The sequence below is a fragment of the Mytilus galloprovincialis genome, chromosome 11, assembly GCF_965363235.1.
Source record: "Mytilus galloprovincialis chromosome 11, xbMytGall1.hap1.1, whole genome shotgun sequence".
In the NCBI taxonomy this organism is placed as follows: Eukaryota; Metazoa; Mollusca; class Bivalvia; order Mytilida; family Mytilidae; genus Mytilus; species Mytilus galloprovincialis.
The window spans coordinates 62,964,451-63,036,539 of record NC_134848.1 but is presented as its reverse complement, the minus strand read 5'-3'; the positions used below and the strand labels follow the sequence as shown (position 1 = coordinate 63,036,539).

At 31.7% G+C, this 72,089-nt stretch overlaps 1 protein-coding gene and 1 long non-coding RNA gene across 3 annotated transcripts; one reads left to right on the top strand and one right to left on the bottom strand.

Annotated features, from left to right (window-relative positions):
• Positions 1-14,692: 14,692 nt before the first annotated feature.
• On the top strand, positions 14,693-30,603 carry LOC143052587 (uncharacterized). The gene is made up of 3 exons (XR_012971159.1): positions 14,693-14,831; positions 15,388-15,484; positions 30,476-30,603. It is a non-coding gene; the product is annotated as an uncharacterized LOC143052587 (long non-coding RNA).
• A 1,947-nt stretch (positions 30,604-32,550) lies between these two features.
• On the bottom strand, positions 32,551-51,026 carry LOC143051300 (C-type lectin domain family 1 member B-like). Of its 2 annotated transcripts, none has more exons than XM_076224248.1 (10): positions 50,978-51,026; positions 47,119-49,417; positions 44,207-44,252; positions 40,559-41,306; positions 40,116-40,160; positions 38,657-38,821; positions 37,414-37,514; positions 36,749-36,842; positions 34,126-34,354; positions 32,551-32,654 (listed from the first exon to the last, which is right to left on the bottom strand). In XM_076224248.1, exons 4-10 carry the CDS (start codon positions 40,620-40,622, stop codon positions 32,645-32,647), a joined length of 708 nt encoding a protein of 235 aa, XP_076080363.1. In that variant the 5' UTR covers positions 40,623-41,306; positions 44,207-44,252; positions 47,119-49,417; positions 50,978-51,026; the 3' UTR covers positions 32,551-32,644. The 2 variants fall into 2 exon arrangements, with proteins under 2 accessions (XP_076080363.1, XP_076080365.1); XM_076224250.1 differs by having other exon boundaries at positions 38,684-38,821.
• Between the last annotated feature and the right edge of the window lie 21,063 nt (positions 51,027-72,089).

The window sequence follows — 72,089 nt, the reverse complement described above, 5'->3', positions numbered from 1 at the left end:
ATATATTATATATAATTTATATCAAAAAGGGATAAAATTAAATAAATAAATAAAATTGTTTTTCTGAGTAGTGTTGAAATATAGAGTATAACCTCTGCTTGGGGCAAACTCATAAATAAGATCACATCTGGTCAGAGTTATTAAATTCTAAATAACATTTATTCAAAATTGCAACATCCTGTTTAACTTAAAAAAACAAGGCCTTTCGAATATACAAGATAAGTAATACGTGAATTTAAGAAAAAAAGGCTTTCTTTTTACCTACAGGTGAAACACACATGTACTGAGGCAATTAGACCATATTAAATTGCTTAATGGATGCCATGTCTTTAATTTGACAAAAAATACTTAAATCAATTGAAATAAATTTTTACTGTTACTTTGGAACACATTTCCTTTTTAAAAAGGTTACCAAGGATTGATATGGAAATTCTATTATCATGATTATATTAAATTCTTGTTTTAATAAAACAAAACAATTGAGGTCTCATTTTTTTTTTTTCATTTTTTTAGTTGTTTTATATACTATTTTATATAAATATTAATAAAAAAAAAAAACATTCACTGCATTATTAACTAAAGTCAACTGACAACATAAATCTATACTAGGCTTAAGTTAATGGTGAAAATAGTCCAGTTAGCATACAATACTTCAGAATTATTCATAAAATGTTGAATAATATTGAAAATATTAATCACAATTCTTTGTTTAGATTATTTGATCAGCTTGTCTTATTTGTATTTTAAGGTTGATATATATTATTATGTAAATAAAGGCAACAGTAGTATACCGCTGTTCAAACTCATAAATCCATGGACAAAAAACAAAATCGGGGAAACAGACTAAAACCGAGGGAAACGAATAAATATAAGAGGAGAACAACGACACAACACTACAATGTAACACACACAGAAACGTACCAAGCATTAGAAAAAATCCCACGAGAATAACAAATATAACATCAAAACCAAATACATGAATTTGGGATAGACAAGTTCCGTGACACGTCTTATCGCAATGTCAATTTACACTCAAAAATAAGAGAAAACAAACGACGCAACGTTAAATTGTAACACACACAGAAACGAACTATAATATATAGCAATGGCCATATTCCTGACTTGGTACAGGACATTTTTAAAGGAAAAAATGGTGGGTTGAACCTGGTTTTGTGGCATGCCAAACCTCGCACTTTAATGGCAATGTTAAATATAACATTGAAATAACAACATAATATTACAGGACTACAATACAAATAAATAGGAGAACGTATTAGACAAAGAAACACATGATTAATGAATACCAAAAAGCATCAGGTTAAAAATTCAATACGCCAAAAACGTGCCTCGTCCACACAAGACTAACCAGTGACGCCCAGATATAAAAGATCGAAAGCGAAAAAAAGTACAAAGTTGTACAGCACTGAAGATCAAAAGTTGAAAAAGGCTATGTCAAATACGGCTTTGTTTTTATGCTTGGGATAAGAACATCCTTATTATTTAGAACAATTAATGCTTTTGCAAACAGTAAATTTTATCAAATGAATATAACAGATATACATAATGAAACTGAAGTATTAACTCATTACATAAAACAAACACGAATACATAATGCAAAGACCAACACAGAATAGACACACCCGACTCAGTCCAGGCCTCAACGCAGTAAATTATGAAAATGACGTCACATACGATGGTGAAAAGGCATTAAAAATTACGTCACATTTGAATATATAAAATTTCTGAAACAGCAGAAAAATGACGTCACATTTGAAAAACTATATCTCAAAAGTAAGATAGAATTAGGATTGATTAAAGCTTATAATAGAACTTAATACTGATATTGCATTTAAACACAATGCATATTGCAATACTTATTAATAGCAATTACCTATAATATAAATATGTCCAGTTTGTTATGAATCCAACTTCAAACGTAAATTATCGTACAGATTACGTTGACCAAAATTAAATCTAATAAATGACGGCGGTGATTAATATTGTGTTGAAGTTATGTTATGATTGGTTATTGTGAAATTTTAATTTCAATACTATATTGAATACATTTTTAATATCAAGTTGTTGTTCAAATTTCATTTTTATTAAAAATATTTCCTAAGTTGATAAAATTCAGTTGATAGATACAAAGAATAGGTCTAGGTTGGTTAAGACTTGGTCGAGTATGGTTCAGCTTAGGTCGAGTATGGTTCAGCTTAGGTCGAGTACGGTTCAGACTAGGTAGAGTATGGTTCAGACTAGGTCGAGAATGGTTCAGACTCGTATAAAATGGTTAAGAACTGGTCAAGTACAAATTCAGACTGTTAAGTATGATTCAGACTACAGTCGAGTATTATCAAGTAAATTTCAGACCAATTCAGACTGGTCGAGTAAAAATCAGTACAGTCTAGTACAGATATAGGCCATTGCAGACTTTTACTGGTTTGTGGTGTATCATGACCATAGACTTGCTCAACTATTTTTTTTTTTTATTTTTTTTTCAAATTGTGTGATGAACTTCAACTCTTAGAGAACTTTAAATTTTAAAGTACATGTATATATAAAAGAAGAAACAATTTGTTTTTATTATAGATAAATATATAGGATATGAGGGTCTGGATGGTGGGTGTCATTTTAATTTTGTTAATACTTTTTGCCCAGTACATTGTATTTTCTATTCTTTATATTTTGGTCCTTTTATTTTCTTTTTGCTCATTTTTCTCTATTCTGTAAACCCCAATCCACACCATTGGATATGGGGTATTTTTGTGCCATTATTTACTAAAAAAAAAATTTATTCTCATGATAGAGTAAAATAATTTTTTCCTTGTGATTGTTTCATGGAAGCTTACACAACATCCACTTTGAGTTTGACTTTTCAGTAAAAGGTCATTTCTAGTAATCAAAGAATTGCTTAATTTGTTTACTTCATTAATTTTGTATGTACAGGTTGTTGGTTCATGTCTGCCATTTTTTTGTAAATTGTTTTGATTTTAATTAGTCCTTTACTTTTCTCAATTGAACTGTTTCATAGTGGACTATACAGTATTTTTTTTATCATTGTTGAAGGTCATATATGTGCCTATAATTGCTTACATCCACTTTATTTATACTTAGATGGAAAATTGGTCTCATTGATAATCATAGCACATCTCTTTATTTTTATTTATATTTTTATATAGTACAACGAGCATTGTGTCAAAATTCAAATAATTTTCACTGAAATATTTTATCATTTTATTTAGTTCAGCAGAGCCCTTTTTCTTCCTCCATTGGATTTGTCATTTTGTTGGTCTTGTTGTGTTAAGTCTATATCATTTTTAGAAACTAGTGGTTTCGGACATGTAATGTTCTTAAATAAATCTGAGTAGCAGTGCTGTCTTATCTGCTCATATAGATACCACTGCCTGGCAGGTTCAAGTCCTTTGATGTTAGATGGTCGAGGAAGCTCACCTGCTGGTGGAGTTTTAGTTTTGCATTTCAGTAAATTGAATGTATATGATCATGAAGATGCATTTTCTCTGCACGTCACTACTCCTGGATGTTGTGAATCCATGTAAAAATGATGATAATCAGTTATATGTTTCAAAGTTTTAAAGAACTGTTGCAAATAAGGCTTCCATTCATAAAACATTACAGGATCCTGTATATTTCCTACAACTTGTGGTATATTGTGTCCATTTCTGCTAGACCTTGTCACAGTTTCAGCTACCTGTAATAACAAAAAGAACAATACATCAACTGGAAAACTTTTCATAAATGATTTGAGTGTACTAACAGATACATACGGATTAAAAAAAAAAGGAAATCTCAAAAGGTGATTTTACAGTAAGTTCACCCAGACATCAAAAGCAGATGACAATAAGGCAGAAAAATCTATAACTTTAGCAACTCAAAAGCAGATGACAATTAGGCAGATAAATCTATAACTTTGGAAACTAACTCAGGTAAAACTGGATATATTATCTATGCTTGAATCAATTATGAGTACATTTTATAATGTGTGTACAAAATAAAACATCTTAAGAAACTAATGTTATATCATTAATCCAAAGACTAATCCAGGTTTTATATGTGTAAAAGTTATTGCCCTTTGATCATATTGAAATAGTGAAATATTGACTATTTCAAATGACTCTAGAAAAAAAACCATTGATAGTTCTATCTTAAATCAAGTAATAATGTGTGATACATGTACTAGTATATTAAATTGTAGTTTTAATCATTATATAAACAACCATTATCTACCTCTGATAATGTTTCTGTTGCTGAATTTCTCCAGTGTAACTTCCAAACACCAAAATACAAATCAGGCTCAAACTTGTTATGTCCTGCAATCATCATGGAGTAGTCAATGCTTTTGTGTAATCCTGGAAAAACAAAAATAAAAATACTATTACAAAAAATAATTATTTTAAAAAACCAAACACCAAAATGAGAAATTTAACAAGATACCAGTAACTATAATTGTTATACTAGAAACAAATTTTGTATGCAAAACATATACATCACTTTTAAAATTAAATAAGTTTTTTGAACATCAGCAACAGTGAATTCTACTATCAGAATCATATGTCCGACTAACCAGAAAATTACCCTGAGTGTAGAGACATCCAGTCACATCCTTATCACAATCAACGGAGTAGAAAAAAACCAATTGAGAAACCTTAATCCACACAAAGCCACTAGATCGGATAACATTACCGACCAATGATACTCAAAGAACTTGCCAGCGTAATAGCTCCCAAAGATAGGAATGAACATATAGAAAAGAAGTTGCGACATAATAATGTGAACGGTTTGTTATTTATTTGTTTAAAAGTTAAATATAGATCAAATCTACTTAAAGATATCACTGTTATTTAAACATATTTCTAGTTTCACTTAATCTGTTAACTGTTATCTGAACATATTTCTAGTTTCAATTAATCTGTTATCATTATTTATGATTTCCGGTACAATGGTGTCTTTCCGGTATACTAGTGGATTGGTATGCTGATGCCTGTACGCTGACTGACGCCTCTCCACTCATCGGCTTCAAAAATGGACGATAATAAAGGTATGTCGTTCGGTTATAACAACAATAACAATATACTTTATTTGGAAACACTCAGACATATATTCACATGTGCAACAAGAGGCAAAATACATAGTCATCGTTATATTCACTACAAAACAATATTAACATATGATCATATAAGTTACAATATTTTAACTAATATAAATATTTTTTTTACTTTGAATGACAACATAGTAATGACTTTTTTTGTGTTTTAATGTTCCCCATGCAAACAAATTGAGATAAAATGATTTCACTCAGATGTTTAATTTTCACAATTAACCAGTTTTACCTCTAACATATCTAATAACACCATAGCTGGCCCTCGCCTTGTGTCGATTGTGACCATTGATATGGTCATATTTATATATTAACTGTTTACAAAACTTTGATTTTTTTTGAAATACTAAGGCTTTTCTACCTCAGGAAAAAATTACCGTAGCTGTACTTAGCAAACCTTTTAGGAATTTTGGTCCTCATTGCTCTATAACTTCGTACTTTATTTGGCAATTTTATTATTTTTTTAATTCAAGCGTCACTAACTAGTCTTTTGTAGACGAAACGCGCGTCTAGCGTTAATACACAATTTAATCCAGTTATCTATGATGAGTTTATTGTGTACTTGGAATGAGTAATTGTATATAAAACAAATAGATATGATTCATATCACATAGGTGAATTTTGTGAGACTATTTTTTTTATTATTCAAGAGACAGGCGACTGGGTAAATAAAGGCAACAGTAGTATACCGCTGTTCGAAACTCATAAATCGATAGAAAAAAACAAATCTGGGTTACAAACTGAAAATGAGGGAAACGCAATAGATATAAGGGGAGAACAACAACGCAACAGAAACACAACAGTAAAGTGTAACACACACAGAAACGAACTAAGCATTAGACAAAATGCGATGAAAATGACAAATATAACATCAAAACTAAATACATGAATTTGCGATAGAAAAGTACCGTGACACGTTTTATAAATATCTTTTTTTTTCTTATTATAAATCGATATAAAAAATTCTGTGTTGATTTTGCATTTTTTTTTTGCAGGAATTTAATAATATAAAAATTATGAGATGTGGTACGTTTGCCAATAAGACAACTATCCACCTAAGTTCAAATGAAGTGAATGCAAGTTCTCATGCTATTTGCCGTCAGTGTTGCCTTGAACAGTATCCACAGGAAATTTGAAATTATAGTCAGTTTAATTGAAGATACTTACATATACACTTTTATTCAGTACGAAGATGAGTAAATACAGTTATTATCTCAATACAAATAAAACCTGCCAAGACTTGTTTCCATTTTGAACCTCTGTAAAGTATCGTTTAACATGTACAAGTGAACAACACTTCCCCAGAAGTTAAAATAGATAAATACAATGACTTCTTATATTTTACTGTGTTCAGTCAAATCATGTAATCAATGTTAATGCCTCTTGGTTGACCGTAAGTCATTAACTCATTAACTACTAGTATACTATATGAGAAAACGATAACCGTTTTTAGGGACAAAAGATGGACACAAATGTCATCATGGTGGAGTAAATTGTTTCCCTCCAAATAATAAAAATCAAATGTTGTTTTTATGGCAAAACATGAGAAGTTGCACTTTGTAAATACAGCTGTTTCTGAAACCACACCTTTTTTGGAGAGATATATAATATTCATACTTAATTTGGTTTATTGAAATACTGGTTCCCAGACATGATCTCTATGTTTTGTCTCATAGAGACATACATTATAATTGTTACCAGTTTAAGAACATACTATTGCAGTGAAAAGTGAATTTTGGAGTAGGCAAAACGCAAAAGTATGGGTAGTACACAATTTTAGCATAAGTTTAAACACTAACAAGTTCAGGGCATATACATGTTGAAAATATGCCACACAGCCCTATTTTGTGACCTTTGAATGCAATAGTAGTGCATAACAACTTTCTATTCTAGTATATAATTTACCACGAAACTTCATAGTAAAAGTGTCACAGTTTAGCTTCAAAGAGAGTTCCTACGGGAAATTGCATTGTCTATATTCATAGAAATTCAACCTATAGGAAGTTCACGCCTCTGTTTTAAAATTAACAAGCATTTTAAAAGAATGTAAAACATTGATAGTATATATCAATATAAATAACTGGACTAAAAGAGCAGTAACAAGTTATAGGTCCATGTCATTATTTTTGAGATAATTAATTGAAAAATTGGCGGTAAATGATTCTCCTTAGAGTTTTCGTGCATTTCACAATTAAGTGAGAGAGTAAAACACGTAGGGAATTGATATTTTATTCCTATATATTTGTCAGCACGGAATGCGTTTGGTCAAATAGAACCAGAAACTAAGAGAATAATATCCAGTTTTGCAAAACAAGACACAACGCTGATAGTTGATGGTGAAAAGTTGTTTATCAATAAAGCTGAATTGATACAGAAATATCCAGTTTTTGAAAAGTTGTTTACGGCAGACTTCAAAGAGAAAAATGCACATGAAATAGAATTACCAGGGAAGAATCTACAACACTTTCTGAAGTTTTTACGATGTACACTAGATGGATATCAGGATGATATTACAGGTAAATTTCAAAACATTAGTTAATTAGTTATCAAAAGTACCAGGATTATAATTTAGTACGCCAGACGCACGTTTCGTCTACCCGAGACTCATCAGTGACCCTCAAATCAGGTTCATCATGACAGATGGACAGACATAGCCATATTTTCACCTCAAAAACTACTCTGTGTACAGACTTACCTGTACAGTTTGGAAAGTTGTAAGGCCTGGCATCCACTACATAAATAAAAGTTAAATTTATTTTACATTCCAGTTATGCTCTCTGTATTACATCGCACAGAGACATAACTTGGGAATGTTACCAGTAAATAAACATGTGCATATTGTTTACATTAAAATCTGTGGTAACCTTTCATTCGAGGTAGGGGTAGTTAAGAAAATTAGTGTTAGTTTAAACTATGAGAAGGTCAGGTCATATAAACGTTGAAAATATGCCGCACAGTCCTATATTTTGACCTTCGAAAAAAATTTTGGTGCATATGCACTTTCCATTCTAGGATAAGATTATGTTCAAAACTTCATAGTAAAAGTGGTACAGTTTTAGCCGTAAAAGGAGTTCCTTTTGGAAATTGCATTGTCAATATTTACAGAATTGCAACCTTAACAGACTAATTCAGAAACAGCCAGTAAGTAACACTATATTAATAAATGGTTCTATATATAAGGTAAAACTTTAAAAGTTATATGCCTTATTTGCAGACGAAAATGTCCATATAATAATTCCATTAGCACATGAATACCAAGTAGAGACCATGCTAAATAAAGCAGACACTTTTTTGGCAGACAAATATAAAAGAAAAACATATGGAGAATGTCAGAGTGAATATGTTATTAAAGGTATTATTGAAGCTGATAAATACGGATTATCAGAATCGCTCGAATTGTTAAAGGACTTTGCTTCCCGGAAAATGTATAAGTATTTTTTTATCTGCAAAAGGATATGATCAATTATCGGACGCTTTATTATATGGAATAGCAATGAAAAGATGGCAGAACAATATAAGTCCTCACGATGGCAAAAGCAATGCTTATGGTTCCTGTCCTAAGGACGTATTGTGAATTTTGTAATGATAATTATATTCTTTAAATGTCTTTATGTGATCAAACAAACAAAAAAGAAAGTTATAGAAGTTATAGATATAATTATGATACGATTTAAATATTACACTCCCAGGAACTTCTACAACTTTTCATTTTCTCCTATACCACAAACGTGACGTATAACATGTAAGCAATAAATGGAGCGTGAACAATGAATTATAAAAAATAAAATCATCTTAGTTTTTTTGTTTCTATATGTATATTTATCTTTATTCTCATAGCCATTGCAGATACAGAGAGAGTGCACACTATGTACATGAATATGCATCTATATAAAAATATATTATACAATACAGTGGTTTCAAAATAATATACATTTAGCCAGTAGGACCTACATGTTTATTTATACACTTTATAAACTTACTTCTCTTTTGAACTCTGCCTTTCTGTTTGATTTGCCTATCAATTTTCTAAACTCTAGTGTATTAACACGAGTTGAAAAATATATATCAAGGTATATTTTACTACTGTCGTTAAAAATGGACAGTCTAGCAGAATATGACATTCGTCTCCGATACTACCAAAAAGAAAATCACAATAAAACTGAACTTCGTGGAAAATTCAAAACGGAAAGTCCATAATCCAATGATAAAACACATCAAGCGAATGGACAATTGTCATATTCCTGACTTGGTACAGGCTTTTTCAAATGTAGAAAATGGTGGATTGGACCTGGTTTTATGGTGCTAAACATCTCAATTGTGTGACAGTTGTATTAAATTCCATTATTTTTACAACGATGCGTTAATAAAACAGACATACAAGGTAACATTGACAGAATATGGGTACATCTGTCATAACTATGTCACAATCTCAAATTAAACAAATGTATAACAAAGAAGCAACAAAAGCATTTATAAAATTTAACAACCACATCCATTGCTTACTTGTATATGTTTTTTAAATCAACCCATACAGGATAGAAATATTTGAAGTCTTATGACTTCATTCACATCAACTCTAATTAGTGTAGAGTCGCGTGTTTGACGCCATACAATGTAAACATCACACAGGAGGATTCATGAAATAATTCTGTCGTTCAAAGTATTTTCAAAATAATAATTTAACAAGGGAAATGGTGGTATACAGGGTTGAAAAATAAAAGGTGTTTTTAGAACTAATTTTAGAAAAAGACCTAGATTTAAAATTATCCAGAAGTTCTTAAGAATTTTTAAGAATCAGCATGTGGTTAATACCCTTATTACAAAGTTGACATTTTCTATCATTTCTATTAACATTATTCAACCTCCTTCCTGTCTCTATTGGGAGTCTGTGGTTTGTGGTTCTATACCTACATAAAATAATGCTTTCGTGCATATCCTAGATTTTTTTCAAAATTTAAAATCTAATTCAAAATTCTATAATTTAATGCATTTGTAGACTCTTGTTTTTGTGTATTCTACAAATGTTTGTATTGAACTTGTAACCACAACTTTAGTGCATTTTTAACCATATATCATTAACAAAACATCGAGAGATCCAAATATTGGAAAATTGTTATATATCAAATTTACACCTGAAAACTGACCAATCAACAAGGTCCGGGACTACTCGACCAACTATGCTACTAACGGATATCTTTTGTTTGTCCAGTAATGACTTTCATTGTCGCCTTTTTTAATGGTTATAACACAGTACAGTTAAATGGTGAACCTTGCAGATCACCTATCTTTTGTCTGTCATATTGGATGACAATGTAACCAACAATGCCGTCACATCATAAGGTGATGTTATTCTTTACCTTTAAACATGTGACAACTTAACGACATACGTTTTCCATCAGACAATCTTTGGTTATACAGGACTAACAATAGCATTTATATATATTATGCCTCAAATTTGGCCTAACAATGGTATATCTGCAAATATGCATGAACAAATTTGGTCTCCCATTAGGGGGTTTCAAACCCCTGCTCTATGACATTGAGGCAACACCGCCTGTACTGTGTCACGTACATTAGGCTAAGCGACAAACAAGTCAACTAAAATATAGCTTTCGTCAGTTTAGTACGGCCTTTCCTCGTCTACTCAATTCAGTGTTGAAATACAATACATGCTGTAAAGTGGAAAGAAGATGTTGAGCCTTGCAAATCAACTCTGCTTTGTTTGTCGTAAAGGATTATCATGTAACTAATCATGCTGTAACATCACATTTTAATATTTTTTGTTTATGTGGCATGCAATGGACGTGCACATATAAATAGTCTAGATAATCGACATTCACAATGTTAGAGTAGATCTAATATGTGACTTCCTCTGCCCGCGGGGATTGAACCTGTACTTTTACTTCTCATTTCTACGGCAACATTACCTAGCAATACTCTGACGCCTTACTACAGACTAATCCGCCAACAAGTTATTTGTGGGAATCAGTTGATAAAATATCAGAAAAAAATATTAAGGTATAGATATTCCAATTGGCTTTTACAAATGGAAAAGACTACAAAATTTTGAGAACATAGAAAATAAAGCTCAAAATATACTAAAATGTTTTCATAATTATTTAAAAGAAAATAAATAAATAATATTCAAATCGAAACTCGAGTACGGAAGCGTATTAGCGCCACACAACCTTTTTTTAACATAATATTTTTCCTATGTTTGCGCTATTTCGCAAAGGTTTGTGGTATAACGCAAACGTTTGCGATATATCGCAAAGGATTACGTTATATCGCAAAGGTTTGCGTTATATCGTAAAGGTGAGGGTTATTACGCAAAAGGTTTGCGTTATTACGCTAATACGCTTCCGTACTCTTACACTTTATTCTTCCAAACAAAGTTTTATTTAAACAACGGAAAATATGCCCGACTATAATCACTGTAAGATTTTGAACACTTTTTTATTACATGCCACTTTCTTGATAAATTTTGGAAACAAATATTAAATTTGTTAGAAAAAGTTGAACTTGGAAAACACATTTTTACACTTATTTTTTTTTATTTGGAGTTACAAAATAAGTGATATAAAATACTATGGTATCAATTGTTTCTTTCAGTGATTATGTTTTCAATTCTCAATACACTATCTGTCAGGGTTTAGAACAAAGAATATTAATGTATTTTCAGTTTTTAAAGCTGAGCTTAGAAATAGGCTTATTCTACAAATCAATTATTTTAACCATGACAGAAAAGTTATATTAGATTTTTTTTACATGTAGGTGTATTTGAACTGTATAAACTGGTAACATGGTTAGTAATGTTATCTTTGTGTATTGATTAAATTGTTGTCTAATTTTGTATTTCTTCATGATGCATGATGGACATTGCGATATTTACATAATCTTGTACAATGTACATACATTACCATGATTACAAAAACACAACACAACTGTTTTTCGATTACCGTATGACTATGAATCTTTCAAATTATAACTTTCTTACCTGAATAATGATGTAGAAAAAAGCTAACTACATGTTATGCAAGCAACAACTAGTTAATCTATTATTTTGTGTTTTTCGATGATTTTATCTTTCACAATATTTTACCGTAATGTGACAATAAAAATAACATTTCACATGAGACTATACAGTTTTTTATACTTACAATCAATAATTTTTATTCAAATGAACACAGAATATAAATTCAATGATTTTTTTATAAATAAGCATTTCATAATATATACAAAAATTACACAAAACAAGACACACAATTAGACATAAACAGATCGTCTGCATTTCTTTTGACACACAGTCATATTATCTTAAAATTAGTTAGCATTCATTAAATCACTGACAAATCTTAGTTTAGATCAAACTTATAATAATGTTACAATTGTGTTAATACAGAAAGGCCGCTCAGTTAGACTTTCTAGAAAGTGTTTCAAAATCGACTTTATCAATAATTTCTGATTTGTCCTTGAAAATGTTCAAACGTCTTCTTTGAAATTGATAACTCCATATACATTATAACACTTTCCCACTCTCTATACACATATCAGAGTCTTAAAACATAGACACATTGAATGGCTTTGGTCTATTTACCAAGCATGCCAAATATATTATGAAAAAAATTACAAACCTCGAGGGTGTTGATTTTGTCTTATAACCACTAAATAGTAGTTGTAATCAAAAGCTATCAAATAAAACATTTGAACAATTTTACTTGTAACTATAATGTTTTAAAGGCTTTTATAGCCGACAACAGTATCTGGATTTTTCTCATGTTCGAGGCCTTACGGTTTCCTATGAATATCTATATTTACTGCATTTGTACTTAAAAGTGATGGTTGTTTTATTTGTAATCATATCACACATATTTTGTATATAGAAACATTTAAAAAGTTCGACTAATTGAAACCAAAAATTTCTGTCCCGCTAAGGGCTTAGTCATTGCTTTGCTTTTTTTCGATAAATACCATAAAAGCAGATGAACGACTCGAAACGAAAGAAAACCAAGAAAGGAAATAAAAAGTGGGTGATAAGTTTTTCTGCTCCCCTATCGTAAACAACTTGTAGAACATTATTGTCATAAGATGTTGCTTCAAATATACTGTCACCAACCCAAAAACAAAAATTAAGTGTAGCTATCACTAGAAATATACTGTGTGTCATCATTTCAAATTTGTTTCCTCTATCGCTTCCAAGTTTTTCATAATTATCAAATTGTAGGATGCATATAACCTGTAAATACAGTTGATAAATTTTTATACCCCATTTTATTATTAAGACGTATGCATCTTTACTTACCGTATTATTTCCTTTTTTGTCAAATACTTCGAGTAACATAACACAGGACAAGAGTTCAAATGACACATAAGCAATAGAACCTAAGAAACTGACGATGAGTATATTTTGGTGTAAGTGAAATACTTCAACGGAACGAGCTGCTCTGAAATGAGAACATTGCGATAAAGCATGAAAGCAGACAGTTAGAAGAAGAATCAAAATTACGCTTATTACTATATCGTAGTAGAAACTTAACATTTCCGGCAAGGACGATTTTGAGTAAAAAGGAATATCCGAATAACTATTATTCTTAATGGATTTGCTTTCGGGTTTTGACAGAAATCCAAATACAAATTTTGGGGCAAAGATAAGAATGCCAAGCACCACATATATAGCTGAGTAAGAGAAACACGAATTTAAAGTATTTCCAGGCATTAGTTGTTCGATGTCGTTCGAATGTTCTCCATTGTTTATTGATTGTGTTGGAGCCTGACTTGTGTCATCTTCAGCCGAAATGGACCATGATCCAATGGACCGACTCTCTTGTATAGTTATAAGTTCCCTATTTGAATTTTGGTTTTGTTGAGGTGCTGGCCATAATTCTGCTAAAAAGATCATACATAGTAGAGAATATTCTAGTTCTATAGGATGACAATATGGCCTTACACTTCAAACACGGTTGCTGCATAGCACTTATCGATACTGGTTTTATTGTCTGCAAAACACGGTGTTGCGGACCCGTCCTCCGTTACGTAAACATCAACAAAAAATTGGGTCCACTGCGAAATGTTTGCCAGGAATATTAACAAAAGACTGTAATAAATTTTCCATGAAACACATAAATTATGATTTACAAATTTATGAAGAAATACCGACTGTACTATGCAAAATAAAATTTGTACAATTTTGTTCATAACGATAACACTGTCATAGTCTGGCGACAATAATGTAAAGTTTCTGCATCCGATTTCATGTGAAGTGGTATTATTTGGATTACAAGTTATTGTCTTTATCATCTTGACTGCTGAATAGAAAACAGTAATGCCAGTAAAAATCCACAAAAACGATAATTTAATCCGAAGAAAAAATCGATCTTGTGTATAAGTATTTGCTATGCTAATCCCAAGGCGATGCACAATCAGGGAAACGATACAAGTTGCGGTTGCTACGAGAAAACAAATGCTCAAATAAACCTGCTTTGAACCAACTGAAGACCCGGTGAACGTATTATCAGTAGGATGTTCAAATGATGCGATTCCAAAAAGACTAACAAATGTTACAACTAGAATACTAGTAAGAATGATGATACCGCTTATACTTCCATCGTGAACTTTCTTGATCTGTTCTGATTGTCGGTTTTCTGATTCTGAATTGGACGGTCGTCCGGCTGTAAAGGGAATGATAAATACAGCATCAACTACTGATTTGCAACATGTGAGTCCCATTTCCTCAATAAATATAGCGCAAAACTGTACAATTACTTCTTTACTACCCTTTATGCACAAACACAGAATTTCACAGAAATTCTCCTGCTTTTTCTTCTCTAAATTGAATAGTTTTAGGAATGGTATTTGCTACTTGAAGATTCAAACTGAATTAATATGTTCAAATACGATTTTACTGGGCCGTGGCACCTGAAAAAATAAAAGATCTGGATTATGTCATCAAGTAATTTTACGAATCGAATGCAATTTATGCTAAGAATTAAATTCTAAGCGTTTTGAAAAGTTCAACATTTCATCAACGGAAAACTTACAAAAATTGAAAATATCTCTAAATTAGTGCTGGATACTTAGTAGTGATACTTTCAGAGTCGAAACATTCAACGCTAGCATTTGCATCGAGCCAGTGGTTAAACTAATCAACAAATATGTTAAACTTACTTAGTGCTCCAGATGATATGGTAATTTATTAAATTACGTAGCAGAAAAGTATCTTAATTGGTTTAATGTACCTATATCGTTATACATGTAGTATATCTGTGTTACAGATGACCATGGCTAAAACAAAGGACCACTGTTCACTAGGGTAAAGCTGATGACCGTACTGCATTCACGGTCATCCCAAGATGTCGAATTAAAAAATGGGTCAGTATCTGTATTGTCTGTTACAGTGTTTTTATATCAGTTTCTTTACAAAGAAGACATTGATACAATGTAAATTTATACAAGATTCACACGCAAATCAAAAATTACTTCCAAGAAATGTGCATGAAACAGTATAATACCTCAGCGTGACCTTTCTCTTAAAAATCGAGTGATCGCAATACGCGATTATTACTGAAATATCCGTGCTTATTTGTTGATTGTTTACAAACGGAAGACGATCATTTTTTTTTTTTTATCTAACAACAGCTAACAAAATCAATGAATTATTTAACCTTATTTAAGAAATAGATCTATTACTGCAATTTAGGATATATTTTTTATATCATTATATATAAATTAATTTATCAAAAAGGGATAAAATTAAGGAAATTAATAAAATTATTTTTCTGATTAGTGGTGAAGTATAAATTATAACCTCTGATTTGGGTAAACTCATTTATAAGATCACACCTTGTCAGAGGTCATAAATTTCAAATAACATTTATTTAAAATTGCAACATCCTGTTTAACTTAAATAACAAGGCCTTTCAAATATATTAGATAAGTAATACAAGAGTTTATGAAAAAATAGGACTTTCTTTTTACCTGTAAAACACACATGTATTGAGGTAAGTAAGCTTTTGTAAACCATGTCTTTAAATTTTTAATAGGCCATTTCAGACTTTTAATGGTTTGTTGTGTAGTTTTTACTCAGAGTTTTTAGCTAACAGATAAAACTTGCATTTCAGCCTTATGTTCTATTATTAGCAATGCTAGTCACGTTGATTGGGCGGGGGTGTGTCATTTAACATATTTAACTAGATATATATCCAAATGATGTTTGTGACTAAGTATTAATAAGTTTTGCCATGTAGTTTCGGAGGAGTGTTTTGTAAAAAGTTAACGAAAGACGGACACAATAGGATGATAAAAGCTCACATAGCCTTGTGAGCTAAACACATTATTCTATATGATCGCCAATAAGACATTTTTTCTCCAGAGATCCAATTATATAGTAAGTATGACTGACAACCTGGATAGATCAGTTTCGGTAGTTATAATCCTGATCCCCCTTTACTCAGTGTGACATCATCAAATGCGACAAACACATGAATGAGTGCTTGCCTTGATCATCAAGACATGTCAATGGATCTCTAAGTGCCTCGGTAGAATCACTAGATTGTCAAGATTAGGATAATGAGTCCGAACTCAGTACGTGGCAGGTCAGTTCCTCGAGGTCAGTTCGACTCCGATCATAATTGAATAAAATTTCAAGTTTTCCTTTTCAAGGTTGATTGTTCTCCTAGGGCTTTTCATTTATTTCCACCAATCTAGAGTGCTAAAAGTGGCTTTCAACATTACTTATCAATATGCCAATCAACAAATGTATTATCTCTTCGTCCTTGCTAGTAGTAGTATACACATCCAAAAGGGCAAATATGAATTTCTCGCTACATTGAAGACCTGTTGGTGACCTTCTGCTGTTGTTTTTTCTATGGTCGGGTTGTTGTCTCTTTGGCACATTCCCCATTTCCATTCTCAATTTTAAATAACAGTCAAAACTCTATATAAGATGTCAGGATATATAACCTTTGTGTGGAAGCTTCATATTTTCGATTGATTGTAATTGATTAATTATTCCATACTGAATTTGTATGTAAATTTTCATTTGAACAGTTTGATTTAAACCAGCCCACTCTAGCCTGTGGATGAGGTTCAGCGTATAGTGCGGGCTGGTTTTAATCAGACTGTAAAACATCTACAATACTAAGCCTAGTAATCAGAATGAAAGTGATAGATGCCACACTTTAAATATTCAACTCTCTTTCTTAATTGCAAACATGTCGTTAACACATGCGAATAATTAAAGCAAAGAGATAACCAAAATTAATATTAACGTTGCCTTCAAAAACTTAACTGTTTTATGCAAAAATTAGATGATTTCGATAAGTGATTAATGTGAATCACCCGTTTCAATATTATATTTAATTTGTATTGACTTAACGACTTACCACATTGTTCGAAAATAATATCACAGATATTGTTACTAGAGACTAGTGAAGATGTCAACGGCTGACTATGACGACTCTACGTTCAATTTTATACAGGATGTGTCTTCAGGTAAAAAAATCAAATAAATAAAAATGTAACCAATTTAAATAACTGAAATGTCACATGCTTCGTCAATAAAAATTTAAATGTTAAACCCTTTTGATGTTGTATATTTTGAGCTGCATTCACGGATAATTAAATTGAAAAGACGGTTAATGAAAATATCAGGAAGTGTGGTATAGAAAGGGGTATCAGTTGTTAGATTTATGTTCAACAATTCGGCTTAAATTCTCATATTTTATTTATAACGTATTACTAAAATGTATTCCAAAATTCCAAAATGTCTATTATAAACGATCAACAATGCATGAACTCGATAATACAAATCACAGTTCAGAGTATATTTTTGTCTTGAAGTCAACCTATAAACCATCACGATGTGCAACTTTTTTTTTTAGGTCGGTTTGATTTCATATTGGTGGTTTGTTAATTATGTTGTTCACGTTCAGTGATGACATCGTTTTCCTTTGTAATAGCTGGATACATGCGTAACCCATGCCCAGTTAAAGGGTCAAAATGCAGGTCACATGAATACTGATTCAAAAACGTTCAATTTTTACTTACACTTTACTTTATAGTCGGTTTTAAGAGGTCCCTGAAATGAACAAATGAAAAACAATTGAATCAAAAAATTAATAAGCATGACGGAAGTTGATAAAAAAATAAAAAAATTCTTACAACCTTCTGACTTGGGTAAACGTCCAATATGGTGTTTTTACCGGCTGTCCTGAAAATATTTTTTGTGTTTTCATATCACAAATCGCAAACGATGTGTTTATGTTCAAGATTTCGATAATGTGCACGATGAAAAGGACAATTAATACTTTTGTGATATACCTTATCTTAACTACAACGTACGAATATTAGAAGGACAAAGCAGTATAAAAAAAGTGCTAGCAAACATATAGTTACGTTTTCTACAAATGAAAGCTGATATTCACTTGAATATATTTATTATTGCAGTAATCAAGCAATTTTTCTTATACGTACGGTATTTAAATGACTTGATATATTTATAAATCTGTGCAATATATTTTTGCCGTTGACCTCTGTAATGTTAGAAATAGTGAAACGTAACTTACGGTTTGTTTCGGCACTCAATCACTCAGTTATAAATATTTACACACAAAGTACTAAATTCTTATATAACGTAGTTATACTTTGTTTTGTGATGTTATAAAAAGGTTTATATGTACAATCATAATTGAATTATAGATAACTAATCGAACAATTCAAATAGAGTAAAATATTCAACGAGTAAACGAACAACATCTTAATTCACGAATGCGCGTAGCTCTATTATTTTTATAAAATTAAGAAAGAAAATGTAAGGAACTATATCTTTTCGTTCGCATTCACAAATTATTTAGATGCGACGTCGACGACAACATCTTAGCAATACATATTGTTGTATGATGTCAGAGGAGCGAAATAATAGTCAGGAAAATTGCAGTTGTTATCTTGTAGTTCATTTCTATGTTTGTTGCATTGTCGTTTGATTTTTTGTTGCACTTCAGTGTCTCTGTTGTTTCGTTGTTTTTCTTTTATTTTTTATGTGTTTCCTTAAGTTTTAGTTTGTAACCCGGATTTGTTTTTCTCTTAATTGATTTATAACTTTCGAGCAGCTGTTTATCACTACTGCCTTTATTTATTCCACATGTTATATTATCGGTTTTCATTTCACTGCGAAACCAATGAAATTCATGATAACCAATGTTACAGTAAGAACTCTATTCATCATCATTATATTACTATTACTGCTTCCTCTTCCTCTTCTTTTCATAAACAGCATTTTTTACCTATTAAATTACAACAAACAAAATTATTTATGCAAATATAAGAAAAAAATTGTATTCATCATGTGATCAGACTTTGTGTCACATTCATTGTCAAAAGAAGATAAAATTTCATACACTATTAATTTTGTATATTTAAATCTTACGGATGAATTAATCACAAAGGTGGCTAGATCTTTTTTATTAAAGGGGTAGATCTGCAGTGAATGAGTAAAGTCAATATTTCGATTTTGACAGTTTGTTATTTATACAAGAAATAAGCTCTCTGACACGAACGTGAAATAGAATTAGACTTATCACCGGATTGGTAATAACATGAATCACACGATGGGTGTCACATATGGAGCAGGATATGTTTACCCTTCTGGACCCCTTGTGTTCATCCCCAGTTTTTGGGATGTTTGTGTTGCTCAGTATTTAGTGTTATATATTGCGTTGCGTAAACTGTTTGTGTTTTGGTTGTTTTTTCGTTTTTTTTTACCGGCTTTGTCAGTTTGATTTAAACTTTCGTTTAATGTCTTTAAAAGTTTGAATGTCACTTTAATAATTAATAAAAGGTTAAAAAAATTGTGCTTGAATGTGGCATGATAAAAATTGTGCTTGAATGTGGCATGATAACGAATTGGTCATATGTCCCCGTGAGCAAATTAACTTGTTTTCGCGAACCCTTGTCTTATTGAATATAGTCCTCTTTTCTTTCTTGAGAGGCTATTTTTTGGCGATTGTTATTTCTGCAACTGAGAAACTTCAAAGTAAAATGATACCAAGGGGACAACCTCAACCCATGAATAAATAAACTAAGATAAATTGAAAGCCCAACAGACAAACAACAGTCCGAAAAACACAATATCGAAATATAAAAACGAACTCTACTTTAAACCGCTTATGATCTTATGAGGTCATGCAGGATATTCAACTTTTCTATTATTTACATTCATTATTACCTGCATTACGTTCAAAATTTTATGGTGAATAGTTATCAAAGGTACTAGGATTATAATTTAGTACGCCAGACGCGTGTTTCGTCTACATAAGACTCATCACTGACGCTCATATCAAAATATTTATAAAGCCAAACAAGTACAAAGTTGAAGAGCATTGAGGATCCAAAATTCCAAAAAGTTGTGCCTAATACGGCTAAGGTAATCTATGCCTGGGATAAGAAAATAATACTAAAAACAGCTTTCGTTTGAAAAAGTAACTTCTTAACACAGTTCAGAAAGAAAATGGGGAATCGAATGTATCAATGAGATAACACCTCGACCAAAGTGCAGAAAACTGCCAAAGGCCACCATTGGGTCTTTAAAACATCGAGAAAATTCCGTGTCAAAATAAAATATGTTTAACAATAGATTTTTTAAATGAGAGATATGAGACAGCAATCCAATAACAACAATTAACTTAATGTTCGGCTCTCCCTTGACACCATTAGCGAGTATGGTCTTGATAAACGATGATTGTCTGTTGGAAGGGAACAACACATGGGAGAGCCATATATTTTGCACATAAAAGACACACTTGTAAATTTTCGAAAAAGAACAGGCTATTGCCACAACAAGGCAACACCCGCAAGGTGGAAAGGAATTAACATAAGTTGCAATAAATGTTTTTTCAATCCAATATAGATACATATGTTTAAACTAACAATAAACAAAAGACGTAAGGGGCATCTCTTTTTAATTCAATCGTCGAAACGCATGCATCAATTGAACTCGAAATATGTATTTGTTTGATTGCTTTTATTGTGTTCAAATGATGTTTTCAAACATTTTTGCAGAAAAGGTAGCAATAGCCCAATTTATGATTTTGAACAAATCTGTATCATTATATGAAGCACTATTTGTGAGAAAACAGTAACGCCAGAATCGATATAGTTTCCCAATTTCTTTATTTGAATTTTAAACCATTGAATTAAATTATTAAATTATTTTTTTTACGGAAGGAAAGAAATGAAGAAAACAATGTGTATCATTGTCGTTAGTCTCGAACAATTCACATTAACACCAATAATTCATAGATCCATTACTTTCTATGCTTAATTTGGCAATATTAACATAGAAGCAAGTCATACTCTCAAATAAAGTAATAATCATTTCATGTCAAAACCATGTCGGTAACATTAAATTGCTGTCTAGTCTTTAAACCCTCAGTACACGTCAAGAACATGTACCAACACTCTCTAAAAGGGACAATGTATTATCTATACTCATAAAAATTTCTGTTCATATTCAACATTTTTCCCTCTTCCAGTTGCAGTTTATATTCCGTCCTTCATGATATCGGTCCACCTCGATGAACCTGTCTGAATTCTAAATTAGAATCCAGTAGATTCACTAACAATTGTAGTTTACCAATTAACGTATATTTTTTGGGTAAAGGTAAAACAATAATTTAAAGGTTCCATGAAATACAACTTTTATTAGGCTGACTTTGACAATTCCCCGATATTAGTTTTAAAAAATCTCAATTTTCTATCTTCTTCTTACGTTTTGTTCTAATGCAGATAATGGTCACCTATAATGATTTTGCTTATAATAATTCATTATATGTTAGTCTGACTATTGACTTTAGATGAATTTGGCTATTGATTTTAGGCATTTTTGACATATTGCTCTTCAACGGTTTCGGTACTTATACATCTTCGGATTTCAAATGTTGGCTTTGAGCGTTCCAGATGAAGGAAAATCCAGAAAAGCGCTACGGACGCAAGTAATTATTAAACGTGTTGTTTTCAATTTATTAACCATAACAGAATAAAACATACTTTTTCAAATGAATATATCATATATATGAGCAAATAAAAAATAACAATAAGAATAACCATTTAACACAAACGAACTACAAATGTTAGTTTGTTATAAAATTCTTTAATTGTATTAAATCAACAACATGAAAATTTCATTAGCTATTATAATCACGATAAGGCAAAAAAAGTGTCCCATATCTTTACAAATAAATGTATATAAACTGATTAGCAAATAAAGCAAACAAAAAAAGATTCTCGTTGGAAAGACCGTTCAGATCAACTCCAAATGATGTGATACGAGGTGTGTAGTCAACCTGAATGTTTCCTGTCTATCATATATTAGCCAACAATCAATAGAATGAGCTTTACGACGGGTGACATATGTGGAGTAGGATCCACTTACCCTTCCAATGCACCTGTAGTCACCACCAGTTTGCGGTGGTGTTCTTGTTGCTAAGTCTTTTGTCTTCTATGCTGTGTCTTGTTTATTAGTATTTGTATGTTTGTTTTTTCTTTTTAGCAATGGTGTTGTTGATTTATTTTCGATCTATGTGTTTGAATGTCCATATGGTATATTTCGCTCCTCTGCAATATGTTTAAGAAAGTAACTTGTAAAATATAGATATATGTCTATAAACATAAAGAACACTAGAACACACCCGCGAAATCGCGGGCATTCAGAGCGGAGTTAAAAGTATGTAAAGTGTTGTTAGAAGTTTTATACCTCCTCCTTCATTTCCAAAATTCCCAATTTTTGGTTTTCTATCAATTTCAATATGAACATACATTTAGTATGTTATGAACATTTAAGTAAGGAGCCTGTAGTTCAGTGGTTGTCGTTTGTTTGTGTATTACATGTTTGTTTTTCGTTCCTTTTTTGTACATAAATAAGGCCGCTAGTTTTCTCGTTTGATTTTTTTTACATCGTCATTTCGGGGCCTTTTAAAGCCGAGTATGCGGTATGGGCTTTGCTCGTTGTTGAAGGCCGTACGGTGACCTATAGTCGTAAATTTCTGTGTCATTTTGGTCTCTTGTGGAGAGTTGTCTCAACATGGCAATCATACCACATCTTTTTTTTTTTGTAATCAATGAATTTGGTAAAATATTTAATGAATGGAGAATTTCAGAAAAGGTATCAAAAGTTCACATGAATAATTTTAGCGCTTATCTGTATATTACTATATAAAGTGTATTTACTTTCAATTCTTAGTTTAGTAATCGATCCATGGTGGTCATAGTATACAGACCCTCTCCATTTAATAAACTCTGAACAGAATTAAAATACACTTTATTCGTACTATTTGTTTGTTCAAAGTATACAGAAAAACGCAAACCGGAAGTATAATCTGACTTAAAATTTCGTCCAATGACGGGACAATATCCGGATGCCTTTTTTTCTCGTTTTTCTCCCAAAATAACTCAATCTGAATAATCATATGAATGGATGACAAATGCGACTATGCACTGTATATATAGGACACACAGTCGTGTTGATTAATTTATTGTGGAAAGAAGAGAAGCGACACCAAAAATGAGGTCTTCTCGTTTAATAGTATAGATATATGTAGACTGCTTATTGAACTAGGAGTGACACACACATGTAAAGGAAAATTTATTTTGTCGTCGTACCCGATCTTACTCATATGGAGTTAACGCCCATTCCTATGCGATTCAGATTGGAACCTCTTTCAAAATTTCAAAACTAATGATCTAAATGTGTGGCAATCTACTGTAGATGCAAACTAATTCAGTTGATCTGACATGTTTAAAAGTTTTTAGTTTCTCTAAAACTATGGTATTGTCCAACAAATTCATGAAACGAAACCCATTAGCTCCGAACGATATCCCTTAATTTTGCCGATAAAAACCATAGAAGCAAATAAAGGACTCAAAACGAAAGAAAACTAAAAACGGAAATAGGAAGTGAGTGATCAGCTTTTCTACTCCCCAATTTTACACTACTTGTAGAACGTTATTATCATAAAACGTTGCCTCAAATATGCTGTCAGCAACCCAGAAACAAAAATTAAGTGTAGCCAACATTAAAATGACACCTTGTGTTATCTTCCAAAATTTATTTCTATTACAGTTTGGAACTTTTTTGTAATTATCAAATTGAAGAATGCATATAATTTGCAAATAAAGTTGGAAAAATTTAATAACCCATTTCACCATTAAAAGATATGCATCATTATCCAAAGTTTTAATTTCATTTTTGTCAAATATTTTCAGAAGAAGAATACATGATAGCAGTTCTAAAGACACATAAGCAATTGAGCCTATGAAACTAATGATAGAATATTTTGATGTAAATGAAATATCTCAACTGAGCGGATTGCTGTAAAATACCATCCAAGAGATAAAGCATGATAGCAAATAATGAGCAGAAATATCAAAACCAGGCTTATAACAATGTCATAGGAGAAATATGAAAGCTCTATCATGGATGATTTTGTGTAAATTTGAATTTCAAAATTACTGTAGTTAGAAGGTGATTTGGCTTCGGATTTTAACAAAAAACCAATTACAAATTTTGGTGCACAAAAAAAATACCAGATACCACACAAATTATTGAATAAGACGAAAAGGAATTCTCAAGTCCAAGAAAAATCAAATTTTCTTTGTCAATAGAATTATTCGTGGATTCTTCTATCGCTAACGCTTGTTCTGAAGGCTGACTTATCGAATCTACAATTGAAGTGAAATCTGTTGTAATTGAGCGATTCACATGGCCTCTTTGTAAATCACAAGATAAATGTGTGTTTTGTGTTTGTGCTGGCCATAACTCTGCTAAAAATATCATACTAAGCAGTTAATATTCTAGTTCTATAGGATGGCAATAAGGTCTCACTGATGCAAACACTTCAGCTGCATAACATGTATTGTCAATACTGGTATTGTTGTCTGCAGAACATGGTGCTATGTTTTCATCAGCTGTCATGTAGATGTCAACAAAAATGGGTCCACTGCGAAATATTTGCCAAAAATATCAGTAAAAAACTGTAATATATTTTCAATGAAGCACAAAACTGATAATTTATAAATCTATGAACAAACGTAGACTGGACTATATAAAATAAAATCTGTACAACTTTGTATAAGATAAGTACAGCATCATTATCGGATGAAGGAACGGTTTTGCATTCAGCATTTTCAGTTTGCTGTTCATCAGTTTCCTGTGGGTAACATGTGAGGGCTTTTATTATCTTGACTGTTGAATAAAAAACCGTAAAGCCAGTAAAAATCCACAAAAAGGATAGATTGATTTTATGAAAAAATCTATCCTTTGTGTGCAAATCTGCAATGTTATTCGTGAGGCGATTAGCTACTATAAAAACAATACAAGTAACAGCTGCTATGAGAAAGCAAATGCTGAGGTAAACTCGCTTAGGACCAACAAATGAACCACCGAAACTCTCGACGGATGGATGCTCAAATGATGCAATACCAAAAAGAACTACAAACGTTATAACAAGATTACTAGACAGAATAATAATGCAGCTAATACTTCCATCATTGACTTTGTTTTCCTGTTCAGAGTGACTGTTACTCTCTGATTCTGTCTTTGACGGTCGTCCTGTTGTAAAGGGAAAAAACCAGTGCTGCTCGAACAACTTTTTTACAGCAAGACTGTGCTATTTTTATGGGAAAAAAGATAGTTGATGTTGTTTGTCTTGTTTTCAATGTTTCTCAGTCTGCCTACACAAAAAAATATGAGATAATATGAGTTGTTGGCTTCTTTAAAATTTTTAAAAATCTTATGCTGCAACGTGTTTCGATTACCAATTGGGCGTGATAGCACCCACAAAATTTCCAAATCTTTTTGCAATCTCGTTCATGTTAAACAGTTGTTTTCCCTTGAGATAAAGCGAAAAATAATTTGATTTATGTTTGTACAAGATATATATAGATTCCACTCCTGCATCAAGTGTGTTACAGTTATATCCTAACAGTCACAACCAAACATTTTGGTTTTATTTGTTTAGTCCAATAACTGCTTTTATGTGTTCTGCGTTCTGATCTGTTGTTTAATGCTTATCATTTAATGTTTTAATATCTAATTGCTGTTTCGTAGAGTTTTAAAAAACCTTTACGTTTCAATATTAATCAGTGCTCGTTTCGTATTTATTTTCTATTCATAGTCTAAAATAATTAGACTTCGTTCAATGTTAAACCTTATTGCATTAGTTTTCCCTCAAGCCAATGGTTTTCATTTTCATTCAGTGTCGTACAAGTTTGACATTTTTTGACGTATTTGGCACAACTTTTTAGAATTTTGGTTCCTCAATGCTCTTTAACTTTGGCTTCATAAATATTTTGATATGAGCGTCTTTGATGAGTCTGATGTAGACGATACGCGCGTCGGGCGTACTAAATTATAAACCTGGTACATTTGATAACTATTTGACTTCACTAAAAAAAGACTGAAGAAAATAAGGAAATAATATATCACTTGCATTTACAAGATATTGGCAAATATCAAGTAGGATGTCTGCTTAGAAATCATTTACAATGCATGTGTGGAGATAAGCTTTATAAACATTGTTTCGAGGGTGAAAACGAAATATATTTTATGATAAGCCTGGTACCTTTGATGACTAATTAAACCTCATAATAACAATAATTAAGATATCTTTTGTACAAAGTTGTTCAATCCTACTATCCAGTAATATACACAATCCTGTTATCAGTATACCAATTTGAAATAAAAATGAATTATGGGAACGTTATATATTAATTATTAAAATGTAACTTACTATATCTTAAAGGTGTAAACAGTTAAATCCTACAATTGTTTACAATCAACACTGGAATATTTATAATCTTAAATAAGTGGTGTACTCATATGCTAATAATAATACTAGATATTAATACGAACTGTATATGATGAACATATTAAAATAGGGAATAGCTCAGGTGATCTCATGGGACTTTAAACCGTTTGCCAATTTAGTTATTTGTAAAGCTGATACTTGATTGAGCAGCACGCTTTGTATTGTTTAATTTAAATCTAAATTTTAACACAAAGACAAAGGAATGAATACATGCTAAATAAATCTATAAATGGAAGCTACACACTACATATTTCAAATTGTAACTCTAAAATTATGGATATTTGTATAAAACAACACAAATCTTACACAAACTTCTCAACAGTTAGTGATTGTATATCGTAAACATGTTGTTTTATGTAAGCATTTTATTTATACTATATGGACTTTCTAATCACAAACATTGCCCCAACACTATTAAGTTTACCAGTTGTGTCCTTTTCCCAAGTAGTACACTTTGCGTATGTGTTGGTTATGATTCTGAAGTTTTATCTTAAACATCATACCCAAAAAAGTATTGAAAATTATTCGACATTTTATATCTTTTTTTTAAGTGTAGCAAGGTTGGCGCTTAAGAATGTAAACTCAATATCTCCTTTTTCCGTATACTAATTTGAAATAAGAATACAAGAGAGGCGAAAAATACAAGAGGGACAGTCAAAATCATAGATCGAAAATCAACTGACAACACCATGGCAAAGAAATAAAAAAAAAGACAAACAGATAAATAATAGTACACAAGAAACAACTTAGAATACTAAAGACTTAGCAACACGAACCCCAACAAAACTTGGGATAATCCCTGCTGCTCCGGACGGGTAACCAGATCCTGCTCTACATTTGACATGTTATTAAACCCGGTAAATAGTATAATTCTGTAGTTCACACTCACATTCATGAAAAAGGAAGGGAATTGTAGCTACGAAGTAAGGAACATATCCGATATCATCTGTGAAACGTTAATTCCAGAACGGTTAACCTACTCCTGATTTATGAGGGGATTATTCCAACTTCACAATTAGGAACTCTTGGTTTAATAGCTTTCTTGTGAGCAGCAACCCTCTATCATGAAAAACATGATAGGAAATACAAGCCCGAGAATATATCATGTATATTGAGGGAATATAATAAACCAACAGTGAAAAAATGACTTACCTTGTATATAAGATGAAAACTGTAATATCCTACAATTTGTGGTGACCAATGAGGCAGGTAACTTCTATGTATTGGATTTGTATACTGGAATCTCTATCAAATATAGTAAATGCAGAACCTATATCTTAATATTTGTACAATATATTAATACGAGCAATAAATTATTTAAACCTTAATATAGGGAATACCTCAGTAGATCATGGAACATTACAAGTTATGCCAATTTCTTTCATTCATTTTTTTAAAGTATACGTGATCAAGAGCAACCCATTCTGTGTTATTAAAACTTTAAATTTAAAAACAAAGACGAATAAATGAAAAGATGCCAAACAAATAGTTAATGGGAAATTAAACACACTACATATATCAAGTAATGACCGTATATTAGTCAATACTCGCTGTAAATCACCACGCTTAAGGATGTTCGCTTGTCATGTTTTGATTTTTGTCAGATTTTCGGAGTCCTCTAGTTGTATCTATTTGAATGCCACAAAAAAAAAAATGCCCTTTGACCTCCATTTTTTTAGTATTGTTTGCATGTATAATTATAAACCATCTGTAAAAGTCTAATAAAATCCTTGTTATTTTTTGATAAATTTTTAGCACTTAAACTTGTCAATGATAAAACTATTAAAAATCAAGAGAGGACATTTTCCTAATTCTAATTGCTAATATCTCGAAAACAAGCACATTGACCTATTTCATGTATTTGTTTTTGCTCTTTTGGGATCCTTTAATAATTCTTTTTCAATATATACTAGTGTTATGAAAATCTTGTTATTTTAAAACTGAATAGCGAACCTCCTAACTGATTGTATATGTGAAACATCTATCAAGATTAGATAACTTTCAATTACTATGAATCATGTGTGAATGTTCACACTTTACAAGTTGTGCGTATGACAAGATTTATGTATCGATAGTTTCATATTCCCTTTTGTTGATTTGACTGCGTGTGTATTCACATTTCAGGGGATAAATGCATAGCAGGAGACAATTGCCCTATTGCTTTCAGATTATATTAGATACATTACGGTGTTTTCACCAAAAGTTGATTTTCGATATCATAAAATCGGCAATTCGAAGTTGCTTCGTATTTACACAAACTGAAGGTTTTTTGTGTTTCACCTTATATTTCTTAAAAACCGCCATGGCCTTGTCAGGGTCAATTATCGATCAATGATTTTGAATGTTTCACTTGTATATTTCGCTCTTAATAAAGGCAACAGTAGTATACCGCTTTTCAAACTCATGAATCCATGGACAAAAAACAAAATCGGGGTAACAAAATAAAACTGACGGAAACGCATTAAGTTTATTATTCGTATCACGAAATCAGTATTGTTTTTCATTGATTGATACGATATTTTTATAAGTGACTTTATATTCGAATAATTATCAAATCATTTTTGAAGGAAGAACATGAAATATTTGGATACATGTTGAACTATCCCGAATCCTGGTATTCGTAGTAGGTCCACAAACATACAAAATAAGGCATGTTCTTCCTTCAGTTGTAATTTATTCGTATTCGTCCCAAAAAACTTAACTAAGGTAGTAATTCAGAGCTTTAGAGTCAGATATGCACTATGGAGATCCTTCCAGAAACATTTTGTTTGATAAGAACGTTCCTGGTTGAGAGTAAGAACGTTATTGTCGATGTTGATTAAGTAAAGTTTTGCTTTTGAATCAGAGAGATCGTGGTGGAAGTTAAACAGGATCGGCTCAGGTTTCAAGTACGAATAAAAAAATCGATACAGTGTCAATATCATTCTCATAACAGATTACAATATGTTTATACAATTTACTTTCGACATCCATTCTATCCGGTTGTTTCTGTTTTTCGTAGGTTGCATATCCTGTGTGTGTCCATTATGCATTTGTTACCCGTCCGTATTATTTGTTCAGTATATCAACGGATGATCATTTGAGATTACAGACACTACTCTATACGAGGAAATAGTATACTTTTTTTGTCTCTATTTTATTGTGTTGCCATTGACGCAACAAAAATATAATCCTTCACGTCTGTACTTTAAAAATAATGTCAATAAAATATGTGGATAAAAAAAAAAATACAGTAAAACTTCTATAATTTGTATGTAAATAAACAGACGAGTTTCGACTTTACCATCTTCCTTTGATTTGCAAAACGGTCGTATCACAACCTTATTTCGATTTACATAAAAATGTGCATATTGTTATTCTACAACCGCTAATAAGTCATAGTTTTTTGCGAACCTTTATTTGACAGATCGCATATGATTGATATAATATCAATGGCGAGTCATATAAAGGAGTTCTGTAAATTAAAACAAATAATAATTTTGTATTGCTTTTTTTTAATTAGCAAACTACAGCAGTAATGGAAGATATCAAATGGAGAACTCTTATAAGTCTTACATGGACTACATTAAACTTAGAACTGACTACTACAAACATGACGAATTATGTCATTGACCTTGTCGTTCTGATTCTCCGAACAGGTAAGGAGGTCTCGTTTTACATGTGACATGTGAATGTTTGGTCGTCAAATCATTTAAGCATTTCTATGTATTGATTATTTATTTTGACTACATATGTTTCCATATATTTCCAGAAATTCCAGGGTCAATGACTCATCTACGCATAGGAACAGACGGCCTTAGCCGTAATCGGTGTATTTGGTTTTATCAAATGAGCACATAATGTACCAAATTCGATGCTAGATATCAATGAAGAGTTTTCAAATTCTTTTTCCCAAAGTTTCGCCTTTTTATACTCTTTTCCTACAGCAAATTGTCAAGCTATTGGAGTAATATAATGGAATCAGGCACGGCTGTGGTCGGTTGCATAACTTTAAATGATTTTTATTGTTTTTCATATTAACATGATTAAATTGTTCACCTTTTTAATTCCAGTCATTGTCAATCAATATATACTAATATTAACCAGAGACAGAAGATACCAAATGGATGCATTTACATTCTTGATTCGATTACACACGCTTAACAATTCTAAAAAAAAAGACTGGAAATAAACAACTGTATACAAAGCACAATAACAAAAGGAAAAATTGAACTTCAAAAACTCAATCAAAAACTCTGAATTGATTCAGAAGGAAAATCAGATGTGGCACTTGTCGTGTTGTTTATGTTGGTCCAGATTCAGCTATAAATGTAAATCAGTTATGTCACATTCTGAACAAAGAGTATGGGATAGTGGTTTTCTCAATTGAAACAATTCCGTCAGTACTTTTAACAAAGATATTCCATAGCATTTCTCCGACTCGTGGTAAACTTAATAAGATAATATCAACTGGACGAAATACACACAACATGCATGTACTGCTGAAATCCTGAAATGGAGAGTTCAAAGTTGAGAAGCTAAAATCATATCTTTTGTTGTAATTTGAAATAAGAATATATTGTTTGTTAAGTTATTTTCTCAACCGACCTTCATTATCAATGTATGAATACACAGCAATAGGTACATATGTCAACAATGGGTATACAGCAGCCAACATTGTGTTATAAACGACAGTTATCTAATTTTGGAAAATGTATCTGAACAGTTGCAGGAATATCAAGTTATGCATCAATGGGTGACATTCCAAAGGAATATTGTCATGTTGGGGCCTTTTATAGTTGACTATGCAATATGGACTGTGCTCATTGTTCAAGACCGTACGGTGATTTATAGTCATAAATATCAGTTGGTCTCTTGTGGAGAGTTGTCTCATTGGCAATCATACCATATCTTCTTTTTTATATTTACCTGTGATTATTTAGAATTTCCTCTGTAGTGTAGATGGAATGAAAATTGAATAGTTTCTGTTTAAAAAGGAATTGAGTCAACATGGAGAATAAGTGATGTATAATGACGATAACATTGACTCAGGCTATAGTTCAACTTCACTTGATTAACCTGATTAAGGACTTTAATAGATATAGAAATATGTGGTGTGAGTGCCAATGATACAACTCTCCATCCAAATAACAATTTTAAAAAGTAAACCATTATAGGTTAAGCAAACTAAGATGCACATTGAATGGAGTCAGTCAATGCTCCTCTAGTGGTACAAACAAAAAAAGAAGATGTGGTATGATTGCCAAAAAGACAACTATCCACAAAAGACCAAGGGACACATACATTAACAACTATAGATCACCACACGGCCTTCAACAATGAGCTAGTTCCATACCACAAAGTCGGCAATAAAAGGCCCCTAAATAAAAATGTAAAACAATTCAAACAGGAAAATTAACGGCCTAATTTATGTACAAATAAGGAAAACAACAACACATATGTAACACAAAAAAAACCGACAACCACTGAGTTACAGGCTCCTGACTTTGGAAAGGCACATACATACAAGTACATACACATAATACGTACAAGTATGCTTTGTTTGTATTACAAAACAATTATAATTAAAACTAGAGCTTGCAATAATACTTCTTTATTATGCTTTTACCAAATTTTCAAAATAACACAAATGTCAGGTTATAATATACTGTGTTCTGTTTCTGTCTTGAAATCAGCCAGACCTGGAAAACAAACACAAATGGTTAATTCAAGATGTATAGAATCGTGTTCATCTTAGAGTTATCGAACAAATTATCATAAATTAAAATATATTTTTCAGTTTGGAATGTTGCCTGGTCAACAATACTTATAATGATTTCGGTTGCCGTTTGCTCTTTAATTACTTTGTGTGAATTACACAATTTCAAAATCCTTTGGTATATATGTAGAATGTTTAATGGAAAACACTCACAATGTGATTAATAAAATTGAGAATGGAAATAGGGAATGTGTCAAAGTGTCAACAAAAGCCCCCAATAGGCATCAATACATCGAGAAAATCTCGCAGTAAGAGCCGTGCTTCAGCTGGCTTCTAAGCATAAATATAAGGATACATTTTTTCAAAAAGTATACCTCGCTAGAAATACGCTTCTCGGAACCATTTTGCATAACTCATACATAGTATGATGCAAACGCCTCATAATAGCTTGTCCTTATTGGTACCTACAAGTTTCTCGATAAAACATTTCTGTGGCAAAAAATGTGGTAGCATCGTAATTAGGTGTATATGAGCAGCCTCTTCACTAGGATGCGATAACAACATAGAATTGGCGTCATTATCGTTATATCTATGATCTTGTAAATAGAACCTCTACCATTTATGCCATTGTTTTTTTGTATTTTCGTCTAAACTTTATGATAAAACAGTGCCGCAATATTTTTTTATTTTTAAACAACTATTCAATATCCTTTTATTCTATAAGCAAATGCTTCACAAAAGGTTGAGTGTTCACAAAACATGTTTTACCCCGCCGCATTTTGGCACCTGTCCCAAGCCGGGAGCCTCAGACCTTTCTTTAGTCTTGTTTGTATGTTGGTTTTTTTTTTATTTTAGTTCATTTATATCTTTAAATGGTTAGTTCGATGTAAACTTTTATTGAATTAATACACATTTTGTTAAAAGGCCAGCTGAATCCCGCATCAGGGAGCGGGATTTTTCGCTGTTTTGTCACTGTTGGCCATCAGCTGTTTTCTGCTGTTTGGTCGGGTTGTTATCTCTTTGACACATTCCCCATTTCCATTCTCAATTTTATTTTATATTCTTAACATTAGACAAATATTCTACAAAATATTCATTTCAATTTCAAATAATATTATGAAGGAACTTCTATTTCACGACATACATGTAAAAACTGGTTAAAACAACAAATGTTATGATATTGATTATTGAAAGAAAAACAAATTATCATAAATCTGTTGTAATTCGCCGTTTCTCGTTGTTTGTACACCAAAATGAAAATAACGTTACGTCATTGGTTGAATTTCTATTATTTATCACGTTTTAAACCATTCAAAACGTTCTGGTATACGCTTTTGGAAATATAACCCAGAATGCATTAGATTCTGAAACGGCGTATTGTGTGTTCGGAATTTGTTTATATGACAACTTGGTTTTTTTTTCAAAATTATGTAATAAGATGACAAAATTCTTACATGAGCTCACAGACGAAGTGTTTCTTGTTCTCATCGCAAAATTCTTTTACAAACGGTTCCCACCTCCTACTGTTACCATCATGATTATTATATGCGAGCACACAACTTCCTTTATCTTTAGCATACGTCTGATCCTCAAAATTTTCATACATGTTAGTAATTATTGTATTGCCTGAAGGCCATTCGAAACTCGATCCATCGTTCGACTTTAATCCTATCCAAAACGATGCTGCACATAGAAAAGTTTCATATTAAATATTATAAGATGTATTGTGAAAAATTGTACATAACAATATATATATTTTGCAACAATCATGTACTACTGTCCTCGTTCATATTGTCACCAAAAGGGATTACTCAGCTGCATTTTTATGAGAAACAAAGTTGTTTCCAGCGTGACTGGATATTGTTATTTGCACGAACCGTGCGTCTGGTGCATTAGATTATAAATATTTTATATTTGAGGATGTTTTAGCCATTGCGTTGTCAGTTATTTTCGAATGATGAGTTTGACTGTCCCTCTGTTATATTGTTCGTACTTATCGTTATCATAATCATGTTTTTTATATTTAATCGAAAAAACGTTTTCTAGCCGAGTAAATAACCATACTCTGGATGGTCTGTGGTGTCTAAATGGTTGAATAGTGGAGTATTAAAGAGTGGGTATGTAGGTAAATAATGTGTATGAATTCGTTACAAATTATAATTAATTATTTGTTTGTACTAAGCCACACCTGTGTTCGTTAATGTCAGTAGTCGTCCCAAGCAAAGCATTCCTCTCAAAGCGACATTAATTGTTATTATAAACAATACATGATTGTCTTTTCATTCATACATGTGAACGATGACAAAAGAGAGGCGAACGATACCAGAGGGACAGTCAAACTCATAGATTAAAAAAAAAACATGCATTGGTGATCATGTGACCTTTTTCTATATGTAAGATGTTGTCCAGAACGAGTTCTAGTGTCGCTTGCGTTTTGGTTGATACCCTTGTTGATGTCTATTATCTCATTATGAATATTTTAGAACACGCACATACTGTTAAGGTGTGACCGAGGCTTTAGGCATCCGTTCGAGTTATCCATTAAGGTGTAACCGCGGCTTTATGCTTCCGTTCGAGCCATCCGTTAAGGTGTGACCGAGGCTTTAGGCATTCGTTCGAGTTATCCGTTAAGGTGTGACCGAGGCTTTAGGCACCTGCTCGACTTATCCCTTAAGGTGTGACCGAGGCTTCCATGGGTCAGGTTGGGTAAAAGCTGTATGACAAGTTGTACTCGAGTTTAAAAGTAGCAGCTTTTACTTCTGGTGCATTCTTTAAAGATCCGATTAACAAAGCAAAGTGTCTTGTTGTTTTTTGTTATATCATTCTCTATATGTTTATTTCAAGAGAAGTTGTAAATAAACTCATAATAGATACCAGGATTAAAATTATTTATTTACGCCAGACGCGCGTTTCGTCTACAAAAGACTCATCAGTGACGCTCGAATCAAATAATGTTTAAAAGGCCAAATAAAATACGAAGTAAGATATTGAGAATTCAAATTATTGACATTAACTACGGTTTGGTTTAATGGACAGGACAGCTGTACGGGTACTGTCCCGTGTCTCCGTTCTGCAGTTGTTAGCGAAAAATGTTCCCTTTCAGGGGTTAATCTTCAGCATCCATATCTTCTCCCAGCTTTCTAACACTTATTTTTGCAGGTTGTGACTATATATTGCTGCGAACTGTATCTTACAAGTGATGTAATCAAGGAAAAACTGAACGGTAACTAGCTACCAAGTGAGTGTCTCCTTTCTGTTATAGTGGAGATTTATCGGCATCCAAATTTATAACGGGATAAAGGGAATTTCTTCTTTGTCCGGTGAAAACATTTTTCGGAGTGCTTATAATAGTTCTGCAGATTATATTTGCATTATTGTATGTGGTATTTTGTCTGGTCCTGCGCGTTTGTTGGTGTCTAGTAGTTTGTATTTTCATTCATCACTTACTGAGGTGTATTTAAGCGAATTGAAGTTACTAAGGCCTTTGTCAGAAAGGATGCTGCCATCCTAACTGGTAAAATCTCAGCATAACTATCAATTAGAACTATAAGCTATGCTATAGCTTTCATTAGTAAGGGAGACTTACTCGTTTTTTGATTGGAGCAACACCGGCCAAATTTGTTTAATTTCTCAGTGAGACTTTGGATGTCAACACTTATTTCCCGGCTAGTGTTTCTATTTTTTAAATTCTTTTTCTCACTTTTTTTCGTAACCTTCTTTTACCTTTATTTAAGATGCTTTATATCTGTTTTGCTCTACAGCTGGTTGAATTTTGTGATTATCAGCTTTGTTGGTACTCTTAGGTCAATAATCATTACGGTATTTTCTTTGAAATATTTTTCCATGTTTTCAATACCAATGTCAATAAAGCAATAAACCTGAAATCATTCTTATTTTCATCTTTATTGGTTCTTCTCCGTAATAAAATTTTCCGATTAACTAGTTTACGTTCCTTTGCTTGCATCATTGTATCAAGACGAACAATGCCCAGATTGGTTTTCTTTTAGGTGTTTATCATTTGATCTTATATTATGCAAACTATTCATTCAAAAATACGATGAAAGTAACGATCCTTACCAACGTTTAATGATTGCGTTGTTGCCATAAGGTAGTCGTCTTCCTCTTTGTTATTGATTTCGACAAGTGATCCACAAATATCAGAACAGTATGCCTTCAAAATATTTGAAATACTTTGACCAAAAACATAACATGTAACATTTTCATCTTTAAATACCTTTTACAAAATGTAGTTATCACTATTTGCACCGATGACCATTATCAAAAGCGTAAACCCAACACAAGCCAGGCACCTGTCTCTCAAACATACATTGATGATAAAATTTATTTGATAAAATTTACTGTAAATACCGGAGTATTGCTTTTTATTGCTATTGTAACAAAGCAAATTTAACAAACTACCTGTCAAATCTAGACCATTCACCTTTTTTTATGAATATTTATACTCATAAAAAAGAGGTAAAAATAAAATTCCTTTTTACTCTTGGCCACGAAACTTTGAAATGAGACATTAATACATTTCCATCACTGAAGATTGGTTTTTTTTATGTTCAAACGTTGTTTGTTTGCTGTCGCACTAAGATTTACGTTTTCTCTTACTAGTATTTGTTACGAGAACCATTCATTACAGCCAAGTTGTAATGACATTTGTTAAATATTTTAAAGAAAAACAATCACAATTTGTTTTCAATTAAAATATGTTAAGATAGTAACTATAAAAATACCTCTGCTTCGGAATAGTTTTTCTGAGTAAAGTTGACAAAAACGTATCTGGAACCACCAAATGATTGGACATTTATTCCGCCGATTTCATCGCCTGGATCACCTAAATAAAGAGAACCCAAAGTTGATTTGATAATAAAAACTCATTATAGATAACATGCTTCTTATGTAGTACGCAAGACGCGCATTTCGACCATATAAGACTAATGCAATTGATATTAAGACGGATAGAAGGTCTGCATCACAAAAATTCACAAAAGTTGTAGTAAATATGACTTGGACCATCAATGTCCGTAGTTTAGATAGGAAATATCAAATTCAGTTGATGGATCAATAAAAGGCAAAATAAAACACATTTGAAATACATATCGATGTTTTGAATTCATTTTCCAAATTTAAAAACAAAGAACACAATTTAAAGATAGTAGACCTCAAGCCTCAGTATGAATTGGCATATTTTTGGTACATGTATTTATTTTGATTCACTCATAAAGTCTTTGCATCGGAAATAAACACATTTGTTATAAAACCAGTTGTTGCCATGAAACGGGTTATATTTTCTCTATATATTGTATGATGGTATGATACTAAACCCCAAAATGAGAGGGATTGTCCTTCATTCTCATACGATGAAGACACAATCTCACATTCAGTGTAATTAAGGTTTGGCGTTTGCATGTCAGTAACTTCAAGTAATCTTTTCCAAAATTATATATCACTGTCAATTGTCTTAGTTTCTTTTGTTACCTATTCTGACATCGAAATCTCCGGTGGAGAGATCATATCGGTTCCATTGAATTCTACGTAATATTACACTCATAGTAAGTGCAGTATTGCGGTAATCTCCCGCGCAGAATTAAAATCCGTTCCATACATGCTTTATATTGAGTGTATTGTTACGAAGTATTGATGAACGGAACGGATAATGATCTCTGCACCGGAGATTGGCATTGCGGAACATGTATGGAACGCTTATGAACTCTTCGCCGGAGATTGATAACTTTATTCACATCGGCTGAATTTGCTTTTGTTAAATTTGAAAAATATACTAGATACATGCATAGAGTAACAATTGGTGTCCATAGGACAGCCGAATGTCTGTTGTAAAAATATAAGGAAATACGTCTTTTTATCTGAAAAAAATAAATAAATTTATAGACGGGTTTGCATTGTCAGTTATATAATTAACAGTAAAATACAGCTATACAGTTTCCATTCAATTGTTTTGTATGTAAATATTCTTACATTTTGCATTTATTTCACTCCAATTACCCGAATCTAAACAAACAATGTTATCGTCACCAATCAGATTAAACCCATCTGGGCAGGATAAACGAGCCACTGCGCCTACAGTTTTGTCTCCTACATCGATATTTAAGCACGTGTTTGTTTCAGTTTGGTTACATTGAACTGAAACAAAAACCAATGATATACCTACATAATTAAAGTGTACAGAAGCGAGACTGAAATGTTGTGTTACATGTATATATTATTTCTCAGTATGCAATTTGTAAAAATTATTTATTTTGTCCTAACTGTCAAATAGTTAAAAATTTTTTGGTGCTTTATTGTATTTTTATTTATTAAAGCCCGCTCTGGAAGACAGCTCGAATTGCAAAGGAATAGTAAATACACATCTATCATACTAGCATGACTTTCATAATTTTACCTCATTATTGGTATAAAATGTAAACAAGCTTAACCCACTGTACTATACAGCTTCGAGCATCTGGTTGGATTATTCAATTTAATTATTTGAATTCGTTTTGCAATCGAATATCATTCATTGTGATACAATGGGCCATTCCAGTTAATTTCTGATAGGTGGGGATGGATGGGGAGATTTTTTTATACGTATCAGAACAAACATCATGAAAAATTACCTATCAGATCTAAAAATTATGACCTATCAGATGTAGATTTTCTGTTCATATTGGGTGGATGGGCACTCATGGGGAAAATGACCTATCAGAATTTTTTTAATGATAGGATTGTACCCATCAGAATTTTAAATACAATGCAAGATAATGCGTGATACAAAACTGTCTACATTCCGAAGAACCCCTAAGATCTGACATAGGCATTTTTGTAACCCCTAAGATGTAATTATTTTTAATTATTTACTGCTGCAACCCTCAGAATTTGTTTGCGTATAAGTGTACGTGTCAGATGAAAAAACCCAAAATATCACACCTAAGATGTTTAAATTTTACACCCTTCAATCCCTCAGAAAGGACCATCTATCCCCCTTTAGCAGACATTAACTGGAATGGCCCAATATGCAATCGTCAGCACAAAGATATCAAACCAATATTATTATCAAAAAAAATAGTATAAGTCTTTCAATTCAAAATAGCTCTTTGATGTGCACCCGTCAATAAGGAAATGTCGACAGTGTTGGTCTTTTGATGATGCATTGACATATTTTATTGCTAATATTTTATCAAATCAATGTAAATCATTACTTAATGCAGTGTTACATAATCAATAAATATAAATAAAAATATATAAAAACAAAAAGTTTGCATACAACTAATGTTGTGTTGTTCCGAAAATTATATATTTTTTTTATTTGTATTTAATTTCTTGCAGAAAAACCTATATTTTTAGCGCGTATACATGTATTTTTTTCTTCTTCTTTTTATTTCTAAATAAAATCAATGAATAAGAAATAAAAAGATTGTATAATGTAAAGGGGGATTACCTTTAGGTTGATCTGAATGCTTTCTTTTACAATTTTTCGTTTTTCCTGAAATACAATTTTATACATTTTCTTTTTAAATTGTTATTTTTTTCAGAATCTTGTATGCGATTATATGGATTGAATGTTGCCATTCAATTAAACACTAATGAAAACAATGAATCAAACAATTTAAACGAATAATCTAAAACTGATATAACAAAGAAAATTATTTTACATGCTTCTATTTTTAGTGTGTTGTCTTACTACATAATTCAACTATTGTTGTATTAATATATTATTTCAGAGGTTATATTTTGTAATATAACAAAGGAAAATACAAAACAAATACTAAACAAATCCCTCCGTTCAATGTTACTTTACAATCATTGAAATTTAACCTAAAATCTTCATGAATTGTGATATGTCTAATAAAAAATGAGCTTTATAAACAATAAACAACTTACTTTGAATTGATAAAACACAAACAAGTTCCAACATTAGTACGACAGCAACCAATAAGAATTTCATTTTGGCTTCTTTACAGCAGTTTTCGCATTCAATGATATCAGGAATCTTTGGAAACAACTTCAAAACTACAATATGTACATATATTATATACTACATATCACATGACATCTTCTATGTACGTGTATATTATTATGTTTTTTTTAATTACATGAAGATAAAATGACAATTTTATATTGATCTGATATCTCAGTTGGTAAGCAATGGCGCTTAATTTGTTATCCATGTAACTTCCTTACTAACTATTGATAAATTATTCCGCGGGTTAACGACCTTCCAAAGATTCGTATACATGCACTTCAGATGGAAATTTTCTCATTAAACCTATAGCAATACGATTTCAATTTCATAATGAAATTGGTGTACTATTGACGCACTGGTGTCTTCCTGCGTTGACCTGAAAATAAAATATCATGGAAACTTGAATATACTCCGTGCTACAAACCCATTTAATAGAAGGTCGAAAGATCCCAGAAAACATTCAAACTCATAGATCTAATAATAAACTGACAATATAATGGCAAAAAGAAGAAAAAGACGAACAATAGTAATCAAGAAACAACACAGAAAACTAAAGTCCAAGCAACACCATTTAACATGAAGTGAATGATACTTTTGATACACATGAGTCTGTTATACAAGTGGAAGGTGCAGCTTGCTATAAAAGCAGGGTTCCTCCACCAGTTTCTACAAAGGAAATACTGGGTCAGAAATAAGACACTTTTTATCAATTCGTTTGCTGTGTTTGAGCTTTTGATTTTGCCATTGGATAAAGGACTATCCGTTATGAATTTTCCTTGAAGTTCGGAATTTTTGTTATTTTCCTTTTTTCTCTCCATACCGTTCTATACCGTTCTATAAGGACATTGAGGATTTGTTTGAATAAAAATGATAAACATACCTATGACTATTTAAAAGAAGATGTGGTATGAATGCCAATGAGACAACTATCCACAAGAGACCAAATTACACAGAAATTAACTGCAGTAGGCTACTGTACAGCCTTCAATAATGAACAAAGCCCATACCGCATAGTCATCATAATAGTCCCCTTCATGCTCATTTTATGTTAAATTTTCATCCATCATCTACCTTTGTTGAAAGTCTTCAATCAGAAATGTTTACAATTGACAAATAAAATGTATAGTCGTAAAATAGATTGTTATTGATTTTAGATAAATATAGAAATTGAGGGAACATTTCTCCTCTGGAAATGAAACAAGGTGATATAATTGTCAAGGAATTTTAACACGAAATCATGCATCCTTATTTAAAACAAAAAGGGACTTTTCTGCCTTGGTTTAAATTTGTACCAAGAGTACCAGTGACGCTCGAATGAAATAGAAAAAAAAACCCACAGTTGATGCATTGAGGGCCAAAATTTTCTAAATATTTTTCCAAACATAGCTTTTGTGACCTGGATGAAGAATTGTCTCATTGTCACTAATGCCAAATCTTCTTATGATAAGGTTATTATAACAAGGATTTGACAGTATTGAATTATTGTATAACGTTGATATCTATATCAATATTGTGAAGATGTTTTCAAACTAAAATTACGACATCTGTAGCGAGATGGGTTTTTTTAAATGTAAAACATCAATAATGTTAGAACGATACATGTAGCTTCCTTGTGTACATCTGTTGTTTATATTTTGATTTGCTGATTATTAACAAATGAATTTGTGCATCTTTATCGTGAAGAAAATTTAGAAGAATCTGAACAGCAGCTTTGTATACTTCAAAAAAGCTTTGAATCAGTTAAACATCTGTTCAGGTCTTATATTTGTCTAATCAATTTGTCAGATTGGAACATCGGCAAACTACTCCAATCATAATTCATATTTCATTGTGTAAATGGTGTAAAATGAGATAAACAGTTTTAAACGAAGGGAATGCAAAACTAGTAAAAAGTAAAATTACAAAAAAAAAAACATTCCGAGAAAAATTCAAACCGGAAAGTCCCTAATCAAATGCCAAAATCAAATTCTCAAATACAGCAAACGAATTGATATCAACTGTCATACACATGATACAATACATTTTTTATTATTATTATTGTCGCCATGATTATAGCATTTTATAAACAAAGAAAACAGGAATGTTTCCGTAGTACAAGGATGACCCTCTCGCGGTAATCATTGTCTATGTTCAGTGGACTGTGCAATCGGGGTCAAAACTCTTAACTTCACATAAACATGAGCGAGATCATAGCATACGGAAGATGTGTACTAAGTATTAAGTTGATTAGACTTCAACTTAATCAGAAACTACCTTGACCAAAAACACATGTTATTTCTAGTGTATTGATATAAACATAATGAAAACACGCACTAGTCAGAAAAATTGAAATAAATAGGAACGTTAATATGTTAGGGCTAAGGTTTTAGCTCTTGCATCATAGATAATTTTACTCAATATGAGCAGTGTGGTTTTCTACACATTGTGTAATCAACTCATCATAGATACCAGAATTAAATTTCGCATTAATGCAGACGCGCATTTCGTCTACAAAAGACTTATCAGAGACGCTCGAATCCAAAAAAGTTAAAAAGGCCAAACAAGGTATGAAGTTGAAGCGCATTAAGGACCAAAATTCTTAAAATTACAGCTAAGATAGTCTATTCCTGAATTGAAAAGCCTTAGTATTTCCAAAAATTAAACATTTTGTAAACAGTTTATTTATAAATATGACCATATCAATATATGCTTTGTTAGAATTAATAATTGCTTGTTGATTGTTGATTAACTATCCGTGCTAGATATTCGCATGAGAACATTTAATACCTTAAATGTTTTACTTTTTAATATAGATCGAATATTTGCGCCTTTAAAACAAACGAAATATAAACATTATTCATATGTTATTCTTCGAAACTTTATAAGTTGAAAAAAATGTTTCAACTGTTTCGAACAAAACTAAAAGAAAAATCTCTAAAACTCTGAACTTCGAGGAAAATTCAAAACGTAAAGTTCCAAATCAAAATGCAAAATTAATTGCTCAAACACATCAAACGAATAGATAACATCTGTCATATTCCTGACTTGGTACAGGCATTTACTTATGTAGAAAATGGTGGATTAAACCTGGTGTTAAAGCTAGCTAAACCTCTCACTTGTACAATGTATGACATGATGACAGGCGCATTAATTTCCATCATGTTGACAACAATTAGGGAACCAACAGATAAAATAGGTAAATGTGTAAGGAAAAGCAGGGTACAGCAGTCAACAACGAATTATAATCTTAATAACTATGAAACAAAAAAATATGTAACAAAGAAGCACAAAATGGCATATAAACCAAGTATATTAACAAACAAATGTTATTTCTTGTATATGCTAAACATATATTTAATAAATAATGAGTAATTGCCATGTTTTTATTTACAAAATTATACCAAGAAATTGTTTATCAATATTGTGTAGATGTTTTCAAACTAAAAGTACAACATCTGTAGTGAGATGGGTTTTTTTAAATGTTAAACATCAATAATGTTAGAACGATACATGTAGCTTTCTTGTTTACATCTATTGTTTGTAATATGATTTGATGATTATTAACAAATGAATATGTACATCCTTACCGTGAAAAAAAATTAAGAAGAATCTTAACAGCAGCTTTGTATACTTCTACAAAAAAAATAATCAATAATCTGTTCTGATCTTTTACATGTTTTACTTTTCCGATCAATTTGTCAGATTTGAAGATTGACAAACTACTTGATGAATTATTTTACATTGTCTTATCGGGGCCTTTTATAGCTGACTATGCGGTATGGGCATTGTTGAAGGCCGTACAGTGACCTATAGTTTTTAATGTCTGTGTCATTTTGGTCTCTTGTGGACAGTTTTCCCATTGGCAATCATACCACATCTTCTTTTTTATTTACTATCATCATAATTGATAGTACATTGTGTAAATGATGGTGAATGAGATAAACGGTTTTAAACGAAGAAGATGCAAAAGTAAAAAGTCCATATGAAATGGGAAAATCAAACGCTCAAACACATCAAACAAATGAATAATAACTCTCATATAATACCACCTTTCCGATATTTTTTTTTAAACAAAGAAATTAAGAATGTGTCCACATTATACAAATGTCCCTATTGCACTATCATTTTTTATGTTTAGTTGACCGTGCAACCGTATTAATGTTATATCATAAGGAATATCTATAATACTAAAATAACGAGGTCCAATTTGTCAGCCGTCATCGGGTAAAAACGACAAAGCAAATAATTCAACTTTATATATAGCTAATATAGGACAATGGTGTTGATTAAAAATTACACAACTCCAGACACTTGTGTTGTCCACATAATTAAAATTACCAATAATTAACAAGTTCCGGGTCGAATCCGATACCGATACCAATAGTATATTCACCTGTTACCTATTACCTTATCTGTACGTTCCGCATCTGACGGGCGCACCACCATACGGTGAATTTAGGATTTTGCTATATACACGAGTCATAAGCACAGGGTTGACACTTCTAAATTCAATCATTGTCACATTGTTCCCTATTGTAGTATTTTAATCAGTATGACTTTCTAAGATGTCAATACGAATACTAAAATTCTGAACTTAAATTTAGGCGTATAGGTACAGTTTTTAATTTGTTAGCCGGCATGACGTCAAAGAATTAAACTTTATTTATAACTAATATAGGACAATGCTGTTGATTAAAAAATAATCAATTCCAGGCCCTTTTAGTTTCCAAGAAAATAATATTACCAATAATTGATAAGTTTTAGGTCGACGCGTTCAAACAGAAATATTTTGAAAACAGAGAAAACTGTGCATCTTATAATCGGCATGCCTTATTAACATGATAATACCAATACAAGAATAAGGCTTACGCATAGATACTTTTATTATTCATTCACAGACCCGCGATATCACGGGTGTGTTCTAGTGTAAACTAAGTTTCAAGTTGATTGAATTTGAACTTCATAAAAAATTACCAGGACCAAATCAACATGTTATTTCGAGTATATTAATGTAAACATAATGAAAACACACACGATATTTAATTAATTGAAATCAAATAGGAACGTAAATATGTTAGGGCTAAGGCTTGGGCTCCTGGAGCACTAATGATTTTGCTCATTATGAGCAATGAGGTTCTCTGCACATTGTTCAATTTACATACTTTGTTAGAATCAGTGATTGATTGTTAATTGTTGATTAATCATTGGCAAATATTCGCAAGAGAACAAGTTAACAAGTTTATCTAAATGTAATGGTTGGTACATATTAGAACGTTTAAACTCGCTGCAGTTGTTTGTGCCTGTCCTTAGTCAGGAACCTAATGTTCAATGGTTGTCGTGTGTGGGTGTTATTCATAAGTATTTCCCCCTTTTTATATAAAGATTAGACCAATGGTTTTCCTGTTTGAATGGTTTTACTCTAGCCATTTTGGAGAACTTTTTTCTGCAATCGCAATAACTGATCTCGTATGCTTGTCGATTCCTCAAAAATCGCAATAATAGATGTATGAAATAATTTCTGAATTAACAGTTATTCCTATTTATAAACGTTATTTCCTCTTTTTTAAATCTAAAATCATTTTATACCTTGAGCACGCTAATATACCTGAAACATAACTGTGTATGTACCTAGTGTAAAGATAAACATGTAAATCTGATATACGCAATATCTTGTAAGACGTAATTTTAAATTAGCAGTTATATTTCGGCAAATTACGGAACTCATGGCCCCTTTTATGTGGCCTTGCTTTAAATGCCCTGGTAAGGTTAGACCTTTTTACCAGTGATACACACTTGTTAATAATAACTTATTTAGTCTTACAAAACATGGCCTGACCCTAACCCTAACCCTAACCTATAGTTATTTCGTGGTGCATTTCTTTTAGACAATAAATGGAGACTAAAAAAATCCACCTGCGCTATCTCACTGATGTTTGAAAGAGTTTATGACAAAACAATATCATTTCTGATTATGCTTAAGGGGATACCCAACACTTTGCCTAAAATAGATTTCGCTCGTTAAATTTTCAAAAAATTTTGAAAAAATATTAACTCTTACCTGTTTACAAAAGTATGAAAATTTCTAGAAATTTGAACCGCTCAATTTACAGGAATAATTTGATGGCTTTTAAGCAGTTTGATTAACACTAATTTTGATAATTGAAAAGCTTGATTTCCCCTTCCTAATAGTTGGTGATTAAAACTCTCAGCTGATTTTTAAGAGTTAACTCGTTTAGGTGTTGCATGTATGTACCCCAATAAAGTAATATCTCTCATTGATATACTATTGTTTTCCACAGAACATTGTAACGAAGATATGCAGAGAAAGGTGTTACTTAGGGGACATTTAAAACAATGAGGACAAACTGACGACAACGCAAGGACCAACGAACAGTTTTTTTTTTTGTCAAAATAACTTATAACTATAACTAGCACATACAATAATATTTCTTTATGCTTTAACGTCAAGAAAATCAAGCATCTAAGATTAAATTCTTACCAAGATTTCTGTAAATCAGTGTTGATTGAGACCCACTGGAACGAAATGCACCACTATTATTCTGTGTAACAGATTGTCATTGTTGCGTCAACCAGATTGATTTCTTGTTTTACTTCATTTGAATTTTAAAGGTGTAAGAAAAATTGATTTCTTGTCCTAAAATACCGTGTGTTGCACTTATAAACATTTCTTCCTGTTTTTAAAACATGCTAAATGTTTATAATTACATGATTGTGTAAATTTACATTCAAACATAAGATGAATTGCATTTATTTCAAACGTGCCAGAAAACATGCTCATATTCGAATAAGCTGACAATAATTCAAGTGAAACAGGGATGGGGATATACAAAGTACTGTAAAAGAAAAGTTAGAGTATCTATACTAATAAACGAGAAGACCTAATTTTGTGTGTCGCTTCTCTTCCTTCTACAATGAATTAATCATCGTGCCTCTGTGTTCTATATAGGTATAGTCGCATTTGTCATCTTTTCTTATGATTATTCAGTTTGTGTTATTTTGGGAGGAAAACGAAAATAAAGGTGTCAGACCACCAATTAAAAATCTATATCTGTTCAACCGAATCTTGCAATTTTCACAGCTATCTAAATATTTTACCTTAAGTTTAACTTCATGGAAACCAGGTATATCCTGAATTGTTCATGTATCACCTTTCTACATGCCAATTTTCAACCAATGTTTAAAGTCTTATATGAAATTTCTGATCTTGAAAACACAGGTACTACCAAAATAACTCCCTGTTTTCTTGAAATCTTAAATTAGTGTACTATGTAGCGCATTAATCCTGAATGTTTAACGCAAACTCATAGACAAGTGAATTTCGACTCAAAATGGTCTAAATATATTTCCCTTTCACCAGAAGTTTCATTTCTGCATATTTGTTGGTTAGTTGAAGTAAACAATGACATCAAAAGTACTATTTTGTGTCAGAGTTCAATATACTGTCGAGACCGTTTTTCCTCATCACAATTATGTAGAAATAGTGGTGAGCAACAGTGATCAACAGTTTTCACACTTGTTTTAACTGGTCGGCAGATATCCAAACTCAAACACCTGATTTTCGTTTTGAAGGTCGTCTTCATGACTTTTCATATTCATTTTCAAAATCCTGTAGCATTTCTTCAATTTTAGCAAACAAGTTCAATCTCCTAGAAGATACATACTTTCCGTCATATTTACCGTCAGGCGCGGATCCAGAGGGGGGTTCCGGGGGTTGGAACCCCCCTTTTTTTGGACGATCAATGCATTTGAATGGGGACATGTAATTGGAACCCCCCTTTGTCCTGGGTTAGGAAACCCCCCCCTTTTTAAAATGGCTGGATCCGCCCCTGACCGTTGTCCCATTGAAAAATCGCCGGTTGAAATTTTAACATTGCAAAATCTGGTCAAAGGGACGTAATTCGTACAAAACGTCGCAATATTTCGCGGAATCCGTTAGACGGCGTTCATTTACTGTTACTTGACCTTAACATAATTCATACCCAGTATGAAACGAACGCCTCATCAAAAGTTTGTTTTCATGGTATTAACACTATTATCGCTACAAATTATCTGAGGCAAGATATGTGATAGTATCGTAATTGTCAGTATTTGAACAGCTTCTTTATGATGATGTGATAACAAACTAGAATGCACTTATAGCCGTCAAACCTATGATAAAACAAGTAAATTGAACCTCTTGACAATTTATAAATTTTGCTTCGCCAAACCGACGTTGTTCCCGAAATTTTGTAAAAAAAATGCCGTAATATCTTTTCATTAAAAAAAAATCGTTGCTCTTTATTCCATAAGGAACTAATACTAATACATACATAAGAGGCTTTTTCCAAATAGGAAATAATATTATGTTCGAACGTCTATTTCAGGACATCAGATCATTTTGAAATATCGAAGAAAAGAAGAAAGTCGTAAATATGACTGTTATGTGGATGTCTATCAGTATGCCATAAAAGCCTAAAATAACAATACTACCGAACACCAGGGAAATGCACAAATAATTGTGTTCTCTCTTAACTTGTTTATTTGACAACTTGTTTTGTTCAGAATCATGTAATTTACACGAAAGATCTAACCTGAATTCACACACGAAGTTCTTCTTATTGTTAAAGCCGAAGTATGTTTTTCCGGTTTCCAGGCACTGTTCCACATTAATGCAGATACACAGTTTGTCTTTATCATTGTCAGACCAACTCTCAACCATGTTGCTCATTATTGTATTGCCCGAAGGATATTCAAAATTCAAACTGTCCCCGACTTTAATCTGATCTATAACATATCATCTGGAAATAGAAAAGTTAAATATCAAACATTATATACCTGCTGTGCATATAAACTGCATCTTTTTGAGTGAGCATTATGCAATTAATAGCTCTTGACTCAAAATATTTGTGGTTTTGATTTAATTGAGCAACAGTATACGCGAAAGGCAAGGAACTATAGAGCTCGATAATTAATAACAAATAAATTCGTCACTTAATATTCTAAGATATAAATTAATACTTTCATATTGTCCTTTCTGGGGGAAAAAATCTTCTGTCCTCGCTCCTGATATCACAGAAAAGGATCATTCGCTGAATTTTTCATACGACACAGCAAGAGTCACTTTTAATAGCAACCTTTATATTAAGAACAATTGTTTATACTAATTAAAGCGTCACTGAAAAGTCTTAGGTGACCAAAATCTTGCGTCACGCGTACCAAGTTATAATACTGATATATCGATATATTTGATGATATTTGATTTTGTTCGCGCGGGTTGTGATATTCATGTTATTTCTAAATCATGAAAATGATATATAATTAATCCTAATTTGTGTTGTCCCTGGTTTTAAAAATGGTAGATGAGTTAAATATTTAACAGTGAGTTTGAAGGGAAATATTTTATTATTTTCGTTAACATTCTTTAAACGGTTTAATTTGATGTGTGTGTACTAAGCCTCGATGAATGGAATAGTATGCAACAAAAAATGCGGTCAAAGGATAATCAATTGCCAAATAGCGATTAGCACATGATTTACTTATAGAAGATATATGTAACAATGGCGCGGTTCGTATGAAGTACGTGGGCGTGTGAACTTTTTCGGAAAAATCATTGAAAACATACACGTCATGTCATATGTATGCTACTTTCTACAGTATTTCTAATAATATTAAAAACATGCAGTTAAAATTATAAACATTGTTGAGTCAAGTATAATTGTGTTGTCTGTAGCTTTGAACTAGATTCGGTAATGTATCCTGCTTCAACAACCATGATAGTTAACATATGATTGCTCTTAGTATGCTATTAAAATAAGATTATAATGTTTGTATAAATTCCAGATAATGAATTTTTGGACAAGAAAACATCATGCAGTGTATAATCCTTTCCACTATGTTTAAATTAATTAGGTGAAGCCACGTACAAACGTTCTAATAGGTATCAATTTTTTGGAAACCTCTGTCAGCAAAAACCAATGTCGCACTAACATATTTTAAATTTGACGGGTCAACTGTTTAAATGAATATATATCAAAAGAAGTTGATGACTATATATACGATAAGTTCTTTAAATACAGGCATAATACGATCCATTTAGTCATCTTATATACGAATCATATTTTGATAATAGGAAAAAAACTGTCGAACTGTAAAGGTTCAAAAATGGCCGTACGTACTCTCGATCATATTGGCCTTTAACATGTTTAATTGAAACAGGTAGGATCAAAATGCACAGCTGCCAACAACCCAAAAGCTAAATAAACGTACTATTGAGACTGCATGTGTGACGTTTTAAAGATGGACCAAACAGAACATCATATCAGAATATTGACCGATTACGATAATTACAATTCACTTACCAATGAGGAGACAGCTGCGATGGTCTTATTGTATACTCTGCTCGATCCTGTAACGTTAAACTTTTTTGTTTTAAAAGATAAACACAAGCTGTTTTTGTTAAATTATTTGTAAATTTTGTTCTATATAAATATCCTATAAATTTGTGCAATTTGTTTTTCCGATGACTCAAATTTATCAAATGTTCACAAACGTAGAAAAAAAACGTCATTGTTTGCTGTATATTTATCAAATTTAAAAAAAATCTACTATTTATGTTTTCATGAAAATTGTCACACATAATTTTCTTTCGTAATCAAACCAAATGGCATTTTAGGAAAGAGGGGTCCATGAACTCGTTTTCAAGTGAGGTAAGTTTGAATGATAAAAATTATTCGGAAACTGAATCTTTTCCCGAAAAGTCACCATTTGACGTCATTAACATAACAATTTACCTTAGCAACGCCATGTCCACTCCTGTAACAGTATCATATGCCCATTAGGAGGCTCGAGGGTATAAAAATTTCAGATAAAAAAATCAAACATTTATTTTTCAATACAAATTTTATTTATTACCTTTTAAGTAGTTGTTACTTTATCATATGGTACAAAAATCGTTCAAATAAATCAATTCATTTTGGCCCCAGATGAATTTTCAAATGAACATTAAAACAGCTCCAAATTGTCTCCCTTTGGTGCTAAAATGCCATTTTTGGCATTAGACAAAGGCAACAGTAGTATACCACTGTTCAAAATTCATCAATCGATAGAGAAAAAACCAAATCCGTGTTACAAACTAAAACTGAGGGAAACATATCAAATATAAGAGAACTACGACACAACAGAGACACAACACCGAAATGAACACACAGAGAAACGAACTATAATGTAACAATGACCATTTTCCTGACTTGGTACAGGGCATTTTATGAAAAAAAAATGGTGGGTTGAACCTGTTTTTTTTTGGCATGCCAAACCTCCCGCTTCAATGGCAGTGTTAATTATAACATTAAAATTACAACATTACACGACAGGGTTACAATAAATAAACAGATAAATGGGAGAAAATAATAGGACAGAGAAAGAAACGAATAATAGCCATCCAAAGGTAACTTGTTAAAAAATATTTGTATACACCAGACACGCGCTACGTCCACACAAAACTATGCTCAGATGTAAAAAGTAAATTGAAATATTTTAATTAACTTATCGATGACCCATATTTTTTATTATAATTTTCAACTAAGCTGTTCTGAAACTAAACTATTGTAAAATTTGAGCGATTCCTGTAATTAAGTTTTTTTTATTTTGATATTACCTCTATTTCTCCTATTAGTTCAAAAGATAAAGTGAAATTTTACAAAAATGTTTGCTTCTTTCGAATGCAGATTGTGAGCGTAAATGAACGGTGACCCCATTTTTTTTACATCATTTTTCTATTAAGTATAAGATAAAGATCATTTATAGAAAAATACAGCGAAATCCTATATAAATTAAAAAAAAAAATATTTAGACCCGCGAGCCCCCTTTATAGGAAATTGTATTATGTGTGAAGGTATTTAAGGACATCAGATCTGGTTGTAAGGACAAATGATGAAATATCGAAAATTGAAAAAAAAAGTATAAATGTTATGTGGATGTCTTTTATTCTGTCATAAAAGTAAAACATAACAAGAGTACCGAACACTAGTGATCTGCAAATTATTGTGTTCTCTCTGATCTTCTTTATTGTGTTGTTCAAATTCTTGTAATTCGATCTATGAGTTTGAATGTCCCTCTGGTATCTTTCTTCCCTCTTTTATGTAAAATTTCTAACCTGAATTCACACACGAAGGGGTTCTTATTATTATAGCAAAAGTCTTTACTTTCCGGATGCTATATATAGCTAGTCACTGTTATAAAATGCATATACACAATTTCCTGTTCAATCTTCAGACTAACTTATATACATGTTGCTCATTGTTGTTTTTCTCCTATAGGACACTCAAAATTAAACCTGACGTCGACTTAAACCTGATCTTAAACGTATCATCTGGAAATAGAAAAGTTACTTATCGAACATTATATATCTGCTGTGCATATGAACTGTATCAACAGTTCTTTTTGAATTGATACTAGCATTTTTGCATTTGATAATTCTTGACTCAAAATACTTGTGGTTTTAATATAATTGATCAACTTTCAATGCCAACGGCAAGGAACTATACAGCTGGATAATAAATGACAAACAAATTGCACCAATGAAAGAAATAATCTAAGATATAAATTAATACTTTCATATTGGGTTTTTCTGGGGGAACAAAAGTCTACTTCCTCGCTCCTAATATCACAGACTTTTTAAACAACATAATGCGCCACAGCTAGAGTCACTTGCGAAGCAGATCTAACATAGCCTTTAATGGTAACCTTTATATTTTGTCCTTTTCAACAATTGTCTACAGCTAGAGTTGACTACGACTACTAGTATAGTCAAAATAGATGAAAAATGTACGACAGTCAAGATGTGAGGGGTCGTCTCAAACATAAAGATTAAAAATAATACTATACATCACTTAGAGATTTAATGCTTGATATTTATTTGATTTCCAATGATATAACTTTCCAACAGAGTGAAATGGCATGGATTTCTTAATTTAGAAGGAAAAAACAAAGATCAACTCATGTTTTGTACGTTGCAGAAAAAGACAGAAGACAAAAATAAATAAAAAAACAAAAACAGCAGCGATCTCTGATCGAATAAAAAGGAAACAAATATGAAGGCGAAGTCTAATTTCCATGTGAAGGCCGTACATAGTATCAACATTTTCAGGACTTGGTTCAGGCGTACAAAACATGCGACGGGGTTTTACTATCTAATTAGATAAATATCAAAAATCCGTTAGGCATGGTCGGAGGCGAAATTTAAGAAGAATCATTAGTACGAAAAAAATATAAAAGATTATAAAACCGGCAAAAATTTGTCAAGAAAAAATAAAAAGCGAAACAATTTCTGTACTATAGACAACAAAATAAAATATAGCAATGACAGTGTAACAAATAAAACCAACGATACTGGATCAACACGGACCCCATAAAACTCTTTCGCTAAGCAATTCCCGCTTCTTGCAAGAAACTCAGAGATCATTTTGGAGAACAAGGGAATGGCTCTATGATAAAAAGGACAACGTCTGTTGTTTTTTCGGAGCACGGGCAATTATTTTGGACAATCAGTTCGTGAGGACGAACATATTATTATATGAATGAAAAAAGTCATTGAACTCTCAACCTTTGTTAAGCACTATCCAAAAGGAATTTACAATGACAAAGCTCTATAGTCACTAGTATGTTGAATTATAAATTACATATGCAGGTATGTACTGCTTAAATGTTGATACATATCCCCTTATTCAAGAAGGAAATACATGAACTTTAACTAGGTATCTTGATCTTGTCCTTCGACCTTTGAAATCAATCTGTTTTTACCCCTTCCAAAATTGAACATGTACATCGGTTAAGGATTTGATTGTTTACAAAGTCTCGTCATAGTTTACAAGTGTTATAACAGACGGACAAACAGTCCAGTAATAATGTTTCAGAAATTCTCAGAAATTTTCAGAAAACTTTTACAGATACACATTAATTCTTATTGGCACGCGGCATAATCATAAATTTAGAGAAAGCTGATCAGGATGCCGAATGATTGCAGTATTTTTTAATCAATTCAACGTGAAATGTCCTGTAAATACATTTAATAAGAACATTGTATGAGAGAGAAATATTTTTATTTACTCTCTACATTTGTTTATATCTTCTGTAGCTATAACCGCCACCCGAATTTATTTATCATAATGATAATTGGACGTTTTGCCTTTGAGACGACCACTCCATTTTACCGGTAAACTGTAGGTGCCATTCGTCGATGTCGAGAGTTGTTTAAAAGGTCTATTAAGACGATTGTTTATACTAGTTAAAGTGTCACCAGGGGTGGATCCAGTTATTACCAACTATATATCCCTATTCAAATGCATTGATCGTCGATCCCTCCTAATGGATCCGCCACTGGTCACTGAAAAGTCTTAAGTGGCCAAAATCTTGCGTCACGCGTTCCAAATTATGATCCTGGTATCTATGATGACATTTTATTTTGTTTGCGTGGATTGTGATATTCATGTTATTTCTAAATCATGAAAATGATATTTGCAAAATTTGTTGATGTTGAAAAAGAGGTGACACATGTTACGATTAAGGATGCACCTGTCGAGTTGGGTGATCTTTCAATTTTTACATTTATGAGACAATACGGTGAAGTAGTCCAAGACTCAATTAAAAGGGGGACTATAAGAGGTACTATCATTGAAACCGGTACGCGGTATATTCAGCTGATAAATTGCGTCCCAACCATCCCCAATATCATCAAACTCGGAAGATTTGAAATCCGACTTTTTGCTGACAACAATAGAACCCAATGTCGATACTGTAGTCGAACGGACCACCCTTCATACCGTTGTGATATGAAACCACAAAGACAAGAACGACAGCGATACTGTTTTCGTTGCAGTAGCCACGACCATATTATTCGAGACTGTCCGCACACAGATAACGTATGTTTCGAATGCGGTCAAGAAGGTCATATCAAACGAAACTGCAATCGAAATGAACAAACCGTTAGAAAAGACGAGCAAAATGAGAAAATAACCGAAGATAATGAATACGGGGACTATGTTCATGAAATTAGGGAGGGACGAGAAACTACGGAACAAGATCAGATCGAGGAATTGAATGTCTACATTGACAACGATACCACTAAACACTCGGCTTATATACAATCTGTTCCTGAAAACGAAGACAATTATTTACCATTACCCCCTAATACAATCATTTTAGGTGCATCAAACTGTTGCCGTCTCAAGATATCTGACAACAGAATACACAATGCATCTGTTTCTGGTAGTACAGCAGAAGACATTGACAAACTTTTAGTCTCACTGGACAAAAGTGTTGATAAAAATTATGTGTCGAAGGTCATCTTTTGTTTGGGTACAAACGACGTCACAAGAAACATGACAGATAAAGAAACTATAAGTAAATTATCCCGGCACATTTCTTAAACGAGCTACGGAGAACTTTGTGTAAAAATGTATATAATATATTAATATAATTTTTTATCATATAATGAAAAACTTAAAAAGACATCCATGCTATTATTGTGTATGCAAAATCTTGCATTCATTGTAAATATTTTGGAAAATTATTGAACTGTATTATGTTAGTGATACAAATATGTGTATTTGTTGGTGAAATAAGGAGACAAAAAATGATTATATATGAAATATATGGTATGGGAGATAACTCTAAAAAAAAATGCATTGTAAGTGTACATGCAAATTCATTTGTTGTAAATATATTGAATATATGTTGGACTTTTATTATGTTGTATTACATAAATGAAATCGGTGAACTGTATAGCAAACTAAATATTCAGAATTTTGAAGACAATAATATACATATTTATTTTTTCCTATAAAGTATGTCTATTCGTTTAGTTTCATTAAACGCAAACGGTATGGGAGATAAGTCAAAACGAAATGCATTATTCCAGTGGTGTCAGAAAAAGTATTTTGATTTTATATGTTTGCAGGAAACTCATTGTACAAAATTTGTAGAAAATGAATGGAAAAGAGAATGGAGAGGGTTAAGTTTTTCGTGTAACGGGACTTCCGTTTCCAAAGGGGTAGCAATTTTAGTGAAACCAAATTTAGATATAAACATTACTGAAAAATATAAAGATGCGGAGGGAAGGAAATTGATAGTTAAATTGAAATTAGACTCAAACGAAACTATTAGAATTTTTAATATCTACGCCCCTAATAATGGCATAGAAAGAAAACATTTCTTTAATAAGTTAAAAATAGACAAAGAAAATGATATTGTGAATTACGTTGTGGGAGATTTTAATTGTTGTCTAAATAGGAAATTAGATAGAAAACATATGCCCAAACGTGAAGATGCGGGAAATAATGAACTAAAAAATTTCATTGAAAAAAATGAACTGACGGACATTTGGCGTCTCAGATATCCAAACAAAAAACAATATACATTTTCAAGGGGTCAATCATAGTCGAGAATAGATTATATATTCACTAGTGAGAATATCGATTGTAGAGTAAACAATGCAAAAATGGTTATTTTCCCTTCAGCGATCACGACGGCGTAACAATTTCTATGAACATCGTCGAACCAGAAAGAGGCCCGGGTTATTGGAAAATGAACAATAGTATAATTAAAACCGACATTTTCAAAAATACTTTTGAAACATTCTGGAAATCTTGGTAACTTAACATAAATAATTTTAAAGATAAAAAGGAGTTCTGGGATTTAACAAAAACTAAAATAAAGGACATAACAATAACTGTTTCAAAGAAATTTAGGTTAAATGAAAATGAAGTTAAAAATTGGGAAGATAAATTAGAAAATCTGTTAGAAAATGATGGAACACAACAAAATCTGAATGAGGTTGAAAAACTAAAAAATGATATATATAAATATTACGAACAAAAAGCAGAAGCAGCACGCATAAGATCAAAAATAAATTGGTATAAAAAGGTGAAAAATCGACAAATTATTTTTTCAGATTAGAACAAAAACGAGAAAAAGAAAAACTATGGTCAAAAATAAAAGCCGAAAATGGCACATACAAAAATAATATTTAATTTAATGAAATCTTAGGTGAACAATTAAAATATTATGAGAAACTTTTTACCTCGGGTAGTTGTAATAGAGAGGCTGGGGAAAAATTTCTATATAATGTAAATAAAACTCTATCTGAAGCAGAAAAACGGTTATGTGATAGTGAAATTACAAAAGATGAAATTTTCAAAGCAATTAAATTAACGAAAAGGGATAAATCACCAGGGGAAGATGGCATAACTGCAGAATTTTATCAGGAATATTGGTTTTTGATACAGGATGAGCTTACGCAAATATTAAAAGAAACCTTTTTGATAAAACACTTTCCGAATCGCAGAGACTTGAAATAATCAGCTTATTATATAAAAGTGGGGAGAGGGAAGATATTAAAAACTGGCGACCTATAACATTATTGAATGTACACTATAAAATTTGTTCAAAAATTCTGGCTGAACGTTTGAAAATAGTTCTACCATCTATTATAGAAACAGATCAAAAAGCGTTTGTTAAGAGCAGAAATATTTTTGATTCTAATAGAATGCTGCAAGATATTTTCGATTTTATAGATATGGAAGACGAAAAAGGATCAATCCTTTTTCTTGATCAAACAAAAGCTTTTGACTATGCAGAATGGGAATGGTTAGATGAATGTTTAGAAAAATTTCAATTTGGGGAAAATTTTCGGGAATGGGTTAAAATGTTACTAAAAAATGCTAAAACTTGTTTAATGACTAACGGTTTTCAATCAAGATACGTCCCAATTTCTAGATCAATCCGTCAGGGCTGTCCAATATCGCCGATGCTATACATTTTACAAGCAGAGCCGATGGCAGCCACAATTAGGGCTAATCCGAAAATTCAAGGAATAAATTTACCCCACCCTGACATAGAAAATGAAAAGAAAGAGGTTAAGATTAACATGTTTGCAGACGAAACACAATTTTTTAATAGAACAGAGGAATCAATCGAGGAAACATTCAAGGTTTTAGAAATATACGAGAAAGCATCGGGTGCTAAGATAAATTATGAAAAGACTGTAGGGGTATATTTGGGTCGTTGGAAAAATAAAACACCAAAATATAAAAAAAATTAGGTGGTCAAGCGAACCAATTAAAGCATTGGGAGTCATGCATGGATACAGTGTTGATATAAAAGCTATATGGTTAGAAAAAATAAAGAAGATTAAGGCGTGTCTTGAGGTTTGGAAATCTCGTGACCTAACATTGAAGGGCAGGGTCTTAATATTAAAATCATTGATTATATCTAAAATAGGGTTCGAAATCGAAATGCGAGGTATACCTGAAAAATATAAAAAAAGAAATAAACAATGTCATGTGGAATTTTATATGGGAGGGAAAAGTAAATTTATAATTAAAAGGGACGTGTGTTGCTTACCGGTAGAGGAAGGGGGGATTGGTATGATCAATATAGACTCGTTCATTAAATCCAAACAAATCAAAAGTATGCAAAAGATTTTAAGATCAAAAACCGATAACTGGAATACAATAGCCAAATGGTGGCTACAGAAGTTTGATATCAAATATAATTGTGATAATTTTTCAGCAAAGTGTTCGGACTTACGAGGATTACAAATGGAAAATTTTCCAAAATACTATCTTGAGTTAATTAAAACGTGGTCAAAATTTTTAAGTATACAAAGTCCAATAAATAAAAACGATATCCTAAACCAACAACTTTTTGGAAACATAAAAATTCAATACAACAAAAAACCTATTTTTTTCGCTAACTTCGGAAAAAGTGGAATTCATACAATAAAAGATATTTGGGATGAAGAAACGAAAAACATCAAAAGCGACAACTTTATATACAATACTCTTAAAGATAAGAGAAACTGGATCTCGGAATGGACAAGGCTGAAATTAGCTATTCCAAAATTGTTCAAGGACAGACTAAAAAACGTCCACGTTGATCCAGAACCCCCCAAAAATGGTTATTACATTATAAATACATTTGAATTTTACGATAAACAGAATAAAGTAGTAATCCCAAGTGAGATATCTTTGAAATTAATCCAATATTCGTTAAATTTAGATATAGTTCCAAACTGTCAAATAAAATGGAATATTCAGTATAATTCGGAATTACCGTGGAAAAAGATCTGGATAAATTTAAATAAAAGTATGTCCTCTAGGAAAGCAAATCAAATTAGCTGGAAAATTGTTCATAACATTATCTATACGGAGCAAAAACTATTTAGAATCGGCAAATCAAATAATGGCAAATGCCATTTTTGTAAAACAGAAAACGAAACTCTCACACACCTTTTTCACAGCTGTAACATTATAATGGTTGTTTGGGAACACATTTTTGGTGCGCTTAAAACATATAATGTACTTAATAACACTGTATATATTCCATTGAGCGAAGAACTTATCATACTAGGAATGTACGATTACAACAAAAAGTACAATGTCATAACTAATACGATTATGAATACAGTTAAATGGATTATTTGGAAATGTAGGAATATAATCAAATATCAGTCTAAAAGTTTTACTTCCAGTCAATTGATAGCATATGCAAAACGGGAACTGAGCAGTTTAATTGAATCTATGGACAAATCATTATCATCTAAAAAAAGAAAATTTTGCAGCTGAAATAAAACTTATAATAAATCTTATACATTAGTAAGTGACGTAATAATTTGTACTTAATTTTCCTTTCCTTTTTAGAACATAATAATACATCCAACTATAGAAATATACAATACACGCATTTACAAGGTCGAGCATGTGACCTATAAAATCACTGACCGACACATAACAATGTCATCCAGGTGTTAAAAGTACAAAAAATAAAATGTCAATTATATAAGTAAAGGTAAATTATTGTGTAGATTGTAGTGTGTTTTGGGGGACTTTTGATGTATTTTATTTACTGGTAGAATATTGTGAATAATTTATACGCAAACTCAATCTGTGTAATTAATATGAATGTATAACTTATGTATGGAAAAAATATAAAATAGATTTTTTTTTTATAATAGAGTCCACCGTTTATCCCTGGACGTTGTATCATTGTAAACACAGGGCCCCTTGTGTATTCTTCCCTGGGTTATACAAGGAAAATTGTATTCAGGTGATTTTCAATAATTGTATTTCAAGTCTTAAAAAAAAAAGATATTTAATTGTGTTGTCTCTTGGTGTATAAATGGTTGAAGAGTTAAATATCTAACAGTGACTCTGAACGGAAATATTTTGTAATTTTTGTTGACATTCTTTAAACGGTGGAATTTCATATATGTGTACTATGCCTCTATGCATGGATTGTATGCAGACATTAAATGCGGTCAAAGGATTATCAATTGCCAAATAGTGATCATACATGATTTTTTTTATAGAAGATATATGTGAACAATGGCGCCGTTCGTATGAAGTACGTGGGCGTGTGAATTGTTTCGGACAAATCATTGAAAACATACACGTCATGTCATATGTATGCTACTTTCTACAGTATTTCTAATAATATTAAAAACATGCAGTTAAATTTATAAACATTGTTGAGTCAAGTATAATTGTGTTGTCTGTAGCTTTGAACTAAATTCGGTAATGTATCCTGCTTCAACAACCATGATAGTTAACATATGATTGCTCTTAGTATGCTATTAAAATAAGATTATAATGTTTGTATGAATTCCAGATAATGAATTTTTGGACAAGAACACATCATGCAGTGTATAATCCTTTCCACTATGTTTAAATTAATTAGGTGAAGCCACGTACAAACGTTGTAATAGGTATCAATTTTTTGGAAACCTCTGTCAGCAAAAACCAATAACTAACATATTTTAAATTTGACGGGTCAACTGTTTAAATGAATATATATCAAAAGAAGTTGATGACTATATATATATACGATAGGTTCTTTAGATACAGGCATAATACGACTCATTCAGTTAGGTTATATACGAATCATAATTTGATAATAGAAAAAAACTGTCGAACTGCAAAGGTTTAATAATGGCCGTACATACTCTCGATCATATTGGCCTTTAACATGTTTAATTGAAACAGGTAGGAACAAAATTCACAGTTGCCAACAACCTAAAAGCTAAATTAATGTACTATTGAGACTGAATGTGTGACGTTTTAAAGCTGGACCAAACAGAACATAATATCAGAATATTGACCGATCACGAAAATAACAATTCACTTGCCAATGAGGAGACAGTTGCGATGGTCTTATTATATACTCTGCTCGATCCTGTAACGTAAAACTTTTTTGTTTTAAAAGATAAACACAAGCTGTTTTTTGTTAAATTATTTGTAAATTGTGTTCTATATAAATATCCTTTAAATTTGTGCAATTTATTTTTCCGATGACTCAAATTTGTCAAATATTCACAAACGTAGACAAAAAACGTCATTGTTTGCTGTATATTTATCAAATTTTAAAAAAATCCACTATTTATGTTTTCATGAAAATTGTCACACATAATTTTCTTTCGTAATCAAACCAAATGGCATTTTAAGAAAGAAGGTTCCATGAACTCGTTTTCAAGTGAGGTAAGTTTGAATTATAAAAATTATTCGAAAATTGAATCTTTTCTCGATAAGTCACCATTTGACGTCATTAACATAACAATTTACGTAACCTCTCCTGTAACTGTATCGTATGCCCATAAGAGGGCTTGAGGGTATAAAAATTTCAGAAAAAAAATCAAACATTTATTTTTCATTTCAAATTTTATTTATTACCTTTTTTAAGTAGTTGTTACTTTATCATATGGTACTAAATTCGTTCAAATAAATCAATTCATGTCGGCCCCAGATGACTTTTAAAATGAAGATAACATTGAAAAAGCTCCAAATGATCTCCCTTTGGTGCAATAATGCCATTTTTGGCATTAGATAAAGGCAACAGTAGTATACCGCTGTTCAAAATTCATAAATCGATAGAGAAGAAAACAAATCCGGCTTACAAACTTAAACTGAGGGAAACGTATCAAATTTAAGAGAACTAATACACAACAGAGACACAACACCGAAACGTAACACACAGAGAAACGAACTATAATGTAACAATGGCCATTTTCCTGACTTGGTACAGGGCATTTTATGAAAAAATGGTGGCTTGAACCTGGTTTTGTGGCATGCCAAACATCCCGCTTTAATGGCAGTGTTAATTAAAACATTAAAATTAGAACATTACACGACAGGGTTACAATAAATAAACAGATAAATGGGAGAAAATAATAGGACAGAGAAACAAACGAATAATAGTCATCCAAAGGTAACGGTTTAAAACATATTTTTAAGCACCAGACGCGCCCTTCGTCCACACAAAACTATGCTCAGATGTATAAAGTTAATTGAAATATCTTAATTAACTTGTCAATGACCCATATTTTTTTCAAATAAGCTGTACTGAAACTAAACTATTGTAAAATTTGAGCGATTTCTGTATTTAAGTTTTTTTTTTATGATATTACCTCTATTTCTCCTATTAGTTCAACAGAAAAAATGAAATTTTACAAAAATGTATGCTTCTTTCGAAGGCAGATTGTGAGCGTAAATGAACGGTGACCCCATTTTTTTACATCATTTTTCTATTAAGTATAGGATAAAAATCAATTATAGAAAAATATAGCGAAATCATATCTGTAATTTAAAAAAATGATTTAGACCCGCGAGCCCCCTTAATAGGAAATTGTATTATGTGTGAAGGTCTATTTTAGGACATCAGATCTGGTTGTAAGGACAAATGATGCAATATCGAAAATTGAAAAAAAAAAAGTATAAATGTTATGTGGATGTTTATTATTCTGTCATAAAAGTAAAACATAACAAGAGTACCGAACACTAGTGATCTGCAAATTATTGTGTTCTCTCTGATCTTCTTTATTGTGTTGTTCAAATTCTTGTAATTCGATCTATGAGTTTGAATGTCCCTCTGGTATCTTTCTTCCCTCTTTTATGTAAAATTTCTAACCTGAATTCACACACGAAGGGGTTCTTATTATTATAGCAAAAGTCTTTACTTTCCGGATGCTATATATAGCTAGTCACCGTTATAAAATGCATATACACAATTTCCTGTTCTATCTTCAGACTAACTTATATACATGTTGTTCATTGTTGTTTTGCCCGTATAGGACATTCAAAACTAAAACTGACATCGACTTTATCATGTTTAACCTGATCTAAAACGTATCATCCGGAAATAGAAAAGTTACTTATCGAACATTATATATCTGCTGTGCATATAAACTGTATTAACAGTTCTTTTTGAGTTGATGCTTGCATTATGCAATTAATAACTCTTGACTCAAAATACTTGTGGTTTTAATATAATTGATCAACTTTCGGTGACAAAGGCAAGGAACTATATATATACAGCTGGATAATAAATAACAAACAAATTGCATCAATTAAAGAAATATTCTAAGATATAAAATAATGCTTTCATATTGTCCTTTTTGGGAACAAAGTGTACTGACCTCCCCGCTAATATCACAGAAAATGATCATTCGCTGCACTTTTCAAACGACATTATGCGACACAGCTAGAGTCATTTGCGAAGCAGATCCAACATAAAATTTAATAACACCCTTTATATTAAGAACAATTGTTTATACTAATTAAAGCTTCACTGAAAAGTCTTAGGTAGGCGAGCTCTTGCATCACGCGTTCCAAATTATAATCCTGGTATATATGATGACATTTTACTATGTTTGCGCGGGTTGTGATATTCATGTTATTTTAAATCATGAAAATGATATTTAATTGTGTTGTCTCTTGGTGTATAAATGGCTGAAAAGTTGAATATCTAACAGTGACTCTGAACGGAAATATTTTATAATTTTTGTCAAAATTCTTTAAACGGTGGAATTTCATATGTTGTACTTAGCCTCAATGCACGGTCCGGAATTGTATGCAGCCATAAAATGCGGTCAAAGGATTATCAATTACCAAATAGTGATTAACACATGATTTACTTATAGAAGATATATGTGAACAATGGCGCTGTTCGTATGAAGTACGTTGGCGTGTAAACTCTCTGGGATAAATCATGGACAACATACACGTCATGTGATCACATGCGACTTTATACAATATTTTTGATAATATCAGATGAATGCAGTTCAAAATATGAACAATTTTGAGTCAAGTATAAATGTGTTCTCTGTAGCCCTGAACTAAAATCTGCTATGGATCCTGCTGTAACAACCTTGACACTTAACAGTTGATTGTTCTTGATAAGGAAGAGCTCAACGTATGCCATACAAATAAAATATTATGTTTGCATAAATTTCAGATAAGATATGTGTTTTTTAAATAATAAGTTTTTTGATAAGAAAACATCACGCTATCTATAATCCTTTTCTGTATATTTCAATTAATTAGGTGAAGCCACGTACAAACGTACTAAAGGTATCAATTTTTTGGAAACCTCTGTCAGCAAAAACCAATGTCACACTAACATATTTAAAATATTACGGGTCAACTGTTTGAATGAATACATACATGAATCAAAGGAAATAGATGACTATATAGACGATAGGATCTTTAAATACAGGCATAATACGACTCCTTTAGTAATTAGCTTATACACGAATCATTTGATAAAGGAAAAAACACTGTCGAACTGCAAAGGTGCAATAATGGCAGTACGTACTTTCGATCGTATTGGCTATGAAGTTGAAAGGACAGGAGAAAAATGCACAGTTGCCGATGACCCAAAAGCGAAATTAATGTATTATTTACAGAGCATGTGTAATGTTCTAAAGCTGGATCAAACAGGCCATAATATTAAAAGATTGACCAATTACAATAACTACAATTCACTTACCAATGAGGAGACAGCTGCATTGGTCTTATTGTGTACTATGCTGGATCCTGTAACGTTAAACGATGTATGTATTTTCCATGACGAAGAGGCGTGTGGCGATTTCGGAAATGACTTTTTTAAAATTGAGGCAAGTCGCATTAAAATTGTAGCTGCACGATCAGTTATGGTTGGGGACGTTCAAGTAGCCATCCAGAAATTTATGTGTTATAAGATGTCTTGGATAGAAAGAAACTATATCGAACCATTAAGACAAATGATTGATATTATGCAGCAAGCAAACCGTCCGCAACGTCGCCCAATAACATACCCAGATTCGGACAGCGATAGCGAGTGCGAGTGCTGTAGTATCCTGTAGAAGAAATGCACAGATCATGAACGACAAAAATCAAAGGATTATTTTAGTTCTATCTTAAGGGATTTAAAATAGTTTACTTAAAGGAATATGATAAAGTTTAATTATATGAATATGAAGTACTAATGCACTTATATTGATTTTAAATAGATTACTTATAGGTGTTTATATAGTTAACTAAGTTCAAGATAACTGGCATTAGAAATATTGCAAATAACTTTAAAACTTGTTTTATCTGTAGCATCATTGTTATATCAATAAATCATATACTGTTTTTATGAAGCATTCCTTTATTTTTCATTTCATTGGGATATTAAAAAATTATTTAACGCTCTCAAAATTTGGCAAACTATCTTTCGTTTAGCATTTATTGGACAAATGGAGGCATTTCAACGACAAAAGGGCTACGAAATACTTTTTATCTATTATAATGCACAGATATTATTTACACTTGTGGGAAGAGCCACATGACGATTTGATCTTTAGAAATATTGCATGTATGTATATACTAATTATTCACATATTAATGTAGGTGTGGATATTGGATATATACATGTACAAAGACTTTAAAGGTGCATTTTTGACCTACCTATATCTTTTAATTAAGATAGTAACATATTTGGTTTTTAAAAGTTCACTTAAATGCTGAATAATATAGTTATATTGCTCTGTTAAATGAAATGATGCTCGAAACTAGAATTCATGATTTTTCAAGTAAAGGCGTAGCAAAAATGTTAAAAACTCCTTTAAGTACATTGTTTAAAAATGATAAACATGCATATTTAACTCATTTAATAGCATTATATACAGTAACCATCAGCTGATAGTTCAATGCTAATGGTTCTGCAATATTCATTTTTTTTTTGGTTGGAAGGGGGCGGTTCCTGGTAAAGGTAGTAGATATATAAGAGAGCTAATGACACACCAGTGCATGCATTTGAGTATTTACTTTAAGTAAAACTGATTGTAAAACCAAAAAGTTATATTTTGTTTCCGAATCATAAAATTGTACGTTTTGTTCCTTCGGTATGTATGTTTTGAAATGGCCGCCTGCAGAGAAATGCAACATTTTGGATATGCAAATAAGCAAAGTACTCTTTAGTATTCAAAAATGCCCAACATTTGCAATATATTAAAATTAGGTACATACAAAAAGGTTCAATATCAGAAATAGTACGTATCATAAACACTTAAAAAATGTAATAAAACAAAAGGTGTTTTACTAATAACCTTTATGCATTAAGCTAAGCTATTGCTTCGTTAATCTTATACCTATATGAATACATCACATACAAAAGGAAGATGTGGAATGATTGCCAATCCGACAACTCTCAAAAAGAGACCAAATGACAGAAATTGATAACAGCTTTAGATCACCTTACGGCCTTCAACAATAAGCAAAGCCCATACCGTATTGCCAGATACCAAAAAAAAAACAAATCACAAATGTAAAAATATTCAAACAGCCTAATAAATGAATAAGAAATGAACGAAAAACAAAAGGGTATCAACAACAAACGACAGCCACTGAATTGCATGCTGCTGACTAGGGACATGTAGATACATACAGAATGTGGTGGTGCTTAACATGTTAAAGGGATCTCAATCCGCATCCCAACCTGGGACAGTGGGGTATCAGTACAGCATAAGAATTATAAAGAACTATAAAAATCAGTTGGAAAAACTCATCAGATGGATACAAAAAGACATACATTAACAAAAACACGCGGACGTGACCAGGATGAACTATCAATCTGTACACATCCACAATTACATGAATTTAGTATAATGACGTCATTAACAGTCAGAACAAAATGTGACCTTGTGCAATGCCGCTGTTCAAAACTCATAAATCTATGGAAAAAAACAAAATCGGGGTAACAAACTAAAACTGAGGGAAATGCATAAAATATTAGAGGAGAACAACGACACAACATTAAAATGTAACACACACAGCAACGGACTAAGCATTAGACAACATCCGATGAGAATAACCAATATAACATCAAAAAAGTGAATATGTATACAACAAAAGAGGGACGAATGAAACCAGAAAGACAGTTAAACTCTTAAATCGAAAATAAACTGACAACGCCATAGCTAAAATTGAAAAAGACAAACAGACAAATAATAGTAAACATGACACAACATAAAAAATAAAGAATAAGTAACACGATACCCACCAAAAACTAGAAATGATATCAGGTGCTCCGGAAGGGTAAGCAGATACTGCTTCACATGTGACAACCGTCGTGATGCTGATGCATGTTATATAACAAATCCGGTAAATAGTCTAATTTGGTATGTTACATTCATGAAAGGGAAGGGGATTGTAGTTACGGCTTAAGGAACATATCCCATATCATATGTGAAACGGTTATTCTATAACGGTCAACCAACTCGTGATGGCGATCGTAAAATTGACGAAGGGATGATTTCAACTTCACCTTTTGGAACTCTTGTTTTAATAACGTCCTTGTGAGCAGCAACCCTTTATCAAGAAAATCATGATAGGAAATACAAGCACGGGATATCGTGAAACAACTGGTGAATTGGTAACCTTTGAGAAAAGGTTTATTAAAAGGATCGATTCTCAACTTTCGGGTACGGATAATTACAACATCCCCGTTAAAAAAGTTTTCTACAGGTACAACCGAACGTCAACACCAAAACTCTATATCTATGGACGAACATAGTAAAAGTTTAAAGTAATTTGTGGTAACGAAATCCCTGACTTATGAACAATTTACCCCCAAAACCAATATGTAAATTAAGTTCATTACAACCTAAAGCGTCACAACAGGCACAGACATAGCAAACGAGTTGTGAAATGAAACACTGTAAGATGGGGTACTGTTATACCACTCTCCCAGGTTAGGTGAAGGGTTGGGATCCCGCTTACATGTTTAACCCCGCCATATTATTTATGTATGAGCCTGTCCCAAGTCAAGAGCCTGTAATTCAGTAGTTGTCGTTTGTTTACGTGTTACATATTTGTTTTTCGTTTATATATATAAATAAGGCCGTTAGTTTTCTCGTTTGAATTGTTTTACATTGTCATATCAGGGCATTTTATAGCTGACTATGCGGTATGGGCTTTGTTCATTTTTGATGGCCGTGACCTATAGCTGTTAATGTCTGTATTTTTGGTCTCTTGTGGACAGTTGTCTCATTGGCAATCATACCACATCTTCTTTTTTATAATCACCATCCAAAAAATGGTAAATTTTACTGTAGAGTTTACCCTGTAAAACTTAATTATCTACATCTAGAAAAAGGGCAGTTATAAGCGTTTGCATTTGATTTATTCACAGTAAGTTCCTTTTGGTTAATTTCGGCAGTATATTTAGAAAATTCTGAATTATTTAATGAAAAAATGTAATCGACATAATTGTTGTCGAATTAAAAACAGTTGAGACATGTACCTTACAATACAACAGCTTGATTACTAAGACAATACATTGAACAATAAATTGAAAGCTTGATGTTATTCTTCAGGCGGCTGGAGTGTCTTACCCCATCTTGGATTTTGAAAAAAGCAGATAACTTCGGTCTAGATATTTGATGAAATGTGCAAATTTTAAGAGTTGTATGTAATTTATGTAAAAGACTTTTGATATCAAAATAAAAAATTTTGTGTTTTATCGTAATTACGGTTGTAAATTCTCAAAAACACCTTGTTTGTGTTTGATCAGATTTTTCTCCACTTTGCCAAATTAGGGGAGATAACTCAAATAAAGTAATTATTATAATAGAAAGTGTTATGAATTTACATCTTTTGACCTGTAGCTTCTTATCTTAAAGCATGTTATAAGAGCAACCTTCTCACATTTTATCTTAAAGTTCTTATAGTACTTTTTCTTTATCACACAAAATTTGATATTCCATGCATAATCTATACAAAATCTGACAATTTTGCACAACTTGTAGCGTGAAAAGAGTCCCGTGATCCATACTTTTTAATATCTTTTTGAAAAGAAAACATAATAAAAACTTCATTTTGACAGGTGATCAAAACATTCTATCAATTTTAAGTAAGACGCCTTAATACATGATAGTATTGCAATGTAATCATAAGAATGCTTCTTTTTATAATTTAATAGAGAAGTAAGCGTTAACTGTTCGCACCTTTTTAAAATGAAGCGAGGAAAATGTGCTTCTGAAAACGCTTTTACCACCCGATAAAGTTATAAAAAGAATCTTCAATTCTTAAATAATGATAATTTAGGCAGTTGTCTTCCGTGACCTATCAAATGATTTAATGGTTTCGAATCATTAATTCAATTATGATCAAGATAATTGATGTGACAAAATTACTTCATTCAGATTGGATTAATTATCTTTAAAGACCGAAGGAAGTCTTTTGTATACACGCTTATGGTCGGGAATTTCCCAGTGGCACAAATATTTTTAAATAATTAAAAAATATCTAACTGACACTATCATGATTTTGTAAAGTAGACGAAATTGACCTTTAAATTAACACGATCATATTGACTTTTGAAAAATAGGCAGATCGGACATAATTTATTTTGACTTTATTTAATGACTACTTTATTTCAAGATTGAATGTAATTAATATATTTCAATAAGACTAAAACATGGTAAAGATAGATAATAGTTTTGCTTTGCGTAGCCGTGATTAAAATGTATTTCGGCATTTTTTTTTTCAAATTGACTTATTTAAAGGAATAAAACATCAAATTTGAAAAGTTTCCTTTTTACTCTCTCTGCAATAGGCTTGTAATATTAAGAATGATTAATTTTCTCTGTTTTTGTAAAATTTTGTGACGATATAAGAAGTGGCTAAAAATGAATTCTTATCTTTCATACCTTTATTTTCATTGATATAACATAATATGTACTCGTCCTACGTCAAGGGGAAAATGTATCTCCTTTTCTAGTCTTACTTTTCTGCAATGATTTGGAAAACTTTTTTATCAACGAGAACTTGATTGGTTTGAACACTATTGAAGATGCACAAGAAAAAAATTATCTTTGTAAGTTAATTTTTTGCAATCCTCTATGCAGATGCTTCTGTGCTTATGGCGGATTCGGCCAAAATTCTTTAGTTATTGCTAGATAAATTCCACTCATATTGTAATGAAAAAATGAAAGTTAATGAAGAAAAAACAAAAATTGTAATTTTTAGTAATAGAAGGCAACCCAAAAATTTTAGTTTTACATATGATAACTCTATCATAGATATCTTTCAAGAATTCAACTATCTTAGGATCTATTTTTCACAAAATGGCACATTTAAATACTGTAGAAAACACCTAGCAGAAAAAGCTACAAAGGCAATGTATGATGTGATGAAAAAGGGGAGAAAACATGGGTTATTTATTAGTTGTCAATTAGATTTATTTGACAAATTAGTGAAACCGGTCTTACATGTATTGTACGGTTGTGAAATTTGGGGGTTTGGGAATAACGATATTCTGGATAGAGTTCAATTAAAATTCTGGAAGCTTCTTTTGCACCTAAAATCTTCTACTCCAAATTGTGTAATATATGGTGAACTTGGACGATATTCCATCAATTTATATATTAAAGTCCGTATGGTATCATTTTGGGTGAAATTAGTATGTGGTAAACCGACTTAATTATCAGCGACCATGTATACACTACTGTTAAAGCTGTCAAATTAAAATGATGTAAAGTTTAGTTGGTTAAACTATTGTTAATGAAACGGGAATATCTTTTGTGTGGTTATCTCAAACATGTATTAGTGACATTTGAGTAAAGAATACAATCAGAACTTCACTCTGAGATCAGTTTCAACAAACAGGGATTTCGAATGTGCAAGCATGTTCGAAGACATTAAATTATCGAATTTTTAAGGATACTTTTGGCTTTGAGAACTATTTTTATATTTTAGAATTTCGTGTTATTCATACTTTATGCAAATTTAGCATTGGTAATCATACCACATCTTTTTTATAACACAAACTAACCACCACCTTGGGGTGATCTCAAGTACTCCGGAAGGGAACGCAGATCCTGCTCCACGTTACGCACTCGTCGTATTACTCATATTATTACAAACCTGGAAATAGTTTAATTCGGTAGGTCAAGTTCGTGAAAAGGGAACGAGCTTGTTGTTACGACATTAAAGGAACATCTTCGATATCATCTGCGATATCATCTGTAAACATAGGTCATGTAAGATCATCATTTATTAAGTTGCATATACATTTTTGGCACTTACATTATCGGTTTGAGCGTTCTAGATGAACGTCTATCTAGAAAAGCGTTCCGAACACATCAAATTTGTAAAATGTTATTTTCTTTTTTAGTACATG

What these genes read in the sequence shown, in the direction of transcription:
- LOC143051300 (XM_076224248.1), bottom strand. Translation starts at nt 40,622, where the DNA reads ATGAAATTCTTATTGGTTGCTGTCGTACTAATGTTGGAACTTGTTTGT. An exon ending in GCATTCAGATCAACCTAAAG is followed by an intron (nt 38,822 to 40,115) that starts GTAATCCCCCTT and finishes TTTTTGTTTCAG; the next exon opens with TTCAATGTAACCAAACTGAA. An exon ending in AACGCAATCATTAAACGTTG is followed by an intron (nt 34,355 to 36,748) that starts GTAAGGATCGTT and finishes TTCTATGTGCAG; the next exon opens with CATCGTTTTGGATAGGATTA.